At 40.9% G+C, this 72,089-nt stretch overlaps 1 non-coding gene across 1 annotated transcript; it reads left to right on the top strand.

Annotated features, from left to right (window-relative positions):
* Nucleotides 1-44,150: 44,150 nt before the first annotated feature.
* LOC128586882 (U6 spliceosomal RNA) lies at nt 44,151-44,257 on the top strand. Its single transcript, XR_008380340.1, has one exon. It is a non-coding gene; the product is annotated as a U6 spliceosomal RNA (small nuclear RNA).
* Nucleotides 44,258-72,089: the final 27,832 nt, after the last annotated feature.

Genomic DNA, 72,089 nt, shown 5'->3' with positions numbered 1-72,089 from the left:
GTCACCTACATATGTAGATTTTCTCTCTCCCACAACACCCAGCACAAGAATGCTTATGTATTACCATGTTATATCAGTTGCCTAGAGCTGCCATAACAAAGTGCCACAAACTGGGTGCCTGGGAACAATAGAATTGTATTGTCCCTTAGTTGTGGAGGTTAGAAATCTGAAATCAATGTCAGAGCCATGCTCCCTCTGACAGGTGCTGGGGAAAGATCTGTTGCAGACTTCTCCGAGCCTCAGGTGTTCTTTGGTTTGTAGATACATCAGTTTGATCTTTCTCTGCACATGGCATTCTCTCTGAGTCTTCACATCATCTTCCGTTTGTGCACATTTTTCTCTGTGTCCAAATTACCCTTATTTAATAAGAACACCACTCAGAGTAGATTAGGACCTGCTGTCATTACCTCATATTATCTTGATTACCTCTGTTAAGACCTTACTGGATCATTCTGAGGTACTGTTATATTTTTTATGGGGGAACACAATTCAACCTGTAACAAAAATTAAAAGTTCAGTTCTCTACTTCTTTTGCATTAGTATAGAAATGACCAAAATACCTTAGGTAATCAGCTGAATAATGAATCCAGAGTCCTTTCTCTCTACCTATTTGTGTCATTGCCAGTAAACACACAGTTGCTTCTGTTTCTCGGGACCATTCATAGCGTTGCTGAATGTAAAAATCCCAGGGTGCCTCAGAGACCATCTGTCTCAACCACTTCTCTGTGGCGTAAATCTCCTTCAGAACATCCAAGTCCTGTGGCCGCCCAGGCTGTGCTCACAATGCCCCGCCCCATGCCAGGGAACTTGCTGGAGCCTATCATTTCTATCATCAACTCTGCCTATGAAAAAGTCCTACTACTGAACCAAATTCTCCCCCAATCAGGCAGAAATAGTCTTGGGTTACACAGAGGCCTTCAAATATTTCAAGAGTGTAAGTATGGGTCCTGTGTCCTATGTGCCATCTATCCTAGACTAAACAGCTCCAGTTTCTTCTGCTCAGACAAGCATGAAAGACCCAAGATGTGATCTGTGCAGAAGGGAGCAGAACAGTTACATCCTACCTATGAATTTCTGTGAATGTGGCTTGAGAACACATTAACTCTCACAGCTGCCACGTATCTAATCCAGCTTCTCTCCTGCACGGTTATGTTCACTTCCTGTTTAAGAGTACACTTGATCAATTACAGGTGATGATCAATTCATGTACTCAACATTTATTGATCTCAATAAGGCCTTTGTTAGGTTCTTCATTGTCTTACTTAATGCTCACAGGAAGTCTGGGAGGTCCAGCCATTTTTTTTTTTTTTTTTTGTCCTGCTTTATTGATGAGAAAACTGAGCTACAGGGAGACTTTGGTCACAGGCCTGCTGGTGGCAAAGCCCAGGTCCAAGTCTATGTCTTTTGATGCCAAGCCAAGTGTACTCCCCATTTTCCCATGCCACTGAATCAAAACTGCTATTTATAAACCCCCAGTTTGTTGTGGCACTGGACAAAACAAGCATCTGGCCCTGTCACACCTTTGGCTATGTCTATAATTCGTAAGTGAGAAATGCAGTCAAGACTCAGATCCAAAGTAATTTCTATCTTTCCAGCAAATCTTGCCCATTGGCTTGGTTCAATAAACAATATTAATATCCAGCAACTTAAGATGTTAGGCCACTTTGCAGTGTTGTGGGTATTTCTGGTTCATCTGTTTCTTCTATGCTTGTAATTCATTTGTATCCTTTACTGCTTAAGTTGGTACTATGTGCAACTTGTAAGCCCTGAGGATATGAGATACAAGACATAAATTATATATTATTATTATTGAGTGTTTTAAACGTGGTAGGCACTATGTTCAATCCTTTTAAAATAAAAAACTCATTGAATCCTTGTAACAACTCTATGAAGTAGACACTATTATTATCCTTAATGAAACTATGAGGAAATTCAGACTTAATGGAGTAAAACAAATGGCCAAATTGATTAGATTATGGTATGTCAGCACACTATAAGCCAGTTTAAAAAGTTTTTTTATGTACTGATACAGAAGATATATAGGACATAGGAATGGGGGAAAGCAGGAATAATAATAGAAAGCAGATGACCACTTGATAGAAAAAAATGTTTATTTTATAATATTTGTTGTAAAAAGTACTAGAAGAATATATATCAAGCCCTCAGCAGTAGCAATCCTGGGTTGAGAATAGAAATGTTAGGCAGAAAACATGTTAAATATTTTGTAATTTTTGTATTTTGTAATTTTTTTGTATTATCGTTTTAATGGGTATCACTTTTGCAGTTGGAGAAAAGGTGTTTCTTATCTTGTTTCCAAACTGACATTGTAATTATACAGATATGTGGGGTCAAATGTGATGTTTTGCTTATTAACCATGGCCACTCTACTGTGCAATAGAACACTAGAACTTATTCCCCCTATCTAACTGTACTTCGCATCTGTTAACCAGACTCTCCCCATCCTCCCCTGATCTCTCCACTCCCCAATCTCTGATAAATACTGCCCTACTCTTGGTTAGAGAAAAAAATGTTTTAAATAAGTTGTCTACACAACTAGTAAGTAGCCCACTGAAACTTAGAGAAACTTAGGTTTGACTGTCTCTAAAACCTGAATTCCTAATCAGAAAGCTAAATTGATAAATAGCATTAATAATGACATTGATGCTTCATTTCTCTGAGTTGAGTCGACTTTCTCCTGGAAAGAACAAGGAGTCACGAACTAATTCCTTTCCATGAGGATTAATTTAGGGCAAGCAGGTTTAGGGACAGCGCAATGCACAAGCCCTTCAGAAGTGTGTGTATACGTCTAGGTTCAGGGGACAGTCATAATCAGGGCTCTAGATTCCTGCAGAGACCAATCTTCACATTCATCCCTCTCCTCAATGCTGGGAGGGATCCAAGGGAAAAAAAAATTTAATGAAAGCAGGTCAGGTTCTTTTGGGTCATTTAACATAACAAATCAGCCTCAAGAAAGAGCTTTCCCCAGACTGAAGAGAAAGTATAAATGCCACTGAAAAATTCATAGGTCAAAATTTCCATCTTCATTCAATCTCCCTCAGGCCCTTTGTGATAAAAATAAATACAGATAGTTCCCCCAACCCAGAGGGACCACCCACTCCTCTGCAAACACCTACAGAGTGTTTCTGTGGGGAAATAGCTCTTCGAAAATTCTCTTCACCAAATTCTTAAAGTCCTTAGCCTAACTGAACCTCCCCATGCCTCACTACCCAAAGTGTGGACCATGGGCCAGCAATGTCCCCATCCTCTAGGACAGGGTCAGAGCCAAATCCAGCCTTTGGTGGCCACTGCCCATTCTTGTCAACAAAGTTTTATTGGAATACACATTGGTTATGTACTGTCTAGGGCTGATTTGGCACTACCACAGCAGAGTTGAGTAGTTGCAGCAGAGACCATATGGCCTGTTAAGCTGAAAATATTTGCTCATTAGAAATGCAGAACCTCGGGCCCCCCTCAGATTTTCAGGAGACTGCTGAGTACGTTGAAGCCTGAAGAGCGATAGCACCACTTTGGAGGTTACCAGGCCATTGCTCTGACTCCACGTCTTCTTAGGAGGCGTCATGCCTAAAAAAGATGTCCTGGAAGTTTATGGGCCTAATAGTGCCCTACAGTCAGAAAGAACTTTAATTTACCAATTAAAATTGGGGGATGAGACCTGACCAAAGTCTCCAAAGGCTGCAGAGTTGAGCTAACCTTTAAGAATGACTGAGATTCTCAAAAACCAAGAGGACCCAGACAATGAAGAGCCTCTCTCCTAACTGACCTCACAACCCCTGATTTTTTTTAATCTGGATACAGTTATTGAAAACCATCCTTAGAGTTTTTATGTCTCCCTTCAGAAGCTGCTGGTGCTGCCTGGGCAGGACAAGGGGAGCCCACCCCTGAGGAGGTATACACAGGCTTCCAGAAGCACTCTTGGAGGTAAGGGAGTCGAAGCTGGGCTTGGTTTCATGCAAGTGACTCAGCGTGTCAAGGGCTAGGAACACACTTACTCTGAAGAGTAAAATGGAGTATTTTCTAAGGCAGACTTTCTTCCCAGAAAACAATCACATGCAGATTGAAAAAAATCAGGAGCTGTGTGGTTAGTTAGGAGGGTGATTCCTCAGATACCCAGACTCCGCCTCTGGCATGAAGAGCTCTTTCTGACCATGACATTGCCTCCTGCTATGCAGCACAACCTTACTGAGCCTGGGGTGATTCCCCTGCTGGCTCAGCAGGGCCAGGAGAACCTCCCTCCTGGCACCAACTCCACGACATTCCCACCACTCCCCAGAAGAACAGACAGGCCTGGTTGGAGTCTAATTTCAGATTGTTGTCAACAAGGCATGACCTTTGCCTCCATTCCCAGTTCCAAAGTGGGTCTTCAAAACCAGACCCTTGCTCTATAACCTCTCTCCACCTCCCCTGCGGAACCCCCCCCTCCCCAGTGCTGGCCCAGGCAGGGGGAATGTAAGAAACAGAAGACTGTGGCCAGGCGCGGTGGCTCAGGCCTGGAATCCTAGGCACCCTGGGAGGCCGAAGCAGGTGGACCTGCACTTCCTTTAAAAGGACTGGAGAGACACATGCAGGGCTCCAGGGAGGGTTTATCGTAGAAACGGCGGAATTGTCCAGCTGTTTCAGGTTAGGGAAGTGAACCTCGTGACTGCAGATCTCTTGCACCTGCTGGTCAATTTGTGGGGTGGGAACAGGGCATTTCCTTTAACTTTCCTATCTCTACCTTCTTTGGCCTCTGATCACTAGCTCTACAAAATTACACTCTGGCTTGGCTTTTATGTATGCACAGCTGTGTGTGCCCTGCTAATTACCTGCAGAAAATGCTCTTGCGCAAGCACTTTGGCCTGCTGTGCTGCTGTATCTTTGGCTCTCTGCCTACTCTTAAGTAATTCTTGAGTTCTATATTCTTCTTTTATCTTAATCTTTTAAATTTGTAATTATTATGGGTACATAATGGTTGTACATGTATATTTATAGGGAATCCTGTATTCTTGCACTGACTATTCTGAGAGGTCCTCCTCTCCCCTCTACACCCTCCTATCCCTCCCTGATAAGACACAGAGGCCTGGCTATAGGGACACCCAAGTTCTGGTGGAGCCAGACTGGATGCTAAGACCCCAGTGGGAATAGCAGATGACAACCAAACACAGTGGGAATAGCAGATGACAACCAAACCCAGTGAAGGGGGAAGAAACAGGGACAAATCATTGTGCAGGGAAGGAGGTGGAGAGGCTAGACCCAGGCTGACCCCTCAGAACTGTGAAATAGAGGAATCCGGTTTGAAGACTGCTCTGTTACCTCTGATCTCCTTTTAGGGGGTAAATCTAGCAAGGGCTTCCCCTGTATTTCCTGCTTTTCTTCCCATTTCCCTACTCTAGAGCTATTCTGGCCACCCACGAGCTCTCCTGCCTAAAGGCAAAAGAGGGAAGAGCAGCCTTATAGTAGTCAGCTGTCCACACCCAGCCTGGGCCACTGCTCCCATTAGTCATCCTCAGATCAAGCCAGCACGTGTCCTTTGAGACCGAGCTCTGCAGTGGCCTCCCTGGATCCCTTCCTAGCCCCAGGGCCCTCTGACCCCCGCCGCACTCTGTTCTCAGCACAGCCACACAGCTGCGCTATTTATATTTGTTTCATGTCTGTGTCCTCCCTGGCACTCTGAGCATCTGGAGGGCAGACACCGTGTCCCACTTATGTCTGAATTCTCAGCAACCAGCACAGTCTCAGAGCAGAAGTTCAGTGAGTGACTGTAGAAATGGGATTTACTGACCACTCACTCAGGGCCAAGTGTGGGGACACAGGGATAGAGACCATGCCCTGATTTCGAGTTGCTAATGGGCCAATGAGAGAGACTTTTTAAAGTTTACAGTAGATATACATATAGCATGTCCCGGGGCAGGAAAATTTATCATTGCTATTATCATCAGCGATGTCTTCCTGGCCCTCATAAATTCCTCTGAGACATTTTCAGGGGACTACAGCTCCTCCTCCTGGAGAGGGCACCATGGCTACTTCCTACATCAAGTGCCCATTGTTCTGCAGCCCCTGGCCTTAACCCCACCCTGCTGTTCAAGGTCCACACACCTCCTGACCTCCCATCCCTAACCCAGCCACTACCACTTGGGGGAATCAGAGGCAAAACCATCCTCTTCCTGGCCCATAGCTGCCTCCTCTTTCACTTAACCAGAAAGGGACTTATTCCATCATCTCTGCAGCTGAAGCTGGCTGCAAACAAAACTTAGCTGGGAGCAGAGGGCTAAGAACAGCAGGAAGGAGGACTGCAGGATCATCACCAGGGGACCCCAGATCACACACAGCACAGAAATGTAAAGCCTAGAAAGAGCATCAAAACATTGTAATGACCTTGAACCGCTGGACAGAAAAGGTAGAGCTAGGGGCTAGCTCTGGCTATGAGGATCCGCAGTGTCATTTCCCTAGGGCCAAGGGTTTCCACAGTCCAAAGCCATTGCTTGGCACTGCCCATCCCACTCAGTGCCCTCTGCTCTTTTTGGATATGATCTTGAGTGGCAAGATGGTGAATGATCAAGCAAGTGGCTATTTCTACCCTTTTCAGCAGTAATGGAAATGGACGAGGGAGAGCTGAGGCACAGAGAGAGACAGAAAGATGAGCATGCATGTGTGCACACTTTGGCCCTGAGAAAATCCTGCTCTGAAAAGGCTGTGACAGAACATTCCTGCTCTGATTTACATGCGGGAACTCCAGGCAGCCAGAGAGGGAAGAGAGCTTGTCCCTGAGGCCTGAGCCCTTGATTGCAGACCTGACTGACCTCAGGGTCATTCCTCAGGGCTACTGCTATACTGATCACAAGCCTAGCCTTGACAGCTCTTCAGCCTGAACCCTTGTTTCTCTTAACATCCCTGATTCTTCCTGTGCCTCTAAGCTGGACCAGATCAGCCCTGGAGAATCAGGAGCCAATATCCCAGTCTCTCTGTGCCCCACCACCCCAATCCTTGGCCCAGTGTACCCAAAAGAGAACAGCCAGAAAAAAACAGGGACAGAATCAGGATATGGGAGAGAGAGGTCACATCTATGAACAGACTTTCTAGCCCCAGTGGACATTATGAGCTGAAGCTGCTGAAGTAACTTCTTGTCTGGTAACTGGGATGTATCTGCTTTGGGAGAAAAAGGAAGGAAAGGAGGTCAAACTCTTGCTGGAAATCATAACTCTGCTCTTAAAAAGCCCTCCAACTTGTTTATATAAAGGTCCACAGAATTATTTTGAGGCTTTGTCTCCATTACCTTTCAAAGAGACTGTTCTAAGCACAAAAGTAGTAGCTTCCAGAGAGGCCAGAGAGATGCCATGAAGGGTTTCGCTCTAGGGGGTGGCTCAGCAGCTGAATAAAGTACTTGGAAAGAACTATTTGGGGTTAGAAAAAAGACTGAAACAAAATTAACCATTAACTCCCTACCCTACCCTTCTCTTCTGCCTGTGCGAGGTATTCCAGCCCGGGAAAATGAAGCAACAACAGATCTCTTTGTGTGTTTATCAGTCAGGCTGGAAAGAGAAAAGGGAAAGGGGATGCCGTAAAGAAAGAAGCGGAAGAGCTTCATCAAGCAGAGCCTTGTTAAGGGCTCAGCCTCTGAAGTTAGAGAGGCGTGGGTTCAAATCCTTGTTGTACCACCCATGAATTATATGACATCAGGAACATTATCTAACCTTTGTAAATTTCCCTGTCCTCAGTGGTAAAATGTGCTATTTACTTTATAAGATACCTTGAGGGTCAGCTGAGATAATATACTTAAGATGATTAGCACATGCCAGCACTGAGTATTTGTTATTATTATTTGAAACATTAAGCCTGCCCTAGAGGGGCTAGTACCATAAAAGTTGTACAGACAGACAGCATTGAAGAAGGGATGAGAAGGCATCAGTAGGTTTGCTAGGAAGCTGGACCAGGTGTGACAAGCTCTCTGGGACAGTATCCCAGGAGTCAGCTACCAATTCTGCTGTCACTACAGGAGCCTTAAGGAACCAAAAAGAGTTTCCTATTTGAGTTCTGAGTTGGCATCCCTAAGCCCAGGCCATCACAAATCAACCCATGTAAACCTTTTAGTAAAAAGAGTCTTCTAAAGAGGACTCCTGTCTCCAGCTAAATTAAGAGGAAGTTATCAATGCTCTGGCTTGGACATGAAAGTGAGACACCCTCCCTGGTGAGGGGCCCAAAAGAAAGCTGGAAGAAGGAAGAGTTCCTGTGGAAGAGGACTTTGATGACAGAAAGACAGAAGGAGACCTTTGGTCTGGAGTTCTTAGCTTCTGGGGAAGGTGATGCTCAGACCTGTTACTGGGAAAGGTCAGAGAGGTCTGAGACTTTGCCTGTTTTCTTTCCGCTTCCTCTTCAATCTTCCATCTTGCTTTGATGATAATTATTGACGCTAAATTCAAAATTTAAAATAATGTATTATTGCTCTCAGGCCACTTGCACGTAAACTTGGTGGTGTTTTGTTTTCCTGCAAATTGATCAACTCTTAAAGAAAGTAGAGAAAGTATTTGAAGGCAGAGGGTATTTTCTAACTGAGTAAGACCCTGTGAGCAATAAGGTATGGGGGACCAAGAGAAGGTAAACCCAGAGATCTAAACTCAAGGGAGGCACCTGTATGACCTCCCCAAAGCTATAAAAAGGGGAAACAGTGAGATGGTTCTCAGAGAAAATTAAGGAACTCAGGCACTCTCCCTTCCCACCCGTACTCATCAAATCTCCTCTCTTAACCTAGTATATCCCCCTTTCATTGTTCTTCTCATCCAATTATCCAGAGCCTTTGATATTACCTTGTAAATATAATCATCTCTTGGTATCTTGTGAGGGTTGGTTCCAGGTCCCCTCCAAAATCCAAAATACCAAAATCCACAGATGCTCAAGTCCCTGTTATAAAATGATACAGTATTTGCCTATAATGTATACAATCTTCCCTTTAACTTCAAGTCATCTCTAGATTACTTATAATACCTAATACAACATAAATGCTATGTAATAATTGTTATACTGTATTGTCTAGGGAATAATGACAAGAAAAAATATCTGTATGTGTACAGTATCGATGCAATTTAAAAAATAGATTTTCAATCCATCATTGGTTGAATCCACAGATTGATTGTATTGTATTTTTCAAAGCTCATTAGGCAGAAGAACATTCTCTCTGCCCACTGAGTGAGCGTCAGTCTTCAACACTTTGTGCGATGCCCACACCCACCCTCCTCACCCCTAAGCTCAGAGAATCAGTGTGTCTGCCTGTGACACACACAGATCTGGCCTCTTCAGACTCGGGACCGCAGGGCAGCCCTACATAACACTGAAATAAAGGAGAAACAGAGAACTGTAGATTCCTCTCAGAGTTTCCCACCTAATTAGTGAACACTATGGGCAGTGTACAAAAGTAGAGAATTGAAAGAAAAATAATAATACAGAAAAGAATCCCCATCTTGTGTTAACATAGCACTTTATACTTTCCACATTTCCTTTCTATTTTGTTTTCATATCTGTATTAGTTGCCTAAGGCTGCTATAAGAAAATATCACAAACTGGGTGGCTTAAAACAACGGGAAATTTATTCTTTCATAATTCTGGTGGCTAGAAGTCGAAGACTAAGGCGTCACTGGGGCCCTGCTCCCTCTGAAGGCTCCAGGAAAGACTCCTTCCTCACTCTTCCGAGCTTCTGCTGGCTCCCAGAAATCGTTAGCATTCCTCAACTTGTAGCTGCATCAATCTAATCCCTGATTCTGTTATCACATGGCCATCTTCCCTGTGTGTATCTCTATGTGTTCTTATCTCTTCTTAAAAAATCACCAGCCATTGGATTTAGACCTCACCCTAATCCAACATGACTTCACCTTCACTAATTCTGTGTGCAAAGATCCTCTTTCCAAATAAGGTCACATTCTGAGGTTCAAGGTAGTCATATATTTGGGGGGATATTATTTAGCCCACTACATTATACTCCCAGGGGTCTTGTCTTATTTCTTACAAGTAGCCCCTCTTAGGCAGGTACTCAGCTGTGATCACTAGTGTTCCCCAACCTTTCACTTCCCTTCTCCCAGCTCTGCCTCCAACTGCCCAAGGACGGAGACTTCCTCCCCATCCTTGTGAATCCTGTTTAAGTATATTTACTACAGATTGTGTCTTTTTAAAGTTAAGTTCTCCCCAAAGCAGACCCTGAAACAAAAATGTAACTACCAGTATTTGGAAGGAGACCCCAGGAACCACCAATATGGGCACGAGGAGCAGGGAAGGACAGGAAGTCAACATAGGTTTTCTTGGGAAACTAGGGCTCAGTTCCAGTCTCTCAGAGTTGTTCCAGCAGAGCAGTGGGGAAGCTGAGGTAATTATCCCCCAGTTCCCAGCTGTCCTTAGTTGAAGACATCTCCTAGAACACGACTCGCCTACACTGTGACCAGGCCAAGTATGCTCCTGCAATCAAAGAAACCCACAAGACAGAGAAAGCCACAGATGCTTCCAGTTAGTAGCCAGTGGCTCATTAAGGAGTGGTGAGTGTCAAGGGGATATAGACACAGGCACTGCCAATATCTTCTATGACTAGGGTAACACATCTCTCCCTTGGGTTTACCAGATTTCCTTATGTAGGAAATGCCCAATAAATATTTGTTGACTTGAATTAGCACAAGTTATTTTAAAAAAGGAATAAAGAACAAAGATTATTTGGTCATTTAACAAAGACTTATTAAGCATGTACCACACTCCAGGCACAGTGCTATGTCTTGAAGATACCCTGTGTTAATTTTGAGCTAGGTACAGAATTTTTACCCTTACCAACGAAACAACTAATCCTGGCCTTCACCCATTACACCATTACAATCAGTCAACAACCCTGAGGTCTTCCCAACCACTGACCTTGGCTGAACTAGCAAATTCAAGCCTCTGTGTGATTCTGGTGATGAAAACTCTATCGTACTTGGGGATGAGATTAGCCCCTGTGTACCCTCATCAAGCTGTTATTCTTCACAGTTTTCATAGTCTGAGAGCAGAAAAGTCCCTCACTAGGTCATCTGGACCAGCTCTGACAAACAATTCCCAAATGTTTACTTGGCCTCTTTCCCAGATTTTCACCAGTTTAGGAAAATAACTTGGAGAATCTGAGCCTAACTAATGAACAGACACTAAAGAAAATATTGCTATTCTGGACATTAGACCTTTCCCATCTGTCTTCCCTACCCAAACCATCCAGGATCAGCGGGACTTAACACTCTTTCTAATGAGATGTCCCATTGCAGAACCACCACCACCCTTAACCTTGGTTCTTCCAGAACAAATTATTCTCAAAGTCTCAGAAATTCCTTTCTTTCTGTTGTCATTCTAGAGAGAGCCAAGTGCAGTTCAGACAATTCCAGAAACATGCCCCCCACGCACACACACACTAGCAGAGCAGTCTCTCAAGCAGTGTTCCCCAAGGGCAGTCTCCACAGAGAGCAGAGCAGACTCGAGAGCAGTGAGTGGATCCTGTCTCATGTCAAACTCCTGCTCTGTCCCTGCACACTGAGAAGCTCCCTGTCTCCCTGACTCACTCAGTCCCTTGATGTGGGCTTTTAACATTCATCTCCTTCTCTCTCTCTCATTGTGAATTAAAAGAGCAACTTGCAAGGGAAACAAGAGGAAAATAACAGATTGCTGCTGCTCATTAAAGCGTCAGCTCAATAGAGTCTGATAAGAGCTATGAGACTGACTCCCCCTCCCAATCAAGGGTGGGGGAGTTGGGGACACGATAATTACAATACCTTGGATCTGCTCTCAGCTCAGGGGGTGTTACAGATGGAAATGCATTTTTCTTCCTGAATCTTTACTGTCAGGTGGAACCCCAGCGTCTAGGCTGTCTCTCTCATTTTCCTGACAGATAATCTTAGAAAATTCACTTCACTTTTCTGGGTTTCATTTCATTTCCATTTACTTTCCCTACCTGCAAGTGGAAAAAAAGATGAACAGCCTCCTTAGTGATCTATAAGGCTAAATAAATGAATACATATGAAGCATTTTGGAAAAATTATCCTGTCCTCTCTCTCTTTCTCTCTCTCTCTTCCCATCAGTATTTAAACATGCTTAAAGAACTTTTTAAAAACTTTTAACAATAAAGTCCTCCTCCAATCATTAGGTCTCACTTTAGCTACCGCACTATTTCTTTTCTCCCCTCATGAAATCTTGTCTATATTTGTCACCTACATTTCTTCACCTTCCACTCCCACTCCTCCACCCCCTGCAATCTGGCTTCTACTCCATCACTCCCCTGAAACTGTTCTCACTGTGACCACCAATGACCCTGCTGCTAAATCCAATTAATACAATTTTAGTTATTATCTAATTTTGCCTTTTTCTTTTCTTTTTCAGCTAGTGATTCTTTTCTTCTGTACTTCAACAATTCTCTCTCCTTGGTATCCAAACATTGCTATCTCGAGTTTCTTCTCCTACCCCTCTGGTTAATTCCTCTGTTTCGCACTAAATGTCAGTGTTTCCAGATCTTCTTCTCAGTACCGATTTCTCTGGGGATCCAATTTATTCTCAAAATGTATCTTCCATCTGTATGTGTATAACTCTTAAGTCTACATCTCCAGCTCAAATCTGTCTCCAGAGGTTTAGACCCTATACGGAGCTGCTTACTGGATGCCTCACAGGTCTCTCAATATCAGCATCATCTTCTCCCACATCCATATTCTCCTTCCCCATTCCTACTCCCAAGAATAGCACTTCTATAAATACTTTTCCCAAGCTAGAGGCCTCCCTAGCCCCATGTAGTCAACCAACACCCAACTCCAGCCCATCCTTCTTCCAATCCACCATGTCATCTCCCCACCTTCAGGCCATCATCCCTATTCTTTTGCCTGAATGGCTGCAACATCCCAACTGGCCTTCCTGCCTCAGCCCTTCCACCTTCCAATCTGTTCTTCACACTGCTTCCAGAACTATCCCCTTTCTAAAGTGCAAACCAAATAATAATATTCTCCCTTCTCAAAGAATTCGGTGGCTCCCGTTGAGGATCGGAATAAAGTTCAAACTCACAAGCATGGTATCCAAGGTCCTTCTCATTCTCTTGTGTCTGCATTTCACCCCTGGAAATCTGTGCTCCACACACTGCACCTGCAGCCCCCACATACAAGGCACCCTCACCCTCACCGCTGAGACATCACACATGTTCTTTCCTCTTCCAGGATTATTTTTTCCCCTCTACCCCTTATTTCCATGGACCGACAAGCTGCTACCTGTCCTTCAGGACTCAGCATACATGCCACATTTTCTGGAAATTCTTCACAGTTGGGTTTGGGTTTCCCTTGAATGCTCATAGCAGTTATCACATGGTATTAGGGTCACCTATTTACTTGTGTGTCCCTCACCAGACTGAAAACCCACTTTGGTCAGTGTCTATATCCCACATCCATATTCATTGGACAGTCATTAGTACCGTCCAATACCTGGCAAGAAATACGTTCTTAATAAACATTTAAATGAAGATAATATGGTATGCTGAGGGATAATAAATGACTAAATTTTTCCTATTTGGATAAAAGAAAGGTTATGACATCAGAAAGCTAAAAAGCATTTCCAACAAGACCCCCACTCTGCTGAATCTAAGTAGACATCGATGGTTATTTTCACAGCCACAGAGCACAGTCTTGCTTAATTTTTCTAATCTAAAGCCCACATTCCTCTCTTAACATGTTATTTACACTACCCCCCCCCAAATTATTTAATACTTGCATTGAATTGAAAAGCTAATAGGTATTAATGCTAGCTGTGGCTGGATGGGTAAGGTTACTAGACTTGTTAATACTCTTTTTGCTTGTCTATATTTTTTATATTGAGAATGTATTATTTTTTAATAAGAAGAAACAGCAAAGTAAGTTCTTTTGAAGTTACAGTCAGTGGTGACGTGAAGTAGAACTGATAAACATAAGCTGAGCGAGATACTTTGAAGAGTGGATTACAATTAGAGACATGGAGAGAACAGTGTGACACAAGGGAAATTTTAATTTACTTCAACCCACAGGCAATGATCTCCTACCAGTCACAAGATGTTGCTGTAGCTACTTCGGGGAATACAGGACTCAATCAAGTGTGGTACCCAAGCCCAGCAGGGGGAGGAAAGTGTTAGGGGAGCTTTTATTGAGTGCTGGAAGAAGCCAGGCAGCATGCTAGGAGCTTTGCCTGTGCTATTTTTTTTTTCTTTCTTTCTTTGAAACAGTGTTTTACTCTATCACCTTTGGTAAAGTGCCATGGTGTCATAGCTCACAGCAACCTCAAACACTTGGGCTCAAGCAATTCTCTTGCCTCAGCCTCCCAAATAGCTGGGACTACAGGCACGCACCACCATGAAGGCTAGTTTTATTTAATTTTTTTTTTTTTCTCTATTTTAGTAAAGACAGGGTCTCGCTCTTCCTCAGGCTGCCTATGCTATTTCTTACAATCTTTTTTTTTTTTTTGAGACAAAGTCTTACTATGTCACCTTCAGTAGAGTGCCATGATCACAGCTCACAGCAACCTCAAACTCTTGGGCTTAAGCGATTCTCTTGCCTCTGCCTCCCAAGTACCTAGGACTACAGGCGCCTGCCACAATGCCTGGCTATTTTTTGTTGCAATTGTCATCATTGTTTAGCTGGCCCAGGCCAGGCTCAAACCTGCCAGCCTTGGTGTATGTGGCTGGAGCTTTAACCACTGTGTTATGGGCACTGAGCCTTTTTATTTGATGTTTAATGTTGTTTTAAATAAAGAAAATTATAAATTTTAATTATCAGTATGAACTTTACTATACTTTTTTTTTTCTTTGAGACAGAGTCTTCCTATGCCGCCTTCGGTAGAATGCCCTGGCATCACAGCTCACAGCAACCTCAAACTCTTGGACTTGAGCAATTCTCTTTCCTCAGCCTCCCAAGTAGCTGGGACTACAGGTGCCTGCCACAACACCCAGCTATTTTTTGTTGTACTTGTCACTGTTGTTTAGTTGGCCTGGGCCGGGTTCAAACCCGCCAGTCCTGGTGTATGTGGGCCAGCACCATAACCACTGAGCTACTGGCACCCAGCCTGAACTTTACTATTCTTCTTTATATTGTGTAATGACAATTGTATATGAAATTATAAGTGTGTTTAACTTCTGTGTGGAATTGCTGAAATGACAGAATTCCTATTTCCTGGCTCTCACAGCATACCTACTTTGTTCTTACCTGATGGGTAGGAACGCCGCACAAAACTAACTCAGCTGATTTCATTTTACTTCTTGTTAATGTGCATGTTCATAGCACTCTCCACCTGCCACTTCGTGATGCATAAGGAGAGCTGAACGCCCTCTTCTTCTTCTTCTTTTTTTTTAGAAACAGAGTCTCAATTTGTCACCCTCTGTGGAGTGCTATGGCATCACAGCTCACAGCAACCTCTAGCTGTTGGGCTTAGTCAATTCTCTTGCCTCAGCCTCCTGAGTAGCTGGGACTACAGGTGCCCACCACAACACCCAGCTATTTTTTCATTGCAGTTTGGCCGGGGCTGGGTTTGAACTAGCCACCCTCAGTATATGGGGCCAGTGCCCTACTCACAGAGCCACAGGTGCCGCCCAAAGCCCTGTTCTTCTTTCCCTTTATTTCTGTGTCATCATTTTCATTAGAAGTGATTGGTTAGTACAGGAAGTAATAAGGAAGAAAGGATATGATGGGGCTCCAGGCCCATAAATGTTTCTTAGGCTGTGATAGCTTTCTTCGCACATGAGGGAAGTCCTGCTTCGAATGGAAAGCATGGCCTCTTGGGCTGTTGGCACCACTGATTTACTGGGTCACCATAACACATTTAATCTAAATTTAAACTCTAAGTTTTATGGACCTGCCCCACATGTGGTTCCACCAGAATTCTGTGTTCATGGGACATCATAAATTCTATATGCAACAATCTCTGTGCCACACCACAACCTACACACACACACACACACACACATACCCCATTTGATTATCCCTTTATATTCTATATTCTAATGTGGTAGCAAGGGACAACTACATGAGCCTATCTGCTCCGTCTCCTCTCTCCTTGCTCCTGGACCCTTCCTTCTTCCTTGAGCATATTGTTGATTCTTGTTCTCTGGCTTTTTTTCTTTTTTTAGCGCATGCATCTGGCCCTTCAGGCTTAGGGGCTCATCCCCACATCCCTCTCTAAGAAACTAGCTCCCTGCGTGGCTGTTGATTCCTAATTGGGGTATCTCCCTCAGAGTCAGGAAAGAGAGTCTCTCACTCAAAATCTGCCCCACCAGACTCATCATCTGGGTCAACTTCCTCTCACCTCATACACCACCACTACCGAAAACTCAGGCATCAGTTCTCGGTAATCAGAACTCAGGGGGCGGCGCCTGTGGCTCAGTCGGTAAGGCGCCTGCCCCATATACCGAGGGTGGCAGGTTCAAACCCGGCCCCAGCTGAACTGCAAACCAAAAAAAAAAAAAAAAATAGCTGGGCGTTGTGGCGGGCGCCTGTAGTCTCAGCTGCTTGGGAGGCTGAGGCAAGAGAATCGCTTAAGCCCAGGAGTTGGAGGCTGCTGTGAGCTGTGTGAGGCCAAGGCACTCTACCGAGGGCCATAAAGTGAGACTCTGTCTCTACAAAAAAAAAAAAAAAAGAACTCAGGCATCTGCACACACCACACAACATACACACTTACACATACTACACAACCTACACACACATACACACATATACACCACACAACCCACCCACACACACACATACACACACCATACAACCTATGCAAACAGAAAACACCACACAACCCGGACATGCATACACACACCCCACACCCCACACACATATACACACACCACACACCCCACACACATATACATACACCACACAACCCACACACATAAACACACACCACACAACTTACACACACACACACCACACAATCTACACACACCTCACCCTTTCACACACACAATCACACCTTCCACATACACTATATCACGCTCTCCAAATACACACACCACAACCTACACACACACACTCCATTTGATTATCCCTCCATCTTTATTACTTTACTGAAAGTGCATTATTTTTTTGTAGAGACAGAGTCTCATCTTAATCACCCTCGGTAGAGTGCCATGGCCTCACACAGCTCACAGCAACTCCAACTCCTGGGCCTAGGCCATTCTCTTGCCTCAGCCTCCCAAGTAGCTGGGACTAAAGGCCCCCGCCACAACGCCCAGCTATTTTTTTGTTGCGGTTTGGCCGGGGCCGGGTTTGAACCCGCCATCCTTGGTAAATGGGGCCGGCGCCCTACCCACTGAACCACAGGCACTGCCCTGAAACTGCATTTTTTTAAGATCATATTGCAAATCCAACAATTGTCTAGATCCTTATCTTGTTTTCTGGATCACTTTCGGGCAGTTGCTACTATTGGCTAGCCTTTTATTTCCTCAAAATCCTTTTCTTCAGCTCCCATCACACTGCACTGTTCTCGTTCTCCCACTTGGGACTTGACTCTTGGGAATTTGACTCTTCACCCTTAGGCCTCTGGTTCATGCATCTGCTCTTCAACTTCCTTGTGGGGAGAAAAGGTCAATATGTTTGTAGGAGAAAAGCTACCATTGATATTTGAGGACTATGTCAGGAAAATATGAGCATAGTTTTGAGTGTACCTTCTCTCCCCTGCTCCCAGACATAGGTTTCTTCAAGACTCAGGCCTTAGCTATCAGCTATCTTCCCAGTTTCTTAATTTGCAACCACTTCAGTTCTTGGCTAACAGTTCACAGATCTGCATCCTCCAGATCAACTCCCTTCCAAAGTCAGTCTATTAGCACCAACCTCAAGCCACTGGCTGTCTCTGGGACTCTGTTTCCTAATCTGTGAAGTGAGAAGTTTGAACTGAATGGTCTCATGCTATATTCCCAACTTAGCCTGTTTCTTTTCTCACAAATTGGCTCTTCTTTCTGATTGCCCTAATCTCCCTGAAATCTCAAACTAAAAATACCCATATTCATTTCTGTTCACTTTCATGGCTCTTACTATGCAAGAAAATTAACTTTGGAGGGGTGGCTATATTTTCATTAAGATCTGAGCCCACAGCCTTTTATTTTGGGTCTTTGGTGAATTTTCTACTCATTCATCTCTTCACAGTAAAGAACATCTAACAATAAAGAAACCTCAGGTCATAACACACATCCTAGTAGGCAAATTACAGGTGTATAGCTTAATCATTCCATCATGACTACAGCTTAAACAATAAGCCTATATTTATACATTTGTTTGTTACCATGCTGGTCTGTTTGTTCCCTAAGGATTAATTGATTTACTCAGGCCCAGTCTTCAAAAGACTTAATTCTTCCATGATGAGTATCACACTTCAGCCTAAAAGGTCCTTTCTGCAGACTCCTCTCCCTCAACCCAGGAATTCTTTAGCTTCCTTGCTTAAAACTCCTTAGAGAGTCTGTTTTCTGGAACCTTTTTGTGTTCCATTTCATTTTCTTTTCTTTTCCTTTATTTTCTTTTGTTTCTTTCTTTTCTTTTTTTTTTTTTTTGAGATAGAGTCTCAAGCTGTCACCCTAGGTAGAGTGTCGTGGCATCAAAGCTCACAGCAACCTCAAACTGTTGGGCTTAAGTGATTCTCTTGCCTCAGGCTCCCAAGTAGCTGGGACTACAAGCACCTGCCACAACGCCTGGCTACTTTTGTTGTTGTTGTTGTTGCAGTTATCTTTGCTGTTTTAGCTGGCCCAGGCCGGGTTCAAACCCGCCACCCTTGGTGTATGTGGCTGGCACGCTGCTGACTGAGCTACAGGCACTGCCCATTTCATTTTCTTAAATCAGAATTCAATCACCCTCTTTTTATCCACCAGAATCTATAAAAACTGAAACAACTTTCCTGGCCTTTGGAGTTGTTAACACATTGAAACACCATCCAGATCATAAAATCAACATGGAAATATCCCAGCTTTTAAAAAATGTTTTGTTTTTATTTATTATGGGTACATAATAGTTGTATGTATTTATAGGCATGTGATGTTTTGATACAGGCATACAACATATTATTCAAATCAGGGTAACTGGGGTATCCATCATTTCTTTGTGTTAGGAACACTCCAGTTCTTTTCTTTTAATTATTTTAAGGCACCAGACCCCAACCTTTTTGGCACAAGGGACGAGTTTCACGAAAGACAATTCTCCATGGACTAGGGGGAGGGTGGTTTCAGGATTATTCAAGCACATTTATTGTGCACTTTATTTCTTTTATAATTACATTGTAATATATTATGAAATAACTATACAACTTACCATAATGCTGAATCAGTGGGAGCCCTGAGCTTGTTTTCCTGCAACTAGATAGTCAGAGGTGATGACACCTGAAGTGCATTGCTGATGTCCGGTCTACTCCGTAATCTCGTTTTGATGGCTGTCACGGCAGAAAACTCTGCTTCACGAAGATAGGATGTTGGCAATGAAAGCAGGCCTTTTAATGTTTCTGTGACAATCTCAGAATATTCTGCCTGGGCTTTAATCCAGAACACATGGAGATTTGAAGTTGTCTCAAACAACTTCTAACCCGGACAAAGGTGATTCATCTGGCATTCACAAACGGGTGGCAGATCCATTCCTTCCCAGTTCAGGGGTCTTTTGTGGCTGGGAAGTAATGCTCAAACTCTCTTGAAAGTTGAAATAGATGATCATGTACCAGCTTGGAGAAAGAAGGCCCTGGCTCAGTCTCTTTCAAAATTTCTGCTAATGTTTGAAACATCAAAAATCCCAGTGTTCACTTGTCACCCCATAATTCCAGTTTGACGTTGAATGCAACCTCTTTATCTGCTGACTTGAACACAGTTGTCATTCTTCCCTGAAGTGACAGACTGAGTTCGTTCAGCAGGGTGTATATGTCACACAAGTAAGCAAAGTCTGCGACCCATTCTGTGTCACTGAAATATGCTGCTAGTGGTGATTGTTTTTCTGAAAGAAAAATTCTCTGGAGCATTTTTGATAACTCAAACATTCTGACCAGTAATGTCTACCTTTAGAAAGCCATCTCACTTCCATGTGTAAGAGAAGACCTGTGTGCTATGCAATTTCTTCACAGAGCTGCACAAACAGATGTGAGTTAAGGGCATGCACTTTAATGTGGTTTATAATTTTAATGCGGGCATGGTGGCTCACTCCTATAGTCCTAGCATTCTGGCGGCCAAAGTGGATGGATTGCCTGAGCTCACAGGTTCGAGACCAGCCTGAGCAAGAACAAGACCCCATCTCTAAAAATAGCCGGGTATTGTAGCATGTGCCTGTAGTCCCAGCAACTAGGGAGGCTGAGGCAAGAGAATCACTTGAGTCCCAGAGTTTGAGGTTGCTGTGAGCTGTGACACCAGGGCACTTTACCAAGGGCAACAAAGTGAGACTCTGTCTCAAAAAAATAAAAATAAAAAAAATAATTTTACTTATACCCTTCAAAATGTTGTTTAGGTCAGGTGACATTTTCAGCTAGCCAGAATTTCTCTATGGATGACACTGTACATAGACTCACATATATAAGTGACCTCCTTGACCTGAGTAGTGAAACCAGAAAGCTGTCCAGTCATAGCAGCTGCTCTGTCTGAGCAGAAATGACACTGACACGAAATGACCAATTCCTTTTTCCTGAAATGTAATCATTTGAAGACTTGAATAATTCTGCATCTGTGCTGTTGGTTGATAACAAAAGTGCACATAACATATCCTCATACAGATCCTCCTGAAAAATATATTGCACAAAAACAAGCACAAGTTGCCTTGTTGTCAACGCTAATAGGCTCATCAACCTGGATTATGTACCACGGTGACTCATTAATGATTCCTAACAATTGTGCCTCAATATCCTCTGCTGTTTCATCAGTCATCTAGTTATAGGGCTAACCAAAAGAGGAATGCATGTCACCTTTTGAACTGCAGTCTCTTATAAAAGCACATGTTCTTAGCGATAGGCAGGATCAACTCTTCACCAACAGTAAAGGGGTTCTTGGCTTTAGCAATGAGGTTAGCCACTAAGAATCACAGTCTCTGTGCAGATACATTTGATGAAATGGTGGCTTTCAATGATTGCTTCTTTTCTTTGTGTTCATGTTATTTTTCTTTTTAAAAACTCCAAAGTCTTGTCTTTTTATGCAGGTTGCTTGATCTCCATGTGGTGAAGCAATTTTGAAAGTTTCGTGGCTTCACTGGATAGCTGGTCACCACATGTATATGAAGAGGGCTTGGAGAATGTGAATCATCTGTTCAATGAACACACGATCTAAATAAGATTTTTGGTATTTTCTTCTAAATGCAGCTTTCATTTTGTTGGCAGTCTTAGACATTTCTGCTGTCTCATCATTGGGTCTTTCTCCATTTTCAAAAGGAGACTTTGACATTTGTTACTCATTTTTGCTAGCATTGTCTAGCAAGCTTACCAAAACTGTGACTGAGACAAGCGTACAAGGCAGCAGAGGGGAAGGTGTGGATGGAGTCATAATGGCTGGGCCATGTGCAGACTATAGTAAAGTTCGGATTCCGACTTAAAGCCTGCTACCAGATGCAGCTGTATGATTGAAGTATATCAACTCACTTGCCACTACAAAGCCTGCCAGCAGATGCAGCTCAGTTGTCACTCGCCACTCACTGATAGGGTTTGGATATGAGTCTGCAATTGATGTATTATGACTCAAACCTCTCTGGTAATGATCCTCTGCGTTTGCAGCCACTCCCCAATGCTAGCATCACCACCTCAGCTCCACCTCAGATCACCAGGCATTAGATTTTCATAAGGAGCCTGCAACCTAGATCCTTCATGGGGTTCATGCTCCTATGGGAATCTAATGCCCTTGCTGATCTGACAGAAGGTGGAGCTCTGGTGGAGATGTGAGGGGTGGGGAGTGGCTGTAAACACAGATGAAGAAGCTTTGCTCACTTGCCTGCCACTCACTTCATGCTGTATGACTTGGTTCCAAACAGTCTGCAGCCCAGAGGTTGGGGACTGTAGTCTTAAACTATACCCTAATTTATTGTTGATTATAGTCACTTTATTGACTACTAAATATTGTTCATTCTATCTAATTATCTGACTATATATTTTGCACCAGTTAGCCATCCCCATTTTATCCCCCCACCCACCCACCACCACCACCCTTCTGAGCCTCTAAGAACTATCACTTACTCTCTGTCTTAGTGAGTTCAATTGTTTTTCTTCGTTTTGTTTTGTTTTTTGAGACAGAATCTTGCTGTCATTCTGGGCAGAATACTGTGGAGTCATCAAAGCTCACAGCAACCTCAAACTCTTGGGCTTAAGAGATCCTCTTGCCTCAGCCTCCAGAGTAGCTGGGACCATAGGCTCCCACCACAATACTCAGCTAGTTTTTCTATTTTTAGTAGAGACAGGGTTTCACTCTTGTTCAAGCTGGTCTTGAACTCCTGATCACAAACAACCCTCCTGCTTTAACCTTCCAGAGTGCTAGGATTATAAGAGTGGGCAACCTCACCCAGCCAGAGATTGATTGTTTTAATATTTATTCCCCCACATATGAGTAAGAACATGAGATTTATATTCTGTGATTTATCTTTCTGGATTATTTCACTTCATATAATGTTCTCCAGTTTCATCCATGTTGTTGCAAATGGCAAGATTTTATGCTTTTATAAAGTTTTCGTGGTAGAGATCTTTCGCTTATTTGATTAAATTTATTCCTATGTATTTTATTTTATTTATAACTATTGTAAAATGGAATTACTTTCCTGGTTTCTTTTTTAGATTGTTTGCTGTAGCCATATAAAAATGCTATTGATTTTTATATGATGATTTTGAATACTGCAACTTTACTGAATATGTTGATCCATGGTAATAGTTTTTTGTTTTGTTTCGTTTTTTTAGTAAAGTCCTTTAGGCTTCTCTAGATTCAAGATCATATCATCTGAAAATAAGGATAATTTGACTTCTTCCTTTCCAATTTGGATGCCCTTCATTTCTGTCTTATGTCTGATATCTCTAGCTAGAACTTCCAGTACTATGTTGAATAAGAGTTGTGAAAGTGGGCATCCTTGTTTTGTTCCAGATCTTAGAGGAAAGGAAAGTTGTTCTCATTCAGTGTGAGATCAGCTATGGGTCTGTCATACATGGCTTTTATCACATTGAGGTAACTTCCTTCTACACCTACCTTTTTGAGAATTTTTATCATGAAAGGGTACTGAAATTTATAAAACACTTTTTCAGCATCAATTGAATGATCTTTTGTCCTTCATTCTGTTGATTTGATGTAACACATTGATTGATTTGCCTATGTTGAATCATCCTTCCATTTCTGGGATAAATCCTGCTTGATCACGATGAATAATCATTTTAATGTGTTGTTGAATTTGTTTTGCTCGTATTTTGTTGAGAATCTTTGCATCTATGCTCATAGAATCTTTGTCCTATAGTTTTTTGTTGTATCTTTGTCTTATTTTGGTATAAGGGTGATATTGGCCTAGTAGAATGAATTTTGCAGAATTTCATCCCCCTTAACTTGTTGGAATAGTTCAAGTAGGATTGGTATTGGTTCTCCTTTTAATGCAATGTAGCCAAGGGGTACTGGGCTTTTCTTTGATGGGAGCCTTTTCATTGTTGCTTCTATCTCATGACTTGTTATTGGTCTCTTTAGGTTTTGGATTTCTTCCTGGTTCAATCTTATAGGTTGTATATGGCTAGGAATTTATTCATTTCTTCTAGGTTTTCCAATTTATTAATATATAATTGTTTGTAGTAGTATCTAATGATCCTTTTTCTTATTTAATGTGGCTAACGGTTTGCCAATTTTATTTACTTATTTATTTTTTATTTATTTATTCATTTAGAGACAGAGTCTCACTTTGTTGCCCTCAGTAGAGTGCTACGGCATCACAGCTCACAGCAACCTCCAGCTCTTGGGCTTAGGCAATTCTCTTGCCTCAGCCTCCCAAGTAGCTGGGACTATAGGCACCCACCACAATGCCTAGCTATTTTTTTGTTGCAGTTTGGCTGGGGCCAGGTTCGAACCCACCACCCTCAGACAATGCCCTACTCACTGAGCCACAGAAGCCACCCCCAATTTTATTTTATTTATTTATTTATTTATTTTTTGTAAAGACAGAGCCTCACTTTATTGCCCTGGGTAGAGTGCCATGGCATCACACAGCTCACAGCAACCTTCAACTCCTAGGCTTAAGAGATTCTCTTGCCTCAGCCTCCCAAGTAGCTGGGACTACAGGCGCCCGCCACAATGCCCGGCTATTTTTTTGTTGCAGTTGTCATTGTTCTTTTTTTAGCTGGCCTGGGCCAGGTTTGAACCCACCAGCCTTGGTGTATATGGCCAGTGCCCTACCTACTGAGCTATGGGTGCCGCCAATCTCATTTCTTTCTTTTAGTTGTCCTGGATTTAAGTGATGTGGCATCATATCTCGCAGCAACCTCAAACTCTTGGGCTCAGGCAATCCTCTTGCCTCAGCCTCTCAAGTAGCTGGGACTACAGGTGCCCTACACAACACCTGGCTAGTTTTTGTATTTTTAGTAGAGACAGGGTTTTGGTCTTGCTCAGGTGGGTTTCGAACTCCTGAGCTAAAGCAATCCACCCACCTCAGCCTCCCAAAGTGCTAGGCTTACGAGCAAGAGCCACCACACATGGCTTAATCTCATTATTTCTGCTCTCATTTTTTTTTTTTTTTTATTGTTGGGGATTCATTGAGGGTACAAGAAACCAGGCTACATTGATTCTGCTTTTTTTGTTGTTTGTTTTTTGAGACAGGATCTCACTCTGTTCCCCTGACTAGAGGGTAGTGGTATTATCATAGCTCACAACAACCTCAAACTCCTGGGCTCAAATGATCCTCCTGAGTAGATGGAGGGTAAAAAAAGAACAATGATAACTGCAACAAAAAAATAGCTGGGCATTGTGGCGGGCGTCTGTAGTCCCAGCTACTTGGGAGGCTGAGGCAAGAGAATCTCTTAAGCACATGTCCCTATACCCTGCCAATTCTTCTAATTTTTTTTTTTTTTTTAATAGAGACAGAGTCTCACTTTATCGCCCTCAGTAGAGTGCCATGGCGTCACACAGCTCACAGCAACCTCCAACTCCTGGGCTTAGGTGATTCTCTTGCCTCAGCGTCCTGAGTAGCTGGGACTACAGGCACCTGTCACAATGCCCACCTATGTTTCTGGGGCAGTTTGGCCGGGGCCGGGTTTGAACCCTCTACCCTTGGCATATGGGGCCAGCGCCCTACCCACTGAGCCACAGGCGCCACCCAAATTTTTCTAATTTTTTATACAGATAGGGCCTTGCTCCTGCTCAGGCTGGTCTCCAACTCCTGACTTCAAGTAATCCCCTGGCCTCAGCCTCCTAAAATGCTAAGATTACAGAGGTGAACCACCACACCCAGCCTGCTCTGATCTTTATTATTTCTTTTCTTCTACTAATTTGGGTTTAATTTACTCTTATTTTTCTAGTTCTTTAAAATAAATCATTCAGTTGTTTATTTAAAGTTTTCCTACCTCTTTGATGTAGGAACTAATTGCTATGAACTTTCCTCTTAGTATTGCTTTTCCAGCTTTTCATTTAGTAAACACAAGACCCTTTTTTTTTTCTTTTAACTGAGAGGAGAAGCAAAAATAATGTTTGGCATTCAGTTTTAAATTGGGAAGGATAGTTATTTTTCAAGATCATAGATAGATTCAAATGATGAGTTATCAGGGCTTATAAACTCTCTCAATCCTTTTCTTTTATCCTCTGTATCCAGTCAGTCACCCAGCCCTGCGTGGTGACCCTCCTTTCAACCTATCTCTCATATGTGTGTTTCTCTCCATTCCCACGGCATCCCACCTGGATTGTTTGTTTTCAGACCCTTGTCTTGTCTCCTGTCTCTGGTCTCTTCTCCAACCCACCTGCAGATCTCTGCCAGATAGTGTTCCTCAGATGTCACTCACCTGATATCCCGCCCCACTGCAGTGTCCTCACTGGTGACTTTCCAGGTGTCCAAGACCAAGTCCAGTCTCTGCCACTGGCCGTAGTAAGGACAAAGTGAAGTGGTGGGAAAAGCATGAGTTTGGAATCAGACAAATAAAGTGTTAATACTAGCACTACCATTTTGCTAGCTAGGTGACTTTGGAGTACTTCACCTCTTAGAGTCTTAGTTTTCTTTTAAATAGGAATAATGATATACAACTTCCAAGATTTGGGGGATGATTAAATGGGATAATATATGCAAAGTGTATGTAGACTTTAGGGAGCAGTGCTTCTAAAGCATCTAGTTGGAGTTCCACCCATGTAAGCTCTCCCTGTTATCTGCCCTCTCCAAGCTCTCTTCCTGACGCTGAACAGCAATCTGCCCCATATGGCTCTTAAAATGGTTCAGAGGAGTCCACGCCACCTTTGCAGCCAGTGTGAAGGCCTTTTGAAAGTTGTACCATGATGTATACTCCTTTGAAATTCCTGTTAGAGCACACATAGGAGCTCAACAAATATTCATGTAATCAAAACAAAGGCTACAGTTGCGGTAACATTGCTTTGGGGAATGAGGGTGTGTTTGGGGTTCTCCCCCTTTGGGAAATGTATTCCCAAAGCTGATATTAGGATGTGCTTCTACTTCCAAAGTATTTGCTGCCCAGCGCTGGTGGCAGAAGCTGTGATGGAGGAACGTAAGCCTGGGATGAAACACTACTTTCTACATTCTCTATGGTCTTTTGCCAGATTTCAGGTTCCTTCTCTGATTGGGTGTCCCAAAATGAGCAGCATCTCTTTCTCCTCCCTCCTCTCAGTCCCTCATCAACACTCAGAAAGCACTTTGACAGGCTGGGCAGTGTTTGGAAAGAAGGGTCTGCACTGATCCTTGGGGTAATTATGAATTCCCTCCAGTTCATGACTCACATCCCTCATTCACAGGGGGTGTACATGGTGGGAAGATACTGACTACTAGTCAGGGCAGTCACTGGATGGCTGGCTTGGAGCACATTCCCACTTAGTTATTGTGGCAAGGCCCTGTTTAAGACAGAAGGTCCAATCAGGAAAACAGCAGCCATGGCACAGAGTCTAAAAGAGGCAATTCAAAGACAAGAGTCATGTCATTGGTCATAGAAAAGCTAAAAGAGCACAGGGGACGGTGAAGCAACCCCAAGATCAGCAACGCCAGGAAGTTTTCCCATCCCTAGGACTGGAGAGAGAAGGAAGGATGGGGTATCCTTAGCCCTAGCTATGGCTGACAGTTGGAGCTAAAACTGAGCAAAGGCTGCCCTGTGTGGGCTGGGGCCACAGAACAGATACAGACTTTCCTTGAGATGCTGCTCCCTGGATTTCTCAATTCTCTTGCTCTCTAATCTTCCACCAGTGCTTCTCATTCACTCAGAAGGCAGGGGACTAAGGAGTCCAGGAAATGTCATATTCAGGGGTTGGCCCAGTGATACGTAGCAAAGTAGGGGAAGGATGTTGAAAGATAGATACCAATGACTTACACAGCAGAACACCCATAAAAAAGCTAACTTTAAAAAATGCTGTTTGCTCAAGTTCATTGTTAAAACAAGTCTGCTTTCTCCTCCCAAAGAGTCATCCTTAGAATTCTCCATAGAAATTCTTAAGCTGGTGTTGTCCTTAACGTCTCCAGACTCCCTCTACTAGCCTATAAATTAAGGCCTCGAGAGGCCTCCAAACTCTATGATTTGACCTCTTCCTCAGACTTCTGCTAGCTCAGCTGTCACAACATGGCTCTGACGAAGCCTGGGAACTCAATGGCCATGTGAATCTGCGTGTGACTAGTCAATCGTTTTCTCATGTGACTCTTGAAGGTCACAAAAATTTGAGGTTTTCGATTATAAGCAGGCTGGGTTCAAGCAAGGTGAGAGCTGCCAGGAAATGACAAGTGGTTGGCACAGTCTTTTCAGGCTGGGGCACTTCCCAGCTATAGTGATGAATGTGCTCAGCCTCTCTGGTTGGCACCCACCTGGCAGGCATTGATAAAGATCTCACCAAACATTTTGCTAATATGAACAAAGATAAACAGGATAAGATTTCAATTCCATTTAAAAACATGCCTGCAACTAATCTGAACAAGCAAGGTGAGAAGGGAGGCTTTGAAGGACATGGGTGGCACATGTGTCCTTCCTGCTGATGCATGTGAGTTTTTCCTCCTGTCCACTCAATTTCCCTAAAGTAATCAGTCCTGTTCATCTTGGCTAGCAGGGACTCCATAGGGAACAAATGACAGGGAGAACACTGATTTTACGGTCCTCAAACCCAGATCAGACACTAGGGATGATTAAGCTGAAAGCAGACTGTGGCAGCCTTGAAATCCATTTGAGGAAGTTTGGGTGTGTTTCTGAGAACAGAGGAGCCGTCAAGTGCTTTTGAAGAGAGAGATGTAGTAATGGTCGTATTTCGAGAAGAGAAATGCAGTGGCATTGCATTACTGGGTAGACTATTGGTGGCGGAGGGGGAGGGGCAGAGGAGGAAGGACCATTAGGAAAGCATTTTATTCTTTTATTATTTTTTAAAATTTCAGATTAATATGAGGATACAAACAACTAGGTTATAATGTTTGTGTCTATTATATAAGGTCCCTGTTGTAGTTGTGCCCTGCACCCAGAAGGTATGCCATATACCCTTACTTAGTGCCCGTCAGGTGAGAGCACACCAATCCCCCTCCCTCCTCCCCTCTGCACTTCCCTCCTCCTCCCTCCCCCCAACTTAAATTAAATTGAGTTTTTCTCTTATGTGGGTATGCATTAATTTGTCTACTGGCTTCATATTAGTATTGGATGCATTGGATACTTGATTTTTCATTCTTGTGATACTTTACTAAGAAGAATGTTCTCCAACTCTATCCAGGTTAATAAAGAAAAAAAGTAAAGTCCCCATCTTTGTATTGATGAATAGTATTCCACACTATACATATACCACAGCTTATTACTCTATGTATGGGTTGATGAGCACTTGGGTTGCTTCCACATCTTGGCAATTGTAAATTGAGCTGCAATAAACAATCTAGTGCAAATGTCCTTATGATAAAATGATTCTTTTTCTTCTACCTAGTAATGGGATTGCAGGATCAAAAGGAAGGTCTATTTTGAGTTCTTTGAGGATTAGGGAGGCATTTTAGAAATCTAGCCAGGTGGTGAGGAAACACATGCCAGGGCAGGGACAGAGGGGGGCTGTCAGATGTGAGGAGATGGTTAATTTACATGGATGGTGAGAGATCTCAGTAGATGTTCACACCTGGCACTGGATCTAGGGTAAGAAGATTGTACTAAAGCAAAAGATTTCCTCACCTAAGAAGGGTCAGCTGATGTTATGAGCTTCCAAAGGAAGGGGTAATAGAAATAAAAAATTAATCTGGCCTAGAACTCAGCTAGAGAAGTAGAAACTATTCCACATTTTGCGGTCCTCACACTGATAACTTCATTCCAGAAGACCTCCAGAGATCATTTTTTTTTCATCCTCCAATCTCCTCCCTTTTGCCTTTCACCTGAAGATTTGAGCCACACCAATCCTTGAATACTGTGACTGGCATCATTGTTTAAAGGAGAGAGACAATGGGAAGAGTGAGACATTCCATTTGTTCCTCTCAGGATTATAAATGGCCAGTGATCCACATAGCTGGCCAAGTGACTGAAGAAAGTTAGAAAGCCAGCTCCTTGACAAGCTTCAAAGTAGAATGGACAGCCACGAGTATGACTTGACCTCACAGCATTCTCTCCGAGGGAAAAGGAAGGTGCTGTCAAGATGCCACCAGCCACCAGGGTGATGGCCTGCTCCCCCCTCTTCTCTGGCTGAAATGTTGTGAGTCACTGATTGCATCTCTGAATAATCTAAGATTTTGAGAATGAGAGAGGATTTTAATCTTATGGAACAAGAAGAAACCAAATAGATTAAAACCCAAATCTCTCTGGAGAGAACAGCATGTAAAGGGATCAAACAGTGCTTGTGACTCAAGGATGCTGTTGCTCTCAGGCAGGGAAAAGAACTCACTCAAAACACTTGGTTTGATATTTCTCTTTAGGGTGGGTTTTTTGTTTTTGTTTTTGTCTTATCACTGAGTAGATCACAGTGGGGATTCAGAATGCATAGGAATGGCAGGCCTTGCTAGGACTTTGTGGCAGAAAGCAGGCTAGTGTTTATTTATTCCAGTAGATTAGTGCCACACACACTAATTTTCTAACCCAATTAAGGAATCTGCAGGCATCACCTGACTGGTATGGCTTCTTGCAGTTTTCCTCAGAGAAAACTGGAATACTCTTCCCCTTCATTTCCTTTTTCTCCTGGGCAGATCCCCCCTCATCATCCAGTATCCCTCTGTAGAGTCAGAATGCCTAGTTTCAAATCCAAGCCCCATTTGTTTACATGTCTGACTCCCAAGCCTGACCCAAGCTTCTTAAAAGGAAAAAAACTACACCCTATTCTTCTTTGAATCCCCTGTGCCCAGCACAGAGCCCGGCACCTGGGATATTCTCAGTAAACACTTGGTAAACAAGTAACTAGGAAGCCAAGGGCATCAACTCTGGAACTGAGCTTCCTAAATTTGAACTCTAGTCATACCACATACTGACTGTGTGACCATGGGCAAGTGTTTTAACCTGTCAGTGCCTCAATTTCTTCACCTTTTAAGGTGGAATAATAGTAATAGCTACCTGATACAGTCAATGTGAGGATGAAAGGAATTCGTGTGTGTATATATATATATATATATAATGTTTAGAACAGTGAATGGCACAAAGACCACAGTACTCAATAAAAGTTAGCTATTATTATTATTGAAACTTTCACTAGCAGCTCTTCCTTTTGTAAAGAGCTATGCATTAACTATAATGGGTTAGTTAATAATTCCTCTTTGGTGCCATGGCATATGAGGAATTTGTGATTAAATAAATTAATGATCACACAAACAAATTATAATTCATGATTTCCCACAGTAATTGGGCACAGACATAAGATGAACCCTAGACAGCCAAATTGGCTCATTTATCTCTGCTCCAGGAAGTCTTTTAGTGAAGGGGAATCATTCACCAAGAAGTGCCATCAACAAGGGAATTTGTTTTTGAACAACAATGATTGGGCTATTTTTCAACCTCAGCTTCAGGTGACGCATTTTTATTTTGTCTCAGGCTGAAGAAAAGGAAAAGGTTTTAGAAAAAAGTGTAGCAGATGGTAGACAGCACTCATTACAGGATGTATGGGCAATGTGTGCCCTATGGAATTGAGTGGTAAGCCACCAGACCTAGTTTATGGCCAACTTACTACCACTAACATTTTGTTCTGGGAGTTTAGAGCCAAGGTTGCAAGGAAACCTCACTTCCTCCAGAGTAAGATAACCTGACTCGTGGTCTGTGCCAAGCTACAGTTATGCACATGCAGACAGGCATCTCAGGGGTAGGGACTGTGACTTTAACTTCTCTGGATCTTTTGTTGAAATAATAATAGCTACCATTATGGTGAGTTTACAACATGCCAAGCATTATGCTAAGCGCTAAATGAAGATTGCCTCACTTTCTCCCCATCAAAACCACGAGAAGCAGATTCCAAGTTCTGTTTTACAGATGAGTCAACAGATGCATAGTGACTTGCCCTTGGACACACAGCTAATAAGGCTTTGAACTCAGAGAATGTAACCCTAGGGTTTGCCTGCATACACACTACACTTGCTGTCTTCCATAGAACACACTATTCAAGCAGCAGCTGCTTTACGGTTGCTTTGCTGGTTAGATGGGTAGATGGATGGACAGACAAGGCTGCTGCAGAAGGGAATGTAGAATTCATCTCTAGAATCTTCACTCACTGGGATCTGGACTCCATGACTAGCAAGTTATAGTGAGACAAGCCTCGGCCTTTTCCAGGCCTTATTTTGGATAACTAATGAAATATTCTGGTTTAACATGCCCTTGGACTATTGGGCTTGCCCTGCAATCAACTCTTGAGTTCACTAGAATAGGGATAGAAGCTTCTGGAAAGCCAGGCGAAAGCTGCTCAACATGTTTTCTGGAGTTTTATAGTAACATCAACTTCAAAGTGCAAATTATCTTGCAGTCCTGGAGTCCTTCAAATTGCAGACTCCTGAATCTCACTTTTAATATGTCACCATGTTTGAGAAAGCCACAGAACCCTCACCTGCTCTGAGAACCTATGTTTTCCTTTTCTGAGAACAAAACAATGACTTTCAAATTCTTTTAAGTTATTCTTGAAAGACAGAATCACAGAGTCTGAGGGTACCAAATAGAAAGTGGGTGATTAGGACCCAGAAGCCATGGCCAGAGCTAGCTGTACTGACAGATAACCTGACAAGCAAGAGCCGTAGGATTCTGATGAAGAATGAGGATGCCATCCAGTTCCCTTGCCTACTGCATCATTGGCTGCTGCTGCTGGCCCTGCAGAGGGATGTCCCGCTCCACCCCCTGCCCCTTGCCACAGTGAATAAGCATTTGGTCCTTCTATTATGTTGGGGAGGGGTGGGCAAACCCCCATCTTGCCCTACAAATTCACTAGCTGAGGAACCACAGCTTTGTGTCAGCCACGTCTCCCAGCGTTGTGCAAATCTGCCCCTGATTAGATTCCAGCAGCTGGGCACAATCTCTTTCCTCAGTGCCGAAAATGATTTTGGGGGGGGATAAACAATGGAATTTGCCATGTTAATATTCTCTGCAGCCTGCTGGGCGTGGGATGCATACTAAGCACTGTTGAAAGCTCATCCACCCACAATCAGGAGGTGAACCTGGGCTCCAAAGGGTGAGAATGAGCTGGTCTGCAAGAGAAAGCCCTTCAGCTAACAGCTGCCAAGCCTCCTCCCTCCACCCTGATTTCTGAGGCTGGCCTGAGGGAAAGGAGCACTGGGAATCTGTGGTGACTGAGGCCCAAGCCTCAGCCTGGGATACAGGCAACAACTCAGCTTATTGGAAAGCTTAATAGCATTAACATTAACTGTTTACTACCTACCTATTTACCTACTGTGGATCAGGCACTGTGTCAAATCCTTCAGAAATTTTGTTTAATCTTAAAGTTATATTAAATACAAAATTTGTCCATGCCTTATTATTTTAGAAGTAATATAGATTAAAAAACTGAAAAAATAAATCCTCTGTAATCCCCAACTCCCAAAGATAATCACCATTAACATTTTGGCATGTATACCACCCAATAACCCTGTGAGGTACCCATATTCTTATTCATTTTGTAGTTGAGAAAATTCAGGCCTAGAGAGGTCAAACGATCTCATTAAAAGCCAGTGCACTGGATTACTCATGATTTAAACACTGGTTCTTTCATCTGATGACTGTTTATTGAAAATGGAATAAATGTTAAGTGCTCTTCAGAGAGCTGGGATGCTGGGTCCTTAAGGAATAAGACAGAAAAGGTTTTTGTCACCATGAATTTTCGGTCTAGTGAGAGAGACAATCAATACACAAATAAGTGATCTCTGAAAATGCTAAGTGCCATGTAGAAATAAAAATAAGATGTTTTCACGTAAGTGACTGTCATGAGGAAGATGGTAACTTGGAATGGACTGAAGAAGGATTCATTGAGGATATAACATTTTCATTTCTTTTTTTTTTTTCTTTCGAGACAGAATATCACTTTATCACCCTCGGTAGAGTGCTGTGGCATCACAGCTCACTCCTCCAACTCCTGGGCTTAGGCGATTCTCTTGCCTCAGTCTCCCGAGCAGCTGGGACTATAGGTCCCCAGCTATTTTTCTTTTGTTGTTGCAGTTTGGCCGGGGCCGGGTTTGAACCTGCCACTCTCGGTATATGGGACCAGCACCCTACCCACTGAGCCATGGGTGCCACCCAATATTTTCATTTCTTAAACCAACAATTCAAATAGTGTTTACTGTGTGCCAATCACTGGAGGTTTTTTTAAGAAAAATTTTAATGTACTTAAACCTCAAAAAATCCTATAACATAGAAATAATTACTATTCTTACTCCAGATGAGCAAATGGGATGAGTAAGTTTTCTAAAGTTATATAGCCAGGAAGTGGTGTAACCCAAAATTTAGATCCAGGCAGTTTAGCTCCAAAGCCTCCCTTGTAGCATTCCTCTCCACTGCCTCGGAGCTGAGGTCTGAATGACCAGGGGCCAGCTACACAAAGACCTGGGAGAATGCTCAAACAGAGGGACAGCACAGGCACGCCCTGAAGGCACTCAGCATGCCCAGGGATCAGAAGGGATGCCTTTGCTCCCTCAAGTCAATTTGGGGAAAGTCTTGCAGGCCAGAGAAAGGCCTTTGGATTTTACCTTAAATGTAATAGTAAGAAATTGGAGGCTTTTCAGCAGAGAAGTAACAGGATCAAATTTGCATTTGAAAGAGACCCCTTTGCCTATTGAATAGAGAACAGATTTTCAGGGGTAAGTAAGAGAGGCCCCATAGACCAGTTAGGTGGTGAAGTTAGGTAAAGATGAAGGTGGCTTACACTAAGAGAGTAGCTGAAGAATGGAGGAAAAGGGGAAAAAAATAGTGGCTTATGCCATAAATAGTGGCTTATGCAAACTAATACTTTTTTCCATTTAAAGTTTATTGCCTGAGACAAAAGCATTTTGGTAAAAATTCCTTACTAAGCAAGGGGAAACCACCTTGTGGGGTTGGGTGGGAAACATAAAAGGGATAGAGGCTACTCTTTTTCAATTTATAAGCTGGAATCAGGGAGGAAGTTTATCACAAAGGCACAGAAAATAATACCTAACACTCAGTAAGTAGCTAATGTGTTCTGGCCTCTATTCTATGTTCTTTCCACTTACAAATTCATGGGATCCTCACAACAGTCCTCTGAGGAAGGTGCTATCAATCCCATTTTATAGTCAAGTTAAGTCAGACCTATTCATCAAAGACATAAAGCTGGTAGTAAATGACAGAGTTGAGCCTGCAACCCAGGCAGGGTGACTCAAAACCACAGCAGTTAGCCTCTACGCTGACCTGCCTTTGAAAGATGTCCTCTACTTCAACCAACAGCCTGGGGAACTGCCACATAGCAGGTGTACATGTACCCAGCAATAGTAGCAGGAGCCTTCCATTATTTTCTAACAAAATTTAAACGACAAACAAAATAACGTTTGGATTTAAAAAACAAAAAACTAGAGTACAAACCACCCCTCTTTCAGTGCTAGATTTCACAAAAACTCCATTTGTGCAGCCACAGCTCACCTCATCTGTTGCACATCCAGTATCACCACAAACAGGGAGCAGGGCTGGGGCCAGCTGCATATCAAAGTTTTAAGTCCAAACAAATAATCTATGATTTCAGAAGATGAAAATTATAAACCAACACATCATTTGAGTTAAAAAATGACCTCATCAAAGGCAGCAGTTCCTCTCTGATGATGAAGACATTTCTATCAGCAGACAAGGCTTGAAAGTGAAAGTAAGATCTTCGTCAATAATAAGAACTCCCTCGGAGCAAGATGGCAGCCGAGTAACAGCTTCCTTGCATCTGGGCACCATGAGTCTGGGGAGATAGGACTCCAGGCATCTCTGGCTGGTGGGAACTGCCTATCATCACTCCTATGAAGATACAGGGAGTCAGCGAGAGACTTCTGGACCCCAAGAGGAGGACTAAAACAGTGGAAAACCGGCAAGTGGTCGCGTGTGTTCAATCCGTCTAAACCCGCCCACAACTGTAAGTTCAGTAGCAGCGAGACTGCAAACCAGAAAGGCCTTACCTGTGAACTGTTTTGATGTCCTTGGACTTGGCACTGAGTTGAACTGCCTTGGGGAAGGCCTGAGCGGGAGTGCGGAGAACTTTGGCCATTGTCTAGGGCCCCAGTCTGAGCCGCTGAGCCAGACGGAGCTAATAGTGTTTGGCGGTGGGTCACACGGATCCATTGTCAGTGATCTGCCCCGGCAAGCTCCGCCCTCAGGGTCGCAGAGCTAGAAACGGGTGGGAGCTCGTAACCCAGCAACCAAGTAGCCTAAGGGTGGGGTTTGAGCCGCCTTGCAGCCCTAACCCTCAGGGGCAGAGTGAGACCGGTTTTGGCACACTGAGTAAGTGGATAGCCACTTCAGCAGTGATTCCAGCGAGAAAGCTGGGAAAGCTTCTGCTCAGCAAGTTTAAAAGTTCAAAGTGCCTTTTAAGTAGGCTGAAGAGAGATTTAGGGTGTCTACCTGCTGGGGTTTGAGAAATCAGCAGCCTCCAGTCGCATCAGAACTGTGACTAACATCTCATACCCCAGAAGACCACGTGTTGCCCAGACAATATTCAATAACATATACAAACTGCTTTGTTTTTGGTTGTGTATTTTTTTCTTCTTTTTTTTTTTGGTTTGGTTGTTTTTTTTGTTTGTTTATTTTGACGTTGCTGATGTTCTTTTGTTTTTTTAATTTCAATCTTTTCCACACAGATCCCTTTTTCATTCTCGATTTTCCTAGTTTAATTATAATTTCCCATTGCTGCCTTTTTTAATAACTTCAACTTCATTTTTGCTAGTGTTTCTACCTATATAATTTGGTTTTTCACCCAATTTTATCCCCGTAAAGTTTTCTGTTTGCTTCTTTTGGTTTGATTTATAGCATTTTTGTCTTTCCTCTCTACTTGGTGGAGGTGGGGTACTGTGTCTGATCAGGTTAGCAAAGAGCTGCTGACCTCAAGGGAACCACGCAACTGGGCACCCCCAGAAGGTGGGGTTTTTTAAGGTTGTGTCAAAGTACCCTACTGTACACCTATATTGCCCTGTCTCCCTCTTTCTGTGCCTCTCTTCTTTTTGTCAATATTCCCTTTACCCACCCCCTCTCCTTTCTCTATCTTTCTTTTTTTCTTATCACTCGGTCCTCCTTTCTTTCATCCCCTTTTTTTGCTCTTCAACCTTCTCACCCTTCTGGTCCTGTAACCCTTAGTCCACAGGCACAAGAACTTAAAGAGCAAGAGGAAGTGAAAGGAAAATTAGGGCAAGGAAACAGATAAAAGAAATCACCCATGAGGAAGAATCAGCAGAAAACTCCAGGCAACATGAAGAACCAGTCTAGAACAACCCCACCAAGGGACCATGAGGTAGCTACTGCAGATGATTCCACCTATACAGAAATGTTAGGAATGACAGAAAGGGAATTTAGAATACACATGTTGAAAACAATGAAAGAAATGATGGAAACAATGAAGGAAATTGCTAATAAAGTGGAAAATAACCAAAAGGAAATCCAAAAACAGAATCAAATAAGAGATGAACGATATGAAGAATATAAAAAGGATATAGCAGACCTGAAGGAACTGAAACAGTCAATTAGGGAACTTAAAGATACAATGGAAAGTATCAGCAACAGGTTAGACCATGCAGAAGAAAGAATTTCAGAGGTAGAAGACAAAGTTCTTGAGATAACTCAGACAGTAAAAGAGGCAGAAAAGAAGAGAGAGAAAGCAGAACGTTCACTGTCAGAATTATGGGACTTTATGAAGCGTTCCAACATACGAGTTATAGGAATTCCAGAAGGGGAAGAAGAATGCCCCAGAGGAATGGAAGCCATATTAGAGAATATTCTAAAAGAAAATTTCCCAAACATCACCAAAGAGTCTGACACACTGCTTTCAGAGGGATATCGGACCCCAGGTCGCCTCAACTCTAACCGAGCTTCTCCAAGACACATTGTGATGAACCTGTCCAAAGTCAAGACAAAAGAAAAGATTCTGCAAGCTGCCAGGAGTAAGCGCCAGTTGACCTACAGGGGCAAATCCATCAGAGTTACCGCAGACTTCTCTAATGAAACTTTCCAAGCAAGAAGACAATGGTCATCTACCTTTAACCTACTTAAACAGAACAATTTTCAGCCCAGAATTCTGTACCCTGCTAAGCTAAGCTTCAGAATTCACGGAGAAATCAAATCATTTACAGATATACAAACATTGAGAAAATTCGCCACAACAAGACCAGCTCTACAGTAAATACTTCAACCTGTTCTGCACACTGACCACCACAATGGATCAGCAGCAAAGTAAGAACTCAGAAATCAAAGGACAGAACCTAACCTCCACACTGATGCAAAAGATAAAACTAAGCAATGGACTCTCACCAAATAAGACGAATAGAATACTACCACACTTATCAATTATCTCAATAAATGTTAATGGCTTGAATTCCCCACTGAAGAGACATAGATTGGCTGACTGGATTAAAAAACACAAGCCATCCATTTGCTGTCTGCAAGAAACACACCTGGCCTCAAAAGACAAATTAAAGCTCCGAGTCAAGGGTTGGAAGACAATTTTTCAGGCAAACGGAATTCAGAAGAAAAGAGGAGTTGCAATCTTATTTTCAGATACATGTGGATTTAAAGCAACTAAAGTCAAAAAAGACAAAGATGGTCATTTATATTGGTCAAGGGAAAACTACAACAAGAAGACATTTCCATTCTAAATATTTATGCACCCAATTTAAATGCTCCCAGATTCTTGACGCAGACCTTACTCAGTCTGAGCAATATGATATCTGATAATAGCATCATAACAGGGGACTTTAACACTCCTCTGTCAGAGCTGGACAGATCCTCTAAACAGAAATTAAACAAAGATGTAAGAGATTTAAATGAGACCCTAGAACAACTATGCTTGATAGATGCATATAGAACACTCCACCCCAAAGATAAAGAATATACATTCTTCTCATCACCCCATGGAACATTCTCCAAAATTGATCATATCCTGGGACACAAAACAAATATCAACAGAATCAAAAGAATTGAAATTTTACCTTGTATCTTTTCAGACCATAAGGCACTAAAGGTGGAACTCAACTCTAACAAAAATGCTCAAGCCCACCCAAAGGCATGGAAATTAAACAATCTTCTGTTGAATAACAGATGGGTGCAGGAAGAAATAAAACAGGAAATCATTAACTTCCTTGAGCATAACAACAATGAAGACACAAGCTACCAAAACCTGTGGGATACTGCAAAAGCAGTTTTGAGAGGAAAATTCATCGCTTTAGATGCCTACATTCGAAAAACAGAAAGAGAGCACATCAACAATCTCACAAGAGATCTTATGGAATTGGAAAAAGAAGAACAATCTAAGCCTAAACTCAGTAGAAGAAAAGAAATATCCAAAATCAAATCAGAGATCAATGAAATTAAAAACAAAAGAATCATTCAGAAAATTAATGAAACAAGGAGTTGGTTTTTTGAAAAAATAAATAAAATAGATAAACCATTAGCCAGACTAACTAGAAATAGAAAAGTAAAATCTCTAATAACCTCAATCAGAAACGATAAAGGGGAAATAACAACTGATCCCACAGAGATACAAGAGATCATCTCTGAATACTACCAGAAACTCTATGCCCAGAAATTTGACAATGGGAAGGAAATGGATCAATATTTGGAATCACACCCTCTCCCTAGACTTAGCCAGGATGAAATAGACCTCCTGAACAGACCAATTTCAAGCACTGAGATCAAAGAAACAATAAAAAAGCTTCCAACTAAAAAATGCCCTGGTCCAGATGGCTTCACTCCAGAATTCTATCAAACCTTCAAGGAAGAGCTTATTCCTGTACTGCAGAAATTATTCCAAAAAACTGAGGAAGAAGGAATCTTCCCCAACACATTCTATGAAGCAAACATCACCCTGATACCAAAACCAGGAAAAGACCCAAACAAAAAGGAGAATTTCAGACCAATCTCACTCATGAACATAGACGCAAAAATTCTCAACAAAATCCTAGCCAATAGATTACAGCTTATCATCAAAAAAGTCATTCATCATGATCAAGTAGGCTTCATCCCAGGGATGCAAGGCTGGTTTAACATACACAAGTCCATAAACGTTATCCACCATATTAACAGAGGCAAAAATAAAGATCACATGATCCTCTCAATAGATGCAGAAAAAGCATTTGATAAAATCCAGCATCCTTTTCTAATTAGAACTCTGAAGAGTATAGGCATAGGTGGCACATTTCTAAAACTGATTGAAGCTATCTATGACAAACCCACAGCCAATATTTTACTGAATGGAGTAAAACTGAAAGCTTTTCCTCTTAGAACTGGAACCAGACAAGGTTGTCCTCTGTCACCTTTACTATTCAACGTAGTGCTGGAAGTTCTAGCCAATACAATTAGGCAAGACAAGGAAATCAAGGGAATCCAAATGGGAGCAGAGGAGGTCAAATTCTCCCTCTTTGCTGACGACATGATCTTATACTTAGAGAACCCCAAAGACTCAACCACAAGACTCCTAGAAGTCATCAAAAAATACAGTAATGTTTCAGGATATAAAATCAATGTCCACAAGTCAGTAGCCTTTGTATACACCAGTAACAGTCAAGATGAGAAGCTAATTAAGGACACAACTCCCTTCACCATAGTTTCAAAGAAAATGAAATACCTAGGAATATACCTAACAAAGGAGGTGAAGGACCTCTATAAAGAAAACTATGAAATCCTCAGAAAGGAAATAGCAGAGGATATTAACAAATGGAAGAACATACCATGCTCATGGATGGGAAGAATCAACATTGTTAAAATATCTATACTTCCCAAAGCTATCTACCTATTCAATGCCATTCCTATCAAAGTACCTACATCGTACTTTCAAGATTTGGAAAAAATGATTCTGCGTTTTGTATGGAACCGGAAAAAACCCCGTATAGCTAAGGCAGTTCTTAGTAACAAAAATAAAGTTGGGGGCGTCAGCATACCAGATTTTAGTCTGTACTACAAAGCCATAGTGGTCAAGACAGCATGGTACTGGCACAAAAACAGAGACATAGACACTTGGAATTGAATTGAACACCAAGAAATGAAACTAACATCTTACAACCACCTAATCTTTGATAAACCAAACAAGAACTTACCTTGGGGGAAAGACTCCCTATTCAATAAATGGTGTTGGGAGAACTGGATGTCTACATGTAAAAGACTGAAACTGGACCCACACCTTTCCCCACTCACAAAAATTGATTCAAGATGGATAAAGGACTTAAATTTAAGGCATGAAACAATAAAAATCCTCAAAGAAAGCATAGGAAAAACACTGGAAGATATTGGCCTGGGGGAAGACTTCATGAAGAAGACTGCCATGGCAATTGCAACAACAACAAAAATAAACAAATGGGACTTCATTAAACTGAAAAGCTTCTGTACAGCTAAGGACACAATAACCAAAGCAAAGAGACAACCCACACAATGGGAAAGGATATTTGCATATTTTCAATCAGACAAAAGCTTGATAACCAGGATCTATAGAGAACTCAAATTAATCCACATGAAAAAAGCCAACAATCCCTTATATCAATGGGCAAGAGACATGAATAGAACTTTCTCTAAAGATGACAGATGAATGGCTAACAAACATATGAAAAAATGTTCATCATCTCTATATATTAGAGAAATGCAAATCAAAACAACCCTGAGATATCATCTAACCCCAGTGAGAATGGCCCACATCACAAAATCTCAAAACTGCAGATGCTGGCGTGGATGTGGAGAGAAGGGAACACTTTTACACTGCTGGTGGGACTGCAAACTAGTACAACCTTTCTGGAAGGAAGTATGGAGAAACCTCAAAGCACTCAACCTAGACCTCCCATTCGATCCTGCAATCCCATTACTGGGCATCTACCCAGAAGGAAAAAAATCCTTTTATCATAAGGGCACTTGTACTAGACTGTTTATGGCAGCTCAATTAACCATTGCCAAAATGTGGAAACAGCCTAAATGCCCACCAACCCAGGAATGGATTAACAAGCTGTGGTATATGTATACCATGGAATACTATTCAGCTATTAAAAAAAATGGAGACTTTACATCCTTCGTATTAACCTGGATGGAAGTGGAAGACATTATTCTTAGTAAAGCATCACAAAAATGGAGAAGCATGAATCCTATGTACTCAATCTTGATATGAGGACAATTAATGACAATTAAGTTTATGGGGGGGGGAAGCAGAAAGAGGGATGGAGGGAGGAGGGTGGGGCCTTAGTGTGTGTCACACTTTATGGGGGCAAGACATGATTGCAAGAGGGACTTTACCTAACAATTGCAATCAGTGTAACTGGCTTATTGTACCGTCAATGAATCTCCAACAAAAAAAAAAAAAAAAAAAGAACTCCCTCAAGAAACATACATTTTGGAACAAGTGTACTTAACAACGGCCACCTTATGTGCATACTTGCCTTAGTTGCCCAGTGAAAGTCTCCATATCAATAAGGTGCTACTTTCATGTTTATAAGATAACACATATTTAATGTATATATATTATGCCAGCCCATACTAGGAAAATGGCACATCATAAAAAGGAGACGATAAAGACATTTAAGATTTAATTCTTATCTCCCAGAAGTTTATAATCTAACAATATAAATAAACTATATACCTTCACCTTTAAATTTTAAGGGACTTTGATTCATGCTATAAATGCTATTGAAAGACCAAGAGATCCCTTTGCCTATTGAATAGAGACATCTGCCATGCTGATTAGGCAAAGCTGCTTAGAGGAAATGGCATTCTAGTGGGGCCTTGAAGCATGCATGGGAATTTGATAAAAAGAAGGGAGGAGACTTCCAAACTACAAAAATAGTAGGGATACTTATAGGATGATAGCAGAACAGCCTGAATAAAGTAAGAAAGTTGGGTGTTAGGGGCTGAATTGTGCCTCCCCCAATCCATATGTTGAATCCCTGACCCCCAAATTCTCAAAATGTAACTATATTTGCAGATAAGGCTTTTAAAGAGATATTTAAGTTAAAATGAAGCCATTAAAATGGGCCTTGGTTTAATGTCTAGTGTCCTTATAAAGAAGAGGAAACATGTAGACACAGAGATAGCAGAACTGCCACACGTGGAGGAAAGACCACATGAGGACATCTGCAAGCCACGGAGAGGCCTCAGGAGAAATCAACCCTGCTGGCACCTTAACAATGAACTTTACCCATCAGAAACTTCTGTTGTTTAAGCCACCCAATATGTGGTACTTTATTATTGCAGTCATTGCAGATTCATACATGGGCATAAGGAGGCAGAGGAAGAAATGGTTGGGTTTGTCAATTTGGGCAAGGCTGAGGGCCATTGTTTGGCTGCATTTTTCATCCTGACTAGATTAATATCCTACCAGGTGTGCTGCTTGAGTACAAGATGGCAAGTCAGCAGATGTAAGTGGATCAATTTGATAATTAATTGGCAGGTATCTACTGGCTGCCCAGACCCCAGCATGTGAGAGTAGCTCCATAAATGTTTATTGGAATAATGAATAAATACATAAAGTAGACTCTATTCAAAGTGCAGATGGACAGTAATATTTGATGAAGGCAGTTAGGGAGCATGTGAACTTCTTGTTTCTCTAGATTCTCTCTCTTATCAACTTTCTCTTCTTTAGTTTTTTTTTTATATTCTTTATTATCACTTAATTTTAGTATATGTGTTTTTTATGTATTTATCTTCCCCTACTAGAGTAGAAGTTTCATTAGGGTGGGCCTGAACTTTATTTTTCTACATGCAGCACCTATAAAATTGACAGAGGATCATTCAATAAATATTTCTTGATTGAATGAGTGAAGGTATAAATTTTCTTTCATGTTGACTGCCAACAATTTTATAATGTTAAATTAATCTACATGTATAAAAACTACATATTATGCTTGACAACTTTTACTGAGTTTTTATTTTTTTTCTTTCTTTCTTTCTTTATTATTATTTTTTATTGCTAAATCATAGCTGTGTACATTAGTGCAATCAAGGGGTACAATGTGCTGGTTTCATATACAATCTGAAATATTCTCATCAAACTGTTCAAAGTAGCCTTCATGGCATTTTCTTAGTTATTGCATGTAGACATTTGTATTCTGCCTTTAGTAAGTTTCGCCTGTACCCATTCTAAGATGCACCGTAGGTGTGGCCCCACCTATCACCCTCCCTCCACCCTAACTGAGTTTTTAAATGTGTCTTTACATTTGCTTCTCACAATAATTTTGCCAGGTAGACAGAGAAAGTCTTAGTATAGCTCCCTTTTTTGGATGGTGAAACTAAGGTTTAAAAGGCCAAGTGTGCATAAGCTCACATAACTACAACTGTTACTCAAACTCAGTTTTTGTAAGAATTTATCTAATGATTTTTTCACACTATGCTGTCTCCCTAATAGCTTTACAAAGTTATTATTTAATAATTCTATTGTGAATCAGTAAAAGAAATAGCTCAACAAAGAATATCTCTGTGTTGCCTGCTGAATTGCAGTTGTAGGCATTATAAACTAATAATCAGAGTTCTTTAAATTAAGAATTGATGTGCTTACTTCAGCAGCACATATACTAAAATTGGAACGATACAGAGAAGATTAGCATGGCCCCTACGTAAGGATGACACACAAATTCCTGAAGCATTCTATATTTTTTCCCATGTACTCAGTACTGTTATGAAACCAGTTTACAATCACTCACACTTTCATATGAAAAATAGATCACAACTATGGCCCAAATTAAAGGAGGGAGGAGAGAGGATGGAAGGCAGGGGGATCAGATCAAGGGAGGGTGAATGGTGGGATCACACCTATGGTGCATAATGCAAGGGTACATGTTGGATCTATTAGTATTGAGTATAAATGTCTTAACACAATAACTTAGTAAACGAGATGAGGTTATATATTAAGCAGTGTGATGTAAGTGTTCCTAATTCTATATGAAATCAGCACATTGTACCCCATAAATGCATTAATGTATACGTGATCTATGTGTTTATGATTTAATAAAAAAATAAAAATAATAATTAAAAAAGAATTGATGGGAATTTACTGACAGGAACAAGTCTGGATCTCCTGAAAATTGGTATTTCCTTGTATCATATAGAACCTGATAAGTTACAGGATTTCATTTATTACCTTGGCTGTTAAGAAACACAGAAATCAGGCTCTTCTCCAAAAAATTATGAAAGAAAATTTTCCAGACATGCTAAGAGATTCTGAAATTTAGATAGCAGACAGTTTCAGAACCCCAGCACGACTCAACCCGAATAAGACATCCCCCAGGCACATCATAATTAACTTCACTAAAGTTAATATGAAGGAGAAAATTCTGAAAGCAGCCAGATGTAGAAAACCATAACCTACAAAGGGAAGACTATTAGAATGACTGCAGATTTCTCTGATGAAAACTTTCAAGCCAGAAGAGGGTGGTCATCAACTTTTTATCTCCTAAAACAAAATAACTTTCAACCCCGGATCCTGTATCCAGCTAAACCAAGTTTCATTTATGATGGAGAAAATAAATACTTCAATGACATTCACATGTTGAAGAAATTTGCCATAACCAAACCAGCTCTTCAGGATATTCTCACACCTATCCTCCATAATGACCAGCACAATCCTCTACCACAAAAGTAAACTCACTCAGAAACTTTTGATCAAACTCCAACTTCCACAGTGATGAAAGGATTAAAAATGTCCACTGGACTTTTGAAAAACTTGATACCCAAAATTTTACCAGACTTATCAATATTCTCCATTAATGTGAATGGCTTAAACTGTCCTCTAAAGAGGCACCGGTTGGCTGACTGGATACAAAAACTCAGGTCATATTTTGCTGCATAAAAGAATCTCATCTTACCTTAAAAGACTCAGGGTGAAAGGATGGTCGTCCATATTTCAGGCAAATGGTAATCAGAAAAAAGCAGGTGTTGCAATTCTATTTGCAGATACAATAGGCTTTAAACCAACAAAAGTAAGGAAGGATAAGATGATCACTTCATATTTCTTAAGGGTAATACTCAATATGATGAGATTTCAATTATTAATATTTATGCACCCAACCAGAATGTGCCTCAATTTATCAGAGAAACTCTAACAGACATGAGCAACTTGATTTCCTCCAGCTCCATAATAGTCGGAGATTTTAACACTCTTTGGCAGTGTTGGATAGATCCTCCAATAAGAAGCTGAGCAAAGAAATTTTAGATTTAAACCTAACCATCCAACATTTGGATTTAACAGACATCTACAGAACATTTCATCCCAACAAAACTGAATACACATACTTCTCATCAGCCCACGGAACATACTCCAAAATCAATCACATTTTAGGTCGCAAGTCTAACCTCAGTAAATTTAAAGGAATAGAAATTATTCCTTGCATCTTCTCGGACCACCATGGAATAAAAGTTGAACTCAGTAACAACAGGAATCTTCATACTCATACAAAAACATGGAAGTTAAATAACCTTATGCCGAATGATAGCTGGGTCATAGATGAGATTAAGAAGGAAATTGCCAAATTTTTGGAACAAAACAACAATGAAAACACAAATTATCAGACCCTCTGGGATACAACAAAGGCCATCCTAAGAGGGAAATTTATAGCACTGCAAGTCTTCCTCAAGAGAACGGAAAGAGAGGAAGTTAACAACTTAATGGGACATCTCAAGCTTCTGCACAGCTAAGAACACAGTAAGTAAAGCAAGCAGACAGCGCTCAGAATGGGAGAAGATATTTGCAGGTTATTTCTCCGACAAAGGTTTAATAACCAGAATCCACAGAGAACTCAAGCGCATAAGCACAAAAAGAACAAGTGATCCCATCGCAGGCTGGGCAAGGGACTTGAAGAGAAAATTCTCTGAAGAAGACAGGCGCACGGCCTACAGACATATGAAGAAATGCTCATCATTCTTAATCATCAGAGAAATGCAAATCAAAACTACTGTGAGATATCATCTAACTCCAGTAAGATTAGCCCATATCACAAAACCCCAAGACCAGAGATGTTGGCGCAGATGTGGAGAAAAGGGAACACTACTACACTGCTGTTGGGAATGCAAATTAATATATTCCTTTTGGAAAGGTGTTTGGAGAACACTTAGAGTTCTAAAAATAGACCTGCCATTCAATCCTATAATTCCTCTACTAGGTATATATCTAGAAGACCAAAAATCACATTATAACAAAGATATTTGTACCAGAATGTTTATTGCAGCCCAATTCATAATTGCTAAGTCATGGAAAAAGCTCAAGTGCCCATCGATCCACGAATGGATTAAAAAATGGTGGAATATGTACACCTTGGAATATTATGCAGCCTTAAAGAAAGATGGAGACTTTACCTCTTTCATGTTTACATGGATGGAGCTGGAACATGTTCTTCTTAGTAAAGTATCTCAAGAATGGAAGAAAAAGTACCCAATGTACTCAGCCCTACTATGAAACTAATTTATGGCTTTCATATGAAAGCTATAACCCAGTTATAACCTAAGAATATGGGGAAGGGGGCGAGGGAGGGGAGGGAGAGGGAAGGATGGGCAGAGGGACAGTGATTAGTGGGATTACACCTATGGTGCATCTTACAAGGGTACATGTGAAACTTACTAAATGTAGACTATAAATGTCTTAACATAATAACTAAGAAAATGCCAGGAAGGCTATGTTGACTAGTGCGATGAAAATATGTCAAACGATCTATAAAACCAGTGTATGGTGCCCCATGATTGCATTAATGTACACAGCTATGATTTAATAAAAAAAAAAAGAAACACAGAAATCAAATAGTGCTTCATTACAGTAATAATCTAACTTCTTGTCCAATTACTATCCTCTCCTCCTATACATAATTTCTGATATTTATTTTCATTTTAACCAATTATGTATATGGATACACAGGTCACATTATTGGATATAGCAAATCTTTCTTAGAAATAGTCATAGTAGAAAGCATAGAAAATTAGTAACAATTAGCACTAATCAAATGCTTATCATATAACAGGGGCCATTTTTGCATTTTCCTCATATTAACTTTTTTTCATTAAAAACTCAAAATTTTGTATTGCCAGGGAATCCAAATGTTCCAATATGCTATCATAAAATCAACGTTCTGAATTTTGAAAGCATGTAACATGTGCCTTCTCACTTCCTCTGCTCCTGCCCTGGTACAGCCTCTATCATCTCTCACCTCAATTGTTTCAATTCTATCCTAATTAGACTCTCTGCTTTCACACTTGCCCTTTCCACTCTATCTCCCTATTAACAGTTAGCATTAGCCTGTTCAAACAAGAGTCAGATGAGGTCACTCCTCTACTTAAAATCCTCCAGTGACTTCTCATCTCACTCAGAGTAAATGCCCAAGTCCTTCCACAAGTTCTGGCCCCCTGTTATGCTCTTTCCTTTGGCCTGTTCCTTTATGCTCTTTCCCCCTCTCACTCTGTTCCTTGGCCACACTGGCCTCTTGCTATTCCTTGACTATTCCATGCACCTGCTCTTTGTCTTTTTATTTGCTCTTCCCTGTAGCTGGAATTCTTTCTTTAGATATCTGCATGGCTTGCCCTCTCATCACCATCATGGGTCAAAGGACACCTTCTCAGAGTGGATTTCCTTGATCCCCTTACCAGCTCCTCCCTCAACAGTCCCGATCTGCCTTCTTGTTTTTTTCTCCTAAGCACATTTAATTAATGTGCTGTTTGATTTATACTGATTGTATCTTATCCCACAATAAGGATGTTCCAAAGGCAGGCATTTTTGTCTATCTTGTTCTTTGGTATATCCCAATCAACTAGAACAGTATTTGGCATATAATAGGTACCCAATATGTTTTTTTCTAAATGAGACAGTGTTGAAGAAGCAGGGATATTTTGCTAAAAATATACCACAGTTTGCAAATATACAAATAGTAAAAACATATTTGCAAATCTGGTAGAAAACTAAAATATTCACTTTAATTATTAAACTGGTTTTCCAGACTCCTTCCTTCTGCCACATATTACAGCTATCAGGTAAATTAAAGTGTAACTGGTTGCATAGAATGGTTGGTTATCTATGCAATTTAGGTATTTGGATTTTTCAGGACATTTTTGGCTGGTCTAAATAAAGACTCAACTCAACTGTGCTACAAGATCTTTTACATTTATCAATATTCCTCTTTTTAATGAGACAGAGTCTCGCTCTGTCACCCCAGGTAGAGTGCAGTGGTGTTATCACAGCTCACTGCAACCTCAAATTCCTGGGCTCAAGCAATCCTCCTGCTTCAGCCTCCTGAGTAGCTAGGGCCACAGGTGTGCACCAAGACACCTGGTTAATTTTTCTATTTTTACTAGAGACAGGATCTTGCTCTTGCTCAGGCTGATCTTAAACTCCTAAGCTCAAGCAATCCTCTGACCTCAGCCTCCCAGAGTGCTAGGATTATACGCAGGAGCCTCACCTGGCTCATTTATCAATATTCATGGGAACTTTGTTTTGTAATTAAAGAAGTTGGTATAATTTGGTTTGGAGGGGTGGAAGCTAGGGGCAAAGGAGGGAAAAGAGGAGGACAATGATAAAAGCAGAGACCATTTCTATGTGGTTGTCACTGTATCCCAGCTTCTGGGAAAGTACAGGCACATACCAGGCAATCAATAAAGATTTGTTGATTGAATTGTTCATGTGACCCTATGTCTGTATCTGAATATTTATGGCTGGAAAGATGAGGACCAGAAGTTAGAAATTTTTCTTGGGAGACTTTGAGGTGCCTGGTAACACATTCTCCTCATCTGTGCCTAGGGCAGCGGTTCTCAACCTGTGGGTCGCGACCCATAGGAACTGTATTAAAGGGCCGTGGCATTAGAAAGGCTGAGAATCACTGGCCTAAAGGCTCGGCAGCTTTCGAAGTTTGGGAGGTAGCACCCTGCACGGACACTGACACGCAAGGACGAGCTATTCTGGCCATGCTACCTGTCCACGAAGGGCTCTTGAGTGCTAGACACAGAAAAGTAGAAAGCTCCTCACAGTGGCTGTAGCTAACAGTCTGGGCTGGGGACACACACAAGACACATATTTGGAAACTTCCAGGAATAACAAGGCCCATTTGAGTAGACAGGGCATGTAACTATTAGCTGGTGTGGCTAGGTTTGATTTTCACATGGCATCACAGAATTCAGATTTTAGAATTTAGAATTTAGCTTTAGAATTATCTCAACTCAACATTTCATGCAGAAGTTTCTTTCTTCTTCAAGGAAGAACAAAAATCATAGAGCATGATTTAGTCTCTCTCTTCTCTCATATATGTGTATTTGAGTTTATCCAGACTTTTGCAAACCCATCTCATCCCCCACAGCACCACTATCAGTAGTGAGAAATGCCTTCTCTCAAACTTTCTGGCTCTTGCTGGAGGCAAGGGCTTTTGTTCCTTTCCACTTAGTATGTGCCTCACTGTTGACACTCCTGCCAAGTATCTTCTGGCAGTTTTAATTGCTAGTATTAGTATGGGGCGGTTCTCCTTCTCCTTTAGAAGAAAAAAAGCATTAATTTAATTTCTAACCCAATTAAACCATGAGCTCATGAGCTCATGCTCTGTGGGCCACAGTGATGGGCTCCGGAGACATGAGCCGAATAGGAATTGCCAACATTAACATGATTTCCTCTTCCCCATCCAGGAATGACTAACACAGGGTGAGATTATGTTTGTGCTCCAGTAGCTTTCTTCAATTAATTAATCAGCAGGTACAAATTCGAAAAAACAAGCCTCTGAAAATGATGAGGACTGGCTGGCATTCTTGAGAACACCAGGGCAATAGCTCAGGAGTTTCAGAAGAGCTTAATATTTATGGCCCACTGATTATGATGCTGCCCCCTCCCAATTCCCTGACTCTGGGAGTTTCATTCTGCTTCAGAGAGTTACATGGATCATAAACTGGGCCTGAGAGTAAGCAGGTCAGAGTAGAAAGTTCCACCTGTTCCTGGCAGAAACAGAAGAATCCTCTCTAAGCCTCAGATTTGGGCCACAGAATGGCCAGTGGTTACAGGGGCAGCTGTGAGTGGCAGAGGAGCGCTGAGCCAGGAGCCAAGAGATGGGGGCTGTTTAGGTGTTTCTAGCTGTAAGTGCTTGGCCCAGATTCTTAACTCCATGGTATTCAGTTTCCTTTTCTGTAAAACAAGATGGTTATGCCAGAGGATCGCAGAGATTCCAATGACCTTGCCTGTCTCTGAGTGTATCAGGTATGGCACTTAAGCACTTGCGGGGTGCCTGCCCTTTCATTTTTTCTAATCTGCCTCCCACCACCACTTTCTGCCAGTGTGGAACATTAACATTAGAAAAATATTTCTTAGTGGAACATGGTGGCTCTCGCCTGTAATCCTAGCACCCTGGAGGCTGAGGCAGATTAGTTGCTTGAGCTTGTGAATTTGAGACTAGCAAAAGCAAGACTCCCGCCTCTACTAAAAATACAAAAACTAGCCAGGTGGGCGGTGCCTGTGGCTCAGTCGGTAAGGTGCCAGCCCCATATACCGAGGGTGGCGGGTTCAAACCCAGCCCCGGCTGAACTGCAACCAAAAAATAGCCGGGCATTGTGGCGGGCGCCTGTAGTCCCAGCTACTCGGGAGGCTGAGGCAAGAGAATCGCGTAAGCCCAAGAGTAGAGGTTGCTGTGAGTTGTGTGATGCCATGGCACTCTACCAAGGGCCATAAAGTGAGACTCTGTCTCTACAAAAAAAAAAAAAAAAAACTAGCCAGGTGTCATGGCAGGTGCCTGTACTCTTAGCTACTCAGGAGGGTGAGGCACAGGAAGATTGCTTAGTCTCCTGTTTGAGCCCAGGAGACTAAGGTTGCTGGGACAACAGAGTGAGACTCTCAAAAATAAAAAAACAAACAAGCAAACATTTCTTTGTCCAGGGGTGGTGGCTCACGCCTTGTAATTCCCAGCATTTTGGGAAGCCAAGATAGGACAATTCATTAAGGCCAGGAGTTCAAGGCTGTGGTGAGCTGAGCAAGAGGAAGAAACTCCATCTTAAAAAAAGAAAAGACAAGACAAGTATAAAAGGAAGGAAAGAAGAGAGGGAGGAAGAAGAGAAGGGAGAAAGGAAGGAAGGAAGGAAGAAATTTCTTTGATTGCTAGGGCAGCTTTTCCAGGTTTCTTGACTCCAAGAGATCTGAGCACTAAGGCCCTGTCCAAGATTAGGGATAAGAAAACAAATATGGATTGCAAGAGGGACTTTACCTAACAAATGCAATCAGTGTAGCCTGGCTTATTGTACTCTCAATGAATCCCTAACAATAAAAAAATTAATTAATTAATGTAAAAAAAAAAGAAAAGAAAACAAATATGTAATGTGGTGCAAGCAGGAAGACAGCAGGGTAATCTTGGGGTAGTCAGGCAAGAGAACTAAAAATATCTAGACTTTGTGGAATTCGCAAAATAATAATATGATCAGAGAAAAATCTATTTCCCAAGCAGAGACCAATTAGGAAAGCAACTAAAAGAAAAAACCATAACCCTACCTGCAGTAGGAGGATTAAAATAGGGTAGGATGTTACAATCTTCTCAGCCACAATAATCAGGCCCAGAAGATGGGCCGAGGACTAAAGAAAGGGAATGAGAATATGTGTGTGTGTGCCTGTGTGCATGAGAGAGAGAGTGTGAAAAAGAGGGAGGGAGGGAGAGAGAGAGAGAGAGAGATTCAAAAAACCCCTGGAATCAGTTGTGAAAAGTCACAAACTACCCATTTCTCTGATCATATTATTATTTTGCGAATTCCACAAAGTCTAGATATTTTTAGTTCTCTTGCCTGAAAGATCTATCTAATACTGCAAACTTGTGACCAGATCCTTAGGAAAGTAAAGGGTAGTTTGTGACTTTTCACAACTGATTCCAGGGGTTTTTTGAATCTCTCTCTCTCTCTCTCCCTCCCTCCCTCTTTTTCACACTCTCTCTCTCATGCACACAGGCACACACACACATATTCTCACAGAGCACGAATAAGATGTGTCCTTGAGTCAACTATATACACAGTTTCACAGTGGATAATATAGGAAGAATGTGCTGATGGGAAAGAAAAAAAATGTGAGAACGTATTTTTTAATGGTAAAATCTCCCCACTTTTTGCTATTGGCTGTTAAGAATAAAAACCAAAGCAATAGTAGATGATATTATAGAAATTCAATACATATTTGAATAGTGAATGATAGAATTTGTGAACTAATCAATTAAATTAATAAAGGAATCCCAACTTGCCCATTTATGGGAATTGGTCTTATCCTATGGTGGGACAGATGCCCTGTTCTCTAACAGAATATTTTACTATGCCCCCAACCCCACAACATCTCTGTAAATTCATTCTCAGTGAATAAAGCAAATAAATGTGTCTCAAACATTTATATAATACTTTATACCTAGGACTTCATAAGGAAGAGGAAGGCTTGGAAAAGTACTATGTAAAGATCATTTCACTCTGAATTGCCACCAGCCAGCCTGAAATGCTGAGAATCAAATGTTCTCAATCATTTTGTATAGTTTGGTAGGCATATTTTCTCACAGCTGTGTGAGATAAAAACAAGTAGCTGATTTTTTCCTGAGTAAACCAAATTCCAATTGGAGCGCCTACACCAGAAAAGAATCTACTTAAATGCACACAATCTTATTTAGCATTCTTTGATGTGCACAAATGAAAGACAATATTCTGTTATTTTGTCTTGCTCTCTCTCCTGGTTACCAAATCCCATTTTAAATTATGACATTATATTGCTGAGTAGGGTTCTTTTAGTAAGTCAAGAAATGCAAAACTCCAAGTTCTACCTACATTAACTTCTGTTTTTGCATACACATTTCTCACTCTAAGCCTCATCATCTCAGGTCCCTGTATTTCATTTCCTGGATATCTGGATATGACTCTTTGGCCTGGGAACAGGGTGTCTTGAAGCACTGCAGGAATGATAGCTGTGCCCTCTAGAACATGCAGAATTTCGAAGGCCATAAGAAAATATACCAGGTCAAAGCAGCCCCTCTCTGTAGATTGTGCACATCAGGTCAGAGGGACAGGGCATAGCCCCCCCAATGGAAGGAGGCAACGGGGCCCACTCCCGGACCATTCCCATAATGCCTCCAATATCCCAACCTCTTCTATACAGAGGGAGTACTTGGAGGACCAAACAATAATGAACATAAAAATATCCTTAGAAAGGCACTAAAATGGAGATTATATTTTCCAGAATTATAATACTCTGTAAAGTCCCCCGAGGTTAAGGGAGTGAGTCTTTCAAGATTGTTAACTGCCTTCTAAGTGATGGGTCTACTTAACAGCAGGCTTTTTGCTCTGCAAGAAAAATGGGCCTACTTGGGACAGAATTAAATTATTCGGGACAGTTAGAATGTGTTTTATCTGCCACCAGCCACTTTCTTTTTCTGCCTTTCTCCATGGAACACCAGTTCTCTCCTCTAAATAAATAATGAGCAAATATTTAACAAATACAGGTTTGAAGACTAGCCAGATCATTAGTCTGGATGACCCTGGATGGGACACCAGGCAGGCACTTTTCTAGGTTTACTCTCGCCTCCCCATCTCCTACTCAGCACCTTCCTCCACAGCAGAGCTCATGACTGCGCACCCACATCCTCTCTTCTCAGTTTGGTAATCTTGGTCCAGACAATCTATAAAAAAAGCATACTAGAAAATTTCATAAGAGACCACAGAAGTGCCCCAAAGCTTTGTGTTCAACTCTTTGGCACCAAGACTTATTACCCCAGAATATTCTAAGTTGATCCCCCCAAAACCATATTTTGTTTCAACAGGAACCTCAGACATCAGAGTTTACAATAGAGAATAAAAAGATAGACATCAAGAGACCCAATTTCTAATTCCAGTTATGCTATTAACTAGCTAAGTTGCCTTAGCTACCAAATCAGAGATGGGGCTCTGATGCTCAAAAACTCATATGCTCCTCTACCTTCCCAGCTCCCCTTGCAGTTTGAGTAGGGCTATGTGACTAGTGTTTGCTAATGAAACATGAATGGAAGTCGCCTGTGTCACTGAAAGGTTCCAGACCCAAGGATAAAATCATTCCGAGACGCGAGACAAAAGAAAAACAGAGATCCAATTCATGCAGTTAAAGTGGCTTTATTCCACCTAGAGTACAGTTGGGGTAAGATTCCTGACCAGGGAAAAATCCACATGTGAGCTATGGCGGACAGGGATTTAAAGGGTTAGGGCAGTCAGGATTGGTGGCATTCCTATTTCCTGGGAGGGACATGAGTCTGACCCTCTCTGAGTGGGCCATGGTCCTGACCCTCTCTGGGCGGGCCATGAACTTGAACTTGTCTGGGCAAGGCAAGTTTATTTGGACAGGTATACCTGATCTATCAGCCACCTTCGGGCTGAGGCAATGAAGAGCCAATATCCCTCCTCAGTCCCTTTCTTCTTCCCCTCTTCTGTGACCTTGGAGGCCTCATGCTCCAAAAGGTATACCTGCAAAGAAGACCACTGAGTCACATGTAACTGTAATGTGGAAAATACACGTCAATAACTGTGTTAAGTCATTAATATGTTGCGCTTTGCCTGTTGTAGTTTGCCTGGTATAGCTAGTCACTTAGCCTTTCTGGGAGCTTTTTTATTCAGCCACAATATGTTGAACCATCTTGAAAGAGGATGAAATGAAAGACCAGAGATAAAATTGCTTCAAAATAAAGTTATTACATGAATTACCTTGTCACCTCTTGGATGCAAGAGCTGCTTGACTCAAATGGCCTTTATTAAATGTGAGGTGTGCTCACTACTGTGAGAGAGTTTCCAAGGCCCCTGTGATGGAGTGCAAGGGGGCCTTCTTTCTTTGCAAACCACATTTCCTGCAGAGTTTGACCTTGTGGAGTACGACAGCTATTTGCCAAGTAACCAAGTGGGGCTATCAGAGATGAAAACTGGGTCTCCTCAAAGCATGTTAGGTTTAACATTAACTTTCTGTGACTGGTCACCAGAAAGCCAACCAGATTCAGACTAGTCCTGGTGGAGTTTCCTAATCCATCAATAGGATGGAAATATTTTCAAACTTCCCTAAAGCAGCTGCTTAGAAATATATAACTGTGGGATTTGGGATTAGACGACCTTTTAAGAGGCCATCAAATGCAGTGAATATACACAGAAAGGATTTTTTAATTTTATGTAGGTATACTTGATAATTAAAAATTATATGTCTCCCGCGCGTGAGCTTGGGTGGGGAGGAGAGAAAAAAAATTATATGTCTTTAAGGTGTGCATATTGACAATTTGACGTACATACACAGTGTGAAATAATCACCATAATCGAGTTAATTAACACATCCATCACCTCAGATAGTTGCTATTTTCCTTTTTAGGGGGCTGGAGCTGAGAACATGTGGGACCTACCCTTTTAGCAAATTTCAAGTATACAGTAAAGTATTGTTCACAACAGTCATTTTATTATACATTAGATCTCCTGAATTTACTCGTCTTGCAAAACTGAAACTTTGCACCTCTTGATCAATATCACCCTACTTCCTCCTCTCTACAGCCCCTGTGTATTTGTCTTTCTGTGTCTGGTTTATGTAATTTATCATAATGTTCTCTAGTTTCGTCCATGTTGTTGCAAATGGCAGGATGATTCTTCTTTTTAGGCTGAATAACATTTCATTGTATATATACCACACTTTCTTGTTCTTTCATCCACTGATGGGCATTTACATGTATTGTTGTTTACATACATGTATCTTAACTAAAATTGTGAATAATGCTGAAATGAACATAGAAGTGCACATATCTTGATTTCATTTCCTTTGGATATATGTGCATATACCCAGAAGTGAGATTGTTGGATCATATTGTATTTCTATTTTTAACTTATTACAGAACCTCCATACTGCTTTTGCACAACGACTGTCCCAACTCATGTACATTCCCACCAACGATGTACATGAGTTCCCTTTTCTCAACATTCTTGTCAATGCTTATTAACTTTTGTCTTTCTGATAAAAGCCATTCTAACACAGGTAAGGAGATATCTCACTGTGGTTTTGACATGCATTTTCCTGATGACTAGTGATCCTGGGTATCATTTCATATACCTGTTGGGCACTTGTATGTCAAGTCATCTTTTGAAAAGTGTCTATTCAGGTTCTTTGCCCATTTTTTAAATGGGTTTGCTATTGAGTTGTATGAGTTCCTAATATATTTTGGATAGTAACTCCTTATCCAGCATATAGTATGTTGGATACGGGCTTAATATTTTTCCCACTCCATTTTTTTTTGTTTTGCAGAAGATTTTTGGTTTGATGCAATCCCATTTGTTCATTTTGTTTTTGTTGCCTATGCTTTTATTGTCATATCCAAAAAATTATTGCCCAGACCAATGTCAAGAAGTATTTTCCCTGTGTTTTCTTTTGGTAGTCTTATGCTTCAGTCTTCAATTCATTTTAGTTTGACTTTTGAATAAAGTGCAAGATAAGGGTTCAAATTTATTCTTCTGCATGTGCATATCCAGCTTTCCTAAATTTTAGTCGTCCTCATTGAAGAGACTATTCTTTCCGCATTTTGTGAAACCTTGTCAAAGATTAGTTAACCATGGATTCATTGTTTTATTTGGTGGCTCTCTATTCTGTTCCATTGGTCTATATGTCTGGTTTTGTGCCAGTATCACTCTGTTTTGATTACTGTAGCTTTGTAATATATTTCAAAATCAGAAAATGTGAGGGTATTTGGTGGGACCTTACCTAATGTGCATAGTGAAATGATACATTTCAAAACTATTAAGAATAGAGTATAAATGTCTCACCACAACAAATAAGTAAGCAAGGAAATGGCTATGTTACTCAGTTTGATGTAAGCATTCTGCATTGTATATCAAATCAGTACATTGTACCCCATAAATGGCTCATACCTTATCTGTAACATACACGGTTATGATTTAATAAAGAATATAAAAACCAAGTAACAGTACTAAAGTAAATGTTATCCAATATATAAAAATGTGGGTCATTTGCTTTACCAATTATATCTGAATACATTGATTCCATATTAATTATATGCTTTCCCTTGATAATTTCTAAGTTTACTTAGGAAAACATTGGATAAAAATATCTGCTTAGTTATGATTAAGAATGAGGATCATAGGCATGGCACCCATAGCACAGTGGTTACAGCGCCAGACACATGAACCCAGGCTGGCAGCCTTGCCCAGACCAGCTAACCAACAACAACAACTGCATCAACAACAAAAATGGCCGGGTGTTGTGGTGGGTGCCGCTAGTCCCAGCTACTTTGGAGGCTGAGGCAAGAGAATTGCTTAAGCCTAAGAGTTTAAGGTTGCCACGAGCTGTGACACCATGACACTCTACTTGGGGTGATGGCTTGAGACTCTGTCTCAAAAAAAAAAAAAGAATAAGGATCATAAATTTATATTTTCAATGAATAGCTATTGTTCAATTTCTATGTTTCTATACTGCTATATAAAGCGATTTTAATAGGTATATGTTTGTTCTCTGAATTCTTTTATTAGTAGTTCATTTCCATGCAAATAAACTCTCTAAATAGTCTCCCCCCAAAAAAAAGAAAGAAAAGAAAGTGTGATGGTTCCAGATTTGCTCTTCTTGCTCAAAATTTTTTTGGCTATTTGGAGTCTTTTGTGGTTCCATATGAATTACAGGATCATTTTTTTCTGTTTCTGAAGTTTAATTAAGTTTAAACTTCTTTAAACTTAAAGAAGTTTAATTCTTCTAATGATAAAGAACTCATTGAAATTCCATTCCATTTTTGTGGTCATAAACATTTCCTTTTTTATTTTACTTAAGTAAAAAATAAAAACCTACCTTCTACTGTTTAATGTTTAAAGCAATGACAGTCTATATTTTTTGCCACATGACGTTTTTTCAAATACTTGAATACAATATTAACTCCATTTTTAGACTTCTATTTCACATGTTAAATCCAACCAATTTCTTCTACAAGTTTGCAAATAACATTTTATTTTATTTCCTTACTTATGCACTCTCTTTAAAGCAAATATATCAATCCTAAGGATTAAAGCACTTGCTGAATTTGAATATCAAATATGGCTCTGAAGTTCCTGGAAGCTAAAACAAAAAGAAAAATAGAATGAGTTTATATAGCTCTCAATGTCAGGAAGAGAAAGTGTCACAAAAAAATTATCTCTGGTCTCTTTTCTGTCCTCATCAACTTGCTCTCAAAGCATCTGGCTTATCAGTATCTTCTATAAACTGCCATAAAGAGGAATGAACACAATCCTTCAAATATAGTTTGCTCAGAAAGCAAAAACTGGCCTTAAATAAAACACTACTTCTTAAATAGTTTTGGGGGACCAAGAATGTAGAAGATGTTTTACATACATTATCTGTAATTCTCACAACAGCCTTGCAAAGTGGGTAAAATGCCTCCGTTTCACAAATATGGAAACTAAGAAATTAAGTAACTTATCTAAGTTCACACAATTATGCATATTACAGACCGATGTCTGCCTGGATCAAATCTTGTATCCTTTTCATTAGTCGACAACAAATTCTCAAACAAAAGGATTATATGATTTCTAAAAGTGCCGCGCTAAAAACTACAGGCATGTTGAGTCATAGGGAGAATATGGTTGAATGTTTTGAATCTGACATTTTCTTAAAAACCAACACTGGTAACTGTTTTCATCTTCTTCAGGCATCTTAAGGAATCCCAGAAACACATGTAGTTGGGGGTGGTTTTGTTTTGTACACTGCTGCAGTTACTCATATTTTGGGACACACTCAATGCAGACTAGATTTGGATCCACTGGGCTTTGTGAAACACAGGTGCTTATGCATTGATTCAAATTTGAGTTGGCAGAATAAATCTTTAGTATGGAGGTTTACATTTCTAAAAATGCACAGAAAATATATGAGGAACTATAATACACAACAGCAGAATGGGGACATTTTCTCTCTATTGACAAAAGGCCACTTACATCAAGCCTTTTCTTTCCATTTCCAGGGCCACTGACTTAGATGAGACCCTTATTATCACTTATCTTTAACATGACAATAGTTTTTCAACTATCTGTCCCATCTCTGTCCTCTATCTTAATCTATTCAATTTTTCACATTCTCACCAAAGATATGTCTACCATGCCTCTTTCCTCTTTACAAACCACTGTCATTTCCATTGCTCTTTGAGATCAAATTAAAATCCTGTAACATGACATACAAGACACTTTACAACCTGGTATTAATTTATCACTTCCACTACCATTTCCTTTCCTTTCTCCCTCATACATCAGGCTCCAACCACCCTGAACTTCTCAACATGCCACGCTGTGCCTGTTCCAATCTTCGTGTCTCTGCATAAGCTGTTTGCTCTTCCTAAAAATGCCCTCCCTTCCTCCCTCACCTGGAAAACTTCCACTCCTTCTTTAAGATTCAGCTTAAAAGTCAGGCCAGGTGCAGTGACTCATACCTGTAATCCTAGTACTCTGGAAGGCCAAGGTGTATGGATTACTTGAGCTCAGAAATTTGAGGCCAGCCTGAGCAAGAGTCAGACCCCATCTCTAAAAATAGCTGGGTGTTGTGTTGGGCACCTGTGGTCCCAGCTACTTGGGAGGCTGAGGTAAGAAAACCACTTGAGCTCAAGAGTTTGCGGTTGCTGTGATCTATGATGCCATGGTGCTCTACTGAGAGCTACTGACTAAGACTATTTAAAAAAAAATGTTGCCTATTCTATTAAAGCTTCTGTCTTTCCCAAAGTTAGCTGCTCCTCTTCTGGGATGCCACAGTCTTATCTCTAGTAAACCATTTATCATTCATTTTACATTACTTTCTTTTTTTTTCCTTAAAAATTTTTTTATTTTTTTTTTATTGTTAAATCATAGCTGTGTACATTAGTGCAATCAAGGGGTACAATGCGCTGGTTTCATATACAATCTTTACATTACTTTCTATCTCCCCTTGACTCCTTTAGAATAAACATGTACCCTGAAAGTCTGCACAGAGAAAATCCTCAAAAAAATGTTTATTAAATGAATGTCCCCATCACAGTGGCTAAATTGTATATACCCCACTAGGAGTTGACAGCTACAAACTGCAGTTATAGGAGATGACTCCTGCAAATGAAGTGAGTCTGCATCAAGGAGTAATGAATGGATGACAGCTGTAATTTATAGAAATAACACAACCCCAAAGCTATATTTGAAGCCCACCCAAAATGCAATTATGGTGACCCAGGTACAATATCAGAAAGGATCATCTGAAGTGTGACTTCTATAATAATGCTCATTTGGTTTTTTCTTACGATAAAATTTTTGTATGAATTATGATAAAGTTAAATATATTGATAAGTAAAAAAAGAAAATCAAGATCAGTCATAATTCAATCATTCAGGAAAAATTGCTGATAACATTTTGTCGTATCTCCTTTCACACACATAAGAATTTATGCATGCTTTTTTCACTTACCAATGTATTTTGAGTATATTTCATGTAATTCAATGTCATTCTAAGCTGTGACTATATATCATTCCATGATGTGTGTGCATATGCAAGAATGAATTGATCTACTCCTATTCTAGGACATCAAAGTTGCTTCCAATTTGCAATATTGTTAACAGTACCAAAAAATATCCTTGCAGCTATCAATACTCATGGCAAAAAGCCCATGAGAAAGATTGTGCCAATTTCCCAGTAACAAGCTAAGTATAACTGTGGCTATTGCTCTAAAAATCTTGCTAACTATGGGCATTTAGGTTGTGCTTTTTTTTTAACTACAAACGAGTAAATCTAATCAACTGTGCTATATTTATGTGCATAGTTTCAGAATGGGAATGGGAGTTAAGGAACCAGTAAATGGTGTGATCAGAGATAAAAATCTTGTGATGCATCTGGGCCCATGAGCATGAGAATTGTGTTGATACAGCAAGACCCTTCTTCTGATGGAAGTGGATGCCTCATGCTCATGATGTTGATAGCCCTGCCTCTCAGGATCATCCAACTCCCTTGCCCCTGGGTCCCTGTTCACCTAGTTATGTGCAGCCTGAAGGAAAAGCATGGTCTTTTACTAACAAGAACCTGATTCTCAATGGTAGTTCTCACTGTCAATTGTCACTCTGATCCATACATCATGTCAATGTGTGTCTATCTCCATGAAATTTATCATCTCTGTCGTAGAATTCCTAAGGCCAAAATTAAAGGTAAAACCTTTGATGATTCCTAAACTTGCTTCCCAGCAGTATCAGCTGTCTAAATGGGTTTTGTTTTATTTTTAAATATTAACTTCCAACACCCATCCTAGAGATTTTGATTTGGGAGATCCAGGATAGGACCTAGGAATCTCTATTTTATAAGGTTCCACAGTTGATTCTGACATAAGCCAAAGATTGAGAACCATGGACCTGGACTGTGATGGCCTAACTTGGGTCCTTACCCTTCACATGCTGGTCGAAGAGATCAGCTGGCTTTCCTAACACTACCTTCTGTTTCTCTCTATGCATCCTCAAACAGCAATAGGCAAAACCAAGAATAATAATACCTTATGTATCTTGTTCTTACTATGTCCTAACAATATTTCTGAGTCCTAAGGCTCAGTGTCCTTATCTATAAAATGTAGCAATTTACACGTCAAACACTTAAAAAACAGAAAAACTATTATGAATAGTAATGTACTTTTCATCACAACTCTAAGCCTGGCTGTTATAAGAAGCAATATAAAAAGAACGTAATGGTAAATGATTGTAGCAGACTTTTTTTTTCAGATGAGCCAAACTCAGATGTTGAGTTTGCAAAGCTGCTATATGAGCTATAGCAAATTTTGGAAGATGTGGTCTATATGATGAAAACTCTTGTTGGAAAAGAAGAAAATCCGTATTCTCCACAAACTATCTCTTCTCTCTCTGTTTTGCCTCCCTGAGGATCCCATGGATTCTGAGAAAGCTGCTGTTCCCATAGTCCCTGATGGCTTCTCTAATGGTGAGAGCCATGACATCCTCTTGAGGGTAGGACTTCACTGGACAATCTCCAAATCCAGCCAAAGCCAACTGTGGTCTACTAAAAATGGGAAAAACCCAGTCAAGACCTAATTCTCATCTACCACTCCAACTCCAAGCCCATATGCTTATGGCACTAGAAATAGAAAGTTCAGAATAAATCCCTGAATCATGTCATAATTGAAAAAGGGCCTAGGTACTTGAAAAGATGGGGAGTTTAGAGAGAAAAAAAGAGGTTCTGGGAAGCAATTCAACAAGCAATACATATGTCTTTAGTTCCACACAGCAGTCTATCTTGGATTTGCTCTGTTACTATAACTTACTGAATGATAAAGATGGTCTGGAAAATACCATCTCAGATAATGGTCATCATTAGGCTAAGTGGTGGGCCTCACTTCCATTTCCTTTTAGAGGGCAAGATCTTCTTAGGCACTAGTGTGGGACCAGGACCACTTCCCACATTCTAATAGTAAGAGATCCGGCATGTGCTGAAAGGACTAGAGCACCCAAAAGCTTGAGGTGGGAGAAGCAACCTGCTAGCCTGCACAGCCTGCTCATCCCCAGGACCAGGACTGGAGCAGGCATGCCACCTGATGTCCCTCACTCTGAAGGGTCTCAAGAGTCTTCACACCAAAGGAGATCCTAAGAACAAGAGCTGTCCTGGAAAGCCCAGCACAACCTCACGGGGGATACAGCCCTAGCCCAAGGGCGAAGCAATGTCTGCAAAGGGCATAGTTGTGCTGTCTCTTACAGATACCCTCCAACTGACTGCCCTCCTGCTGATCCATGTCAGCGAATATCAGAAGGCTACCTCTTCCTGGGCTCCTGGGTCCCTACTCTGTGCTTGCATCAGCCCCAGGAAGCCTGAGAAGGCACAAGGATTAGAGCAGAGACTGAAGAGGGAGAAAGGGGAGCCAGTGCCAAGCTGCACAGAGATTTACTTTTGCAAGTGAGCAAAAAGCTGTCAGTGAAATACCTTCTCTCAGTAGGCTGAGATGAGCAGATTACTGAGCTCTGTCAGTGACTAAGGGCGCCTGGAAACATAAAACACAGATAATTTTGAGTTTGTTTTTCTGTTTCAAAAAAGCAAAAATACATTTAGACTTTTTTTCTCCTCTCTTTCTTTCTGGACGTAGCATTAGTTGGCTTCCTCCACAAAAAGCCCCCAAATAGAACAAACGCATGAGAGGTGGGAGCATTGAGGACAGCCCAAGAACAAAATTAGAACCAAGTCCTGGGAGGCAGCAGAATCCTAGATTTTTTTTCACAAAATCTGCTCTCCAAATCTGGCTCCCAAAACACTGCTCTTTTGCTAAACTGGCAACGGTTGCCACTGAGAATCTCAACAGTACATCACACTTGTCAATCTGAGTTCCTTGGCAAGGAGTCAACTGTTTTGAAACTGGTGTTTGGTCACCCGCCCCCCAATAAACCGTCCCTGCCAAACCCTTTTGATTTCTCATTTATTTCTCTCTTTCCTTTTCCATTACTCTTTTAGGAGGCCAAAAGCCAATCAAAGGAAAATAAGGCAAGGCAAATGTTTTTGTTTGTTTGTTTGTTTTTGCAGGTGTCAGTTATGGGAAATGCACCATATTTGGGAAAGATAAGGCTAAATAACTGAAATGGGCAATTTGCAGGGACAAACCTTGAGCAAGCAGGGAGAGATTTGTTGAGCTCCAGTGAGCTCAGATCTCATTTTTGTGCTCAAGAATTATCTTCATCTGGTTGGCTGATATGTGGTCCTCATCTTTCAAGACAGGCCGTAAGTGTCAAATCACGTCTCTTGTTCCTCTGCTGATGGAATACTTATCAGCAGCCAACATTCTTTAAGTGAAGGTGACCTCAGAAGGGATGAAAAGTTTTCTCTGTCAGGTCTGGTCTTTTAGGGGGCTCTTCAACCCCAACGGAACTGGATTTGAACAAACTTGTTCAGTCCAAAAAATCCAGAAAGTTCAGCAGTCAAAGTCAAATTACAAAGATCTAATTAGTGGACAAAGTGCTGTGGGGGCACTTATTATTCAATTCAAACTGAATTAAACAGATCTAGGGCCAGCTATTGGCACACACTGTCCCTCTCCAATGACTAGTTCATCCACTCAAGTGAGAGGTGATGCTGAGTGCCAATTTTTTACTTCCAGCAAAACTGGGCAAACATTTTCAGAATATGTTAGATATAAATAAACTAGGCACTGCTAGGTATTCAAAGTATTTTATTTCATTGAATCCTCACAATCACTCTGTAAATTGTTTATTGTCATCCTATTGCCATAGATGGGAAATTGAAGGCTCAGAGAGATTTAAGAACCCAGGGACCTAGAATTCAAACCTGTGCCTCTAAACTTAGAGTCCTGAGTTCTTCCTAATAGCCCAAAGCTCCTCCAGACTTCTACTTGCACATACTCCAGGTGTATTTCAAACTATAAATGCTTGGGACTAGAGGATACCTGATGAAATCCTATGTAAACAAGCCAACAGCAAGGACACAAGCATTAACTGAGAGAAGCATATAATATGTTATGCCATTATATTAGGCAAATTTGTGAACAGGAAATTCTGTACTTTTTCTTTTAAACAATTTACATTACTTAGTAAAAGTGAAGAGTATGTTATGGGAATTAACAATGGAGATTTTAGAGACTTTTTTTTACAGTATTTAAAAACATTACAAAAAATCTTTTTAAGAAGACAATTTTAAAATTGCCTAGTGGATTCAGAATTGGGGAAAAAAGGGGCCAGGCACAGTGGCTCACGCCTGTAATCCCAGCAGTCTGGGAGGCCAAGGCGGATAGATTCCCTGAGCTCACGGGTTGGAGACCAGCCTGAACCAGAGTGAGACCCTACCTCTAAAAATAGCTGGGAGTTGTGGCAGATGCCTGTAGTCCCAGCTACTCGGGAGGCTGACGCAAGAGAATCACTTAAGCCCAAGAGTTTGAGGTTGCTGTGAGCTATGATGCCAGGGCACTCTGCCAAGGATGACAAAATGAGACTCTGTCTCAAAGAAAAAAAAAGAATTGGGGGAAAAAATGGAGGTGATGATGCTGTTGCTAAAACAGTTCTCTAGCACATAATCCCAGTTGCCTATTTGAGGATGAATTGATAGTGCTATAGTGTAAAGATGAGTCTGAGAATAATGTAGAAGGCAGCCACGAGGAAATATACTGGAGCACATGCAGATGTGGCCTTTAGTTCAGGCTCTGTGCCACATGATTTATAAAATCATGACATGGAGTTTATTATACAGGAACTTCCCCAAGTAGAAATGTCACAAACACATATATAGAAAAATAAAATATGGTGCTCTGGCAGAGGGAATAGAGCAAACGTGAAAACTGAGAAGCATCAAAATGAAGCCAGTTGTCTCTAGCACAGACGTGGCTTGACACGCTCTGCTCAATGCCTGGCAACTGAGGCTCGGTGCAGTTCTGGGATCAGGACAGAAGGTCAGACACTTTGTCAAATCTTTTGAGAAAGGTTTATGCTAAAAAGAGAATATTACAAATATATTTGTATAACAGGACCCATGTATGAAAACCCAGAGCTCCAGAACACAATAATTGCTACTGTTATTATTAGTGATCATTTTTTTTTTTTGCAGTTTTTGGTGGGGGCTGGGTTTGAATCCGCTACCTCTGGTATATGGGGCCGGCACCCTACTGTCCTACTCCTCTGAGCCACAGGTGCCACCCTGATCCTCTTTTTTACAGAGTACAAATATATAGGCCAATTACATATAAATATACATACTTATATTAGTAATCATCTTTTTAAAAGAGAGTATACCCATATATGTATGGATAGGCATATATGTCATAAATAATTATGTAGGCTGTATGCGCATACATATATATGTATAGACAGATAGTTGTAAGTCAATGAGGTGCTTTGGTGTTTTGTGTATATTACAGCTAGTGCCTAGGTTACATAAGAGATAGGTTCTACAGGTTTATTCTTAAGTTGAATTTGTATATAAGTCGGAACAGGTACATTTACCTATTACCTGTAATAGTCTCTGTTCATAAGTGCAAGTCGTACATGAGTGGATGTTTGCAACTCAAGGACTTACTATAATAGCCTCTGTTTATAAGTACAAGTTGTATGTATGTAAGTTGAATGTTTGTAACTCAGGGACTGCCTATATCGCTAATCCTTTACATTTGGAACAACTAGTTTAAGAATTTTGTTAAACCAAATTCACATCAAAGATAGCTGAAATGTTCAGGTCAGTTTTCCAATTTGTAGGATAGAATCTCAATCTGTCTCAAAAAAAGAGTATATCAACATAAGCCATCATCATAACTTTTTTTTTTTTTTGAGACAGAGTCTCAAGCTTTTGCCCTGGGTAGGGTGCCATGGCATCTCAGCTCACAGCAACATCAAACTCTTGGGCTTAAGTGATTCTCTTGCCTAAGCCTACCAAGTAGCTGGGACTAGAGGTGCCTGCCACAATGCCTGGCTATTTTCTTTTTTTTGTTATTGTTGCAGTTGTCATTGTTGTTTTAGCTGGCGTGGGCCTGGTTCAAACCTGCCAGCCTTGGTGTATGTGGCCGGTGCCCTACCCACTGAGCTACAAGCACTGCCCATCACAATTTTTAAATGAAAATTATATAAAAATGCTAAAATGTATTGGCACTTTTTGCTAGTTGTCCAATTCTTAGGAGACACAATAAGCAATATATTTTAAAGCATCATTAATTTTATTTATTATTAATATTTGATTTATGGTAGTATTTTTGCCTTTATAACAAATTACCTATTCTCATATTTTATTTTATTTTGATATGTTATGCTAAATCCTTGGTAGATGTGTAATAGACATATAAATTGGTTCCTATGTAGGTAGCCAAAATTATTTCTGACATCCTTTATACAAAACAGAACTCTCCAATAGTCTGTTTTCTGAGCCAGAGGCAATATTCAAGGAAATAAATCAGATAAACATAGAAATTTACAATAGTTCAACATAGTTTTGTGGGTGTTTCTATTCTTAGAATTTATCATATTAATACTTCTAAGCTATAAAAATTTATATGAGTTAGAACTGGAAATATTTAACCAGGATTTTTAAATCTCTTACACATCTTTAAAACATCCTGCAGAAATTTTATGGTGATGGGCTTAAAAACCACTATCAGCAGCGAGGATTATTATAATATTAAAAACTGGAGTTCCATTATTGCAGTTTAATGCAGTTCTAGAGGAAAAAAGAAATGATCAAAGTCAGACCACAGAAGAAAAGACATCATTGCCTGGTAATATTACTTCATTAGCCAGATAAAGATAAGCTAAAAGAACGTGTTTATCTCCCTGCCAGAGGCAGCCTCTTTGGCCTGCACACATCCTAATCTAAATTCTGCCCTTAACTGTGTATGAGGGTCCCCATTAAGGTTGAGTAATTCACACAAACTAGGTGATGATGTAGCTGAGGACAACATCGTCCCCATGAGGTGTTTGTGTGCTACTAGTCTCTGGCTGATCAAGTATAGCAGCCTCCAGGGGTTGCAGTGTCGTGCAGCATCCTTCCCGCTTTTTCTGCATCCTTTTGTCCCCCAAGCAGAAATGGCATATGTTTTTCTAGCCAATGTCACAGGTCCAGAAACCTCAGAATAGTTCATCTTCAATGGCCGTACACCAGGGATAGTATTGCAAATCAATTAGATATATTTCATATTTGAAATTAAGTTATCTGATTTCCAGCATGTCTTCTGTCCTCAAAGAATGATGCATTTATCTTCTTGGTTATTTGGCAGAAACTGGGATGACTGGGGTTAAAGACTCTTCTCTGACTCTAAAGAATTAATCTGTCTTAGCAACTAAAACTACTTTATATTCCAGCCCCAGAGCAGAAGAATCCTGCTTGTCTCTGCCCTATATTATACAGGAACATTATGGATTTTACTGCATTTATACAAACCCGATACTATGTGGAAGCTTCATCTAAATTAGTAAATATCTTACTAAAGCAGATATGAGGCTTTGGGGAAGGATAGGTGGAGAAAAAGCTGTAGGGAAAATGATTAAAAGTATATATCAATCTGTCTTTATATTATCATCAAATTGAAATGTAAGCTTGAAATCCATTACTTTATTCTCCTGGGGGTTATATTCAACTGCAAAAGAAGAATTAACCTTGAACTTTATATGCTGTCTCAGAAATTTCATAGACCTAGGATGTAATGCATATTATAAATATGTTAAAATGGAAGGAAATGACATAAATGGTTGAAGTCTATGACCAAGGCTGCATTCAGGCAGCAAAAAGCTATGTTAAAATTTATTAGTGAGTTGGCTCCTTTGGTCAATATAGAAATGAAGAATTCATTAAATGTTCAATTAATATCTATGAAGGCCTACTATGTACACTGCACTATATAAGGCACTGAGGAAAGTAATCATGAAAAAGTCATTACCCTGTCCCAATAGTCTAAACAGAAAGATCATAAAATCTTATCTATTCTGAAGTTTCCTAAGCATGAGGCTTTATTAAACCAAAAAATCATTCATTAAGTGAATTTTTTTTTGGTAGACACAGAGTCTCACTTTATCTTCCTCGGTAGAACGCCATGGCATCACACAGCTTGTGCACAGCTCACAGCAACACACCTCCAACTCCTGGGCTTAGAAGATTCTCTTGTCTCAGCCTCCCAAGTAGCTGGGACTACAGGCACCCACCACAACACCCGGTTATTTTTTTGTTGCAGTTAGGCCAAGGCCGGGTTTGAACCCGCCACTCTCGGTATATGGGGCTGGCGTCCTACCCACTGAGCCACAGGCACCACCCCATAAAGTGAATTTTTTAAAAAGCTGATAAACTGAATGTACCATGTTTCATGGCCATGCAATCAATTTTCTGTTTCATCTTTATTATTTTAGAAAAATGAGCTCAGAAGAGTCCACTTACAATAGATTTTATGTGACATATAGCTAAGACTTTTTTTTTGATCTCCAAAGTCTATCAGGAGTTAGAAACATCTGACCAAAAAGGAGAATTCCAGTATTCTAATCATCCTCAACATTTTCTCTGACTCAGACACATAGCATTATAAACAGTAAGAGCTGTTTGCCTATTAGTTTCTCAATATCTGCGATTGAGACAGTTGCTGGACCATTTATGAAGCACTAAAATACTCCAGTGCACTTAACACACTCTCATATTACATATTTCAATGTGAGCATCTGGAATATTCTCTTTAGTTGGCACACCTTTCATTCTTTTCTTCCTTCCGAGATGTTACCAGAGCCCTTGTGCTTAAGAATTAAGAGTAATTGGGTTCCAGCTCATTTGCTTAGAAATCAACCTTACAATGGGGTGTCATGAATACTTACCAATGCATTGTCTCCTAAAGTTATGCAGCCAGTGTTATCTTGACACAAAGGGGGACTTATATCCACTTATAATATGTTATTACCACAGCAATTCAGTTTTTACATCTCTTAGATGTTGACATTTAGGGAGTGAATCTCTGCCTCCAGATTTTGCCATTTTATTCTAGTGGGTGCAGGAAAGTTATGTTCCCTATGTCCATTTCTGAAGCATGTAGTGCTGGTAGGGCCTAACCCAAAAGGGCATTTTCTCAACATGACAATAGAGGAAGGAAGATCTGTAGCATCTACATCCAAGTGTGAAGAATGCCCTCTCATTTCCACACCAGGATTGGTATAACCATGAAAATCAGACAGCTTGACATTGGGCAATGATTTCGGGAACAGGATTCAGGGAGCAGATGGTGATACATGTACAGGGAGCATGGCCAGTGTCCCAAGAAGGAGGAGCGTGGTAAAACCTGGTAGGGAAGTAGTCCAGTTTTAACAAAAGGAAAATGAGGGAGACCCCAAGTCTTAAGGACTGGGCAAGTGGGACAAGAGGTGGAAAAGACAACAACTTGCTAAACATGTAGACACCTTAAAACCCACATCAGCATATCAGGATTCAGGTTTATGACTGGCTTTAGGTCTCATTACGCTGGTATAATTGAGGCTGCTGCTGGAATCAAGAATCATGCAACATTGATATGGTCAAGTATCTCTAAATGTAGAGGTTGAGGAAGGCAGAGGGTTGACATGCACTTTCCAGCAGGGGGCAACCTGCAGAGTTACCAGGATAGAATTTCAAGTTCTGCCTAAGGCATCCCACTGGCCCAGGACATCACCCCAGGGTTTAGGAGCCCAAAGGAGAAGAGGTTTAGATAAGAAATCCTTCTTTACAGGCAGAGGATGACAAATAAATCAGGAATCCGAAAAAGACTTTTAATTAAGAGTCAAAAGGCTGAATAGAAAAGAAAAGTAACCTTAGATCCAAGCAGAGAAGTCAGCTAATACAAAGAGTCAGATAGGTGTAGTCAGGCAGGACAGAGGGTGGGACCAGAGAGGTCAGTGAAAGCAGGATGGCAGGATTTGTATAAAAGCAAGAACATGTTTGCTCATTTTAGATTACCAGCATATAGCCAGTATAGGTATTGTGGAAAGGAAAAAAAGGAGAAATGGAGAAAGGGAAGGAGTTCACGAGATGGATGAGTAAATAAGAAATAGATGTGGAAACAGAAGTCAGTTTAATTTGGCCGGAAATCAGTAATACTAAATTCTACCCTGACTCTGCCACTACCTAATGCTGGACTTTGGATATAAGTAATTTAATGTCTTGACATCATAGTTACTCTATCTATAAAATGAATGTGTAGACTAGATAATCTAAAAAAAAAAATTAGCTCTCATAGCTTGTGGCTTAGATATTATTTTTTGTTTGCTTTTCGGGTGAGAAATTGAGACAGGGACAGGTAAAATGGATTTATCAAAGTCACTTTAACTCCAGATACAGAGGTCCCCCTTATCTGTGGTTTTACTTTCTATCGTTTCAATTCCTCTTGGTCAACTGTGGTCCCAAAATATTAAATGGAACATTCCAGGAATAAGCAATCTATAAGTTTTAAATTGCATGTCATTCTGAGTAGTGTGATGAAATCTCCCACCCTCCTAGTCTGTCATCCTGGGATGTGAATCTCCGCTTTGTCCATCATATCCATGCTGTCTGTTACCCACTTGTTAGTCACTTAGTCTGTTTGTCACTTGGCAGCCACTCATTAATCAGGTCTTCTGGTGGGATGTCACAGTGCGTGTAGTCAAGTAACCCTTATTTTACTTAATACAGGTAGTCCCAAGTTACAAACATATGACTTACGTACAATGTGCACTTAAAAACAGAGGCTATTACAGGTAATAGGCAAATGTACCTGTTCCAGCTTACGTATTAATTCAAATTAAGAGCAAGCCTGCAGAACCTATCTTGTTCATAACCTGAGGACCACCTATAATGACCTAAACATGCAAGATTCATATTGCTGATGACTCAGATATGCCAAAGAGGAACCATAAAGTGCTTCCTTTAAGTGAAAATGTTAATAAAGCTAATAAAGAAAGAAAAACAACACATGCTGAGGTTTCTAAAGAAGATTTGGTAAGAATGAATCTATACCCATGAAATTGTAATGAAGAAAAAAGAAATTTATGCTAGTTTTGCTGTCATACCTCAAACTGCAAAAATTATGGCCACACTATGTGGTA

This window comes from Nycticebus coucang, chromosome 5 (assembly GCF_027406575.1).
Source record: "Nycticebus coucang isolate mNycCou1 chromosome 5, mNycCou1.pri, whole genome shotgun sequence".
NCBI lineage: Eukaryota > Metazoa > Chordata > Mammalia > Primates > Lorisidae > Nycticebus > Nycticebus coucang.
Note: the sequence above shows the minus strand (reverse complement) of the source record. Positions and strands in the feature narration are given on the sequence as shown.